The sequence below is a fragment of the Bombina bombina genome, unplaced genomic scaffold, assembly GCF_027579735.1.
Source record: "Bombina bombina isolate aBomBom1 unplaced genomic scaffold, aBomBom1.pri scaffold_455, whole genome shotgun sequence".
NCBI classification, from domain to species: domain Eukaryota; kingdom Metazoa; phylum Chordata; class Amphibia; order Anura; family Bombinatoridae; genus Bombina; species Bombina bombina.
Window position 1 is genome coordinate 1 of NW_026511120.1, and position 72089 is coordinate 72089.

The following is a 72089-nucleotide window of genomic DNA, read 5'->3' on the forward strand; positions in this document are numbered from 1 at the left end:
ACTGTTGCCCCCCCAATTGGGGACAAAAACAGGGGCCCCATAGTCTGGAGCCCACTCAGGTGTCTGCAGCTGGAGGGGAAAAAACAAGAGCAAGACATTGTGACACAGAACAGACGTAGTAAGCACATGACACACAGAATTGTGTTTAAAGATTTCACAAATATAAAAATGCAACCCAAGACCCAATATACTGACTATGCAAATATAAAAATGCAACCCAAGACCCAATATACTGACTAGCTATAGAGCACAGTGTACTTATAATCAAAAATATCCTAGGTTTGAGTCTTAACCACATTTAAAAAAAAAAAAAACACACAACTTAAGGAGAGATTAAAGGGACATTAAACCCAAAGTTTTTCTTTCATGATTCAGAGAATACAATTTTAAACATTCCAATTTACTTCTATTATCTAATTTGCTTAATTCTTTAGATATCCTTTGTTGATGAAATAGCAAAGCACACTTGCCTATCTAGATATGCTTTTTTAGCAAAGGATATCAAGAGAATTAAGCAAATTAGATAATAGAAGTAAATAGAAAGTTGTTTAAAATTGCTGCTCTTTCTGAATCCTGAAAGAAACATTTTGGGTTTCATGTTCCTTTAAGGCCTACAACAGCCTACAAGGCAGCAAAGCTCTATTTCTTGCACAAACACCAAATGAAATGCAACATTATTTCTACAGTGATGATATTAAACAAATAATGAAATACTAGGACTGCAATGCTGTATGTGCAGAACATTCATTAGTTTTGTATCACGTAAATTGCTATTAAAAAAAAAAAAAAAAAAAAGGGACATGAATGTGATCTTTATTTCATTAAAGTGAAGAAATAGTCTACGTATTTAGGGTTTTAATATTTTGAAAACTGATGCACTGAACAACATACTGCCAGCTCTCTGCGCACACCCATGCAAATTACCATAAGGCGGTGTATTTAGCAGTTATTTATAGATGAGCTGCCTTTAGTTAGAGTGAGTGTATTATTGTTACCGTGCAGGGTTCACACTGCTGTCTACTTACTGTTAATATTTAAATACAATGCTCAGATTTCTAGCGTGAAGTATAAACGTTTGGGACTGTTCACTATTAGTTTTAAGTTTTTACAGTTCCTTTCCCCTGAGCAAGATTATAAGTGTATTTTGTTTATAATGTTAAGTACATGCATGTATAAATATTTATATTTGTGCTAAGCTTAACAAAATACAAGGCCATGTAAAATATGATGCGTTATCTTTATGAGAGATCTTTAGCACACTACATTTTAAATTGATTCTTTTTTAATCCGACATGGTTCAGATAGAGAATTACATTTTAAGAGACTTTTCCCTTTATTTTCGTTATCAAATATATTTTGTTTCCTTGGTATCCTTTGATGAAAAGCATATCTAGATAAATTCAGGAATAGCAGTTCACTACTGTTAGCTCTAGCTGATGATTGGTGACTACACATCTAAGGTCATTGGCTCACCAGATGTGTTAAGCTAGCTCACAGTTGTGCATTGCTGTACAGGTAGTTAGATGAGAGGATGACAGGAGGGTAGAAACAGAATTCTCTGTATCCAGTGTAAAGGAACTGTGTTCCTGGGTACTAAAGAACAGTTAGCTCCTGCTCTAGTATTTTCGTAACAGGACCAGCGTGAAATACCAACAGCAGGCTCAAGCTTTCCATTCCATTAAAAAGTAAACTTTGTGTTTCTGCATGTTTTTACTTTTTGCACAATAAACACTAGCTGATTACAGAAGTGCACATCTGACGCGTTTCACGCCCAAGATTGGTGCCGTCTCAAAAATCTACAATAAAGTTTCCTTTTTGTGGAAAGGAAAGCTTGAGCCTGCCCTTGGTATTTCACAATGGTCCCATTATGTAAATACTGCAGCTGAAGGTAACTAGTCTTTAGAGCAGGACTCAAAGCAATTCTCCTAAAACTGCACCCACAAACCCGCATACAACTGAATCCTGATTTATTAATACAAAGTGCGCCTAAAAATTCAAACTATACTATCCTCTTACTTTGTTCTTGTTCGCCAAGGCATACTGAGGACCTTAAAAAAAGGGTTACATTTGCTAGTTATAATTGCATTTCCTTAGGATTAAGCCCAGTTACCATTTTAGATTTTTTTGTGCTTTTAGAAAAACGCAAAGTTCTTCTACAAATAGGCACATTATAGTTCTCCATAGGTACTATGGAAAACAGCATTAGAAATCATTGTTTTTGAGCATTTGTCATGTACACATCTATTTCTGGTGTAGTACTTTCTATTCTAGCAGATCTATCTTTGGCTACATAGTCATACATATGGCAAATGTAAAACTGTCCCACAAAGAACGAAAATTGTATTAACAATTTGAATGTGTTACGGTTATATAGGGTCATTACTATAACAAAGTTAAAGAATTTATGTTTGTGGCAACACCAAAATTAAATGCGCAAATATGCCCCATGTAAGACACAAATGTAATAGATAATAGAAGAGGGCAAACAAAATCAGGAGAACTTCCTTTTTTCGTATGGAGAAATTAATTATAATCCACCCCAGATCGCCTTCCAAGCAGCACAAACTATTACGTGCAATTTTTTAAATAAATTTGTGTGCACCAGTGCGCCCCTCCAAGGGCAAGCTGCACAGAACCTGGAGAATACAAAGGAGAATTCTCCTAGACCTTGATAAATCTAGCCCTTAGTGTTCTTTGTGGAGTTTTCCACTCACCTCGGACACAGGAATCCCAGGGTAGGGGATGCTTAATCTTCAGGACATTGCTGAGCGGTAGAAGAAAGTTGGCAGCGGTATGCAGTGATTCGAGCAATATTTTGTTACATACTTCCTGCCGTAGGTTGATGTTAGTGGTCTGTGACGATTTGTAAGGAGACGTTGTGGTAGGGGCCAGTTTTATTCCTGAAATTCATGGCAAACGCTTGTGCAGAGATGGAAGTGAGGGTGGGCATAGAAGGATATTAAAAAGTGGGGAAAAGACTTCAGCTATATGGGTGTTAAGAAATATTTTGCTTGGAGATCATAAAGGGCAGAGGAGCAGGAGCAAAAAAACTAAGCAGTGTGGGGGACATTCTTAAGGTAGCACATCTGTGGTATATATTGTGGTTTAGGATCTTTGAAGGGGAAGTCATTTTAAAGTGAGAGCCTTGTTCTAGCCATTGTCACACTACCCAAACCAGACAAAGACCCCGCTTTCTGTTCCAGTTACACACCGTTATCCCTGATTAACGTAGATGTCAAAATCTACTCTAAAATATTGTCCAACCGCATTGGTAAGCTATTGCCAGACCTGATCAATCATGATCAAGTGGGATTCATCCTTAATCGCGAGGGACCGGATAATACAAGGCATCTTATCAATATCGTGTGCGAGGCTACTAGGATGAGCAAGCCCTTCTCAGTCATCTCCTTGGACGCCGAGAAGGCGTTCAACCAGGTTCGTTGGTCTTATCTTTGGGAAACTTCCCTCCTGCTAGCTGTACAGCCATCCAAGCTCTATACTCTGTCCTGACAGCTACTGTTAGGGGATTAGGCTTCCAGTCATCTTTCTTTCGTATCTCAAATGGGTACACGGCAGGGGAGGCCCACTTTTCCCCCCTGCTGTTTGCTCTGGCGGTTGAACCGTGTGTGGCACAAATTAGGCTAGATGCATCGCTACCGGGCATCCGGTTAGCAGGCACTATGCAGAAAATCACTTAGGGTTTGCGGATGACATTACGGTTTTCACGGTGGAGCCCCGATAAAGCTATTCCTAGACTGTTGGATATTCTACAAAAATTTGTGGACCTCTCTTTCTATACAGCTTAAACATACCCAAAACGGGAAATATATTGGTGGGGATACCCACAAGAATTACATCCTTAAATTTAAAGGATCAATTTAAATTAAGTGGACTAATGAGGTTTACTCACTTGGGTGCTGAGGATATCTAACAGCGCAATGCAAATGGTTAAAGACAACTACCTTCCCTTACTTACGGAACTGTGCAACCTTAAAAAACACATGGGACCAATAAGTCCATTTCATGGATGGGACACATGAGCCTCCCTCAAGATGTCTTTATCTTCCCCAAGCTTACCTATCTATTTCGTTGCCTACCAATAAGAGTCCCCATGCATCTCCTGTCCTCAATTTCAGAGCAAGATAACTAAATTCATCTGGCAGGGGTAAAACTCCCCGGAATTGCACACAAAACCTTGCAACTCCCCATTCATTTGGGAGGCCTTGCCATCTCCCTCAGTTGTTAAAATATTACGAGGGTGCTATGCTCACACATTCCCAGTGGGGAGTAACCCCATTCTGGTGACAGGTGGGAGAGAAATTGAGCAGCCTCGCAACCCTCTAATATTCTTCCCAAGACGTAATTTGGGACCCCACAACATAGTCGACTGACTCTAGGCATCTGTAATCTGGTTATTCTTGAGTGCTTATCGGTCTGGAACAGAGTTCGAAATAGACAACTGATTGCTCCTCACCCCTCCCCAATCACCTCAGTAGCAGGCCTTGTTCACTGGATTGGCAGAGACCCATCCAAATACTTGGGCTCGTCTAGGTATTAAGCAAGTCTGACTTTTGGTCCAATTCCCAGTCGGAAGGTTTCATAGGAGCTATGCACACTTGGAATCACATGCAGACATCCCTTCAGTTCTACTCTTTTGAACTAAACAGGGTTAAAAAGCTTCCTAAGAACCCTGTGGTTTCTCTCCTCCTCCTCTCATCCTCGCACCCCTTGGAAATCCATTTGGGCATGGGGACGTAAAGCTTGTTAGACCAACTAAGCTACTCACTATAATTTGCTCGAGGGCACGATGTCTCCTGAACCAGCTTTACATCTGACTAGATGGAACAGCTCCCATCATATCCACACTCCTAGCTGACGTATGGCAGAAGTCCATCATGCGGACAAAAAAAAAACCTTGCATCTTGTCTCACAATGTTTGAAACTTACTATAAAGTTATTCTCATCACTGGTATTATTGTCCCCACCGACTATCTAAAATGTTCCCAGGGATGTAGTCCTTTGTTGGAGAGGCTGTAGCCTACAGGGCAATATGCTACATATCTGGTGGGAGTGCCCTAGAATCAAATCCCTATGGGAACTAGGATTTCGCACCCTTAGTGCTTTTGGCATCCAGGGTGTCTAGTGGCCCAGCCCCTGCCCTCCTTCATCTGGGCCTCCACAGCCTACCTAAACACCAAGGCCTGCTTGGGGTGTATTTAATGTCCGCTATCAAATCTAATATAGCCAGATCCTGAAAAGAAAACTCCCCCCCTTCATGGGAGATATTGTGAATATAATGGCCTTTGTGTATACTATGGAACAGCCCATATATCTTAACTTAAACAAACTAGACCTGTTTGAAATGACTTGAGCCGACTGGAAATCTTAGTATGACACTCTGTGGCGCCCATCTGCCATGACTCAAGATACCCTGTCCATGGCCTAATAGGGATCTCCCTTTTCATTCTTAACATCCTTTGGGAAGCCCCACTCGCCTATATGGAGTGGGCCGAGCAGTTAGATACAAAACATCTGTTACACCCCCCATCCCTTCACCTCCCTCAATATGTACCTTCCCCTCCCCCTCATTAACATTCCGTCTACACATACTTCGAAGTGCGGTGTTGAAAACTAAAAGATCCTCTCATCGCTAACTAACATGCTCACTATACCCAATTATGTGAACCTGGAGAACAGCCTGACAAGTCTTTATGGTATGATGTATCTCTCTTTGCAGGGCCATTGGCTCAACACTTTTATAACTTTGTAACTGTGAAGGGTTCCTGCAAGTCCCCAATTGTTCTTCTGTATTCTTTAATAATAATAATAATAATGATAATGATAATGATAATGATAATAATAATAATAATAATAATAATAATATGTTAAGGAGTCATAAAAAGGGGAAACAAAATTGTGTTTGTGTCCCTTTAAAAGGAACACTAAACCCAAAAATATTCTTTCATGAATCAAGTAGAGAAGACAATTTTAAACATCATTCCAATTTACTTCTATTATCTAATTTGCTTCATGTTTTAGATATCTTTTGTTTAAGAAATAGCAATGCACATGGGAGAGCCAATCACACAAGGCATCTATGTGCAGCTACCAATCAGCAGCTTCTGAACCTATCTAGATATGCTTTTCAGCAAAGGATATCAAGAGAATGAAGCAAAAATAGATAATTGAAGTAATTAGAAAGTTGTTTAAAATTGCATGCTCTCTCAATCGTGAGAGAAAAAAAAATTGGGTTTCATGTCCCTTTAAATTATATACAGTTATAATGATGAAGAAGCCAGAGAGAACACCCCAGAAAATGAGAAAATTATGTGCAACACATCTAAGTTAAATAGATATTTATTTGTACTAAAATACATTACAGAAGCACACTCTGCTATTTTTTTTTTTTATTTTTTTTTACAGTTTCTTAGTGCTTTTTTTTTTTTTTTTTTTTTAAATTAAGAGTTGTTATTGAGGTTTAAAAACATACATATACAAACAACGCTTGGTTCCACAGAATGTAGCATGAAAGAATAATCGTGCATACATAAAATTGCTTTGCTAATGAATACAAATAGAGAAAACCCAACTGTACATCACAATAACCTCTTTTTATATTACGATGTTATGTCCCATTATAAATTAAGACTTAGTAATGAAGAGTCTGCCCATTATTGGCTAGCTTTGACATCCGTGAATTTATGTTGATGTGCTTTACTATTAACATTAAAAAGGTAAAATATAGTAAGGGGGGGGGGAATAATAAGGTTGAGTCCACCAAATCTGAAAGGTATAAATAATGCAAAGCAGTAGAATTACTAAGCAAGCAAACCATCCCCCTCTGGACCACAATGACATGCAATATCCACAGTTTAAAACATGCTTAGTTTGGGCTAGACAGAAAATAATGACCTAGATATCATAGATAATAAAAGAGCAGTTTAAACTATAGCAGAGTGACATAAAAAAAACTAATACTAATATAAAACTAATATTTATACCTCAAACAGATGATCATCATATATTTAACAGTTGTTTTTTTTATCTTACACCCAGACCTGCTCTAACAATGGTACAGTGTAATGGCACTAGAAATTCACCCCTGCTTCTTTTAAGCAAAGCAGTCCAGGCCATTAGTCATTTGGCTTTGGTTCCCACTCAGTGTTGGTCATCTTTTAAAGGACTCACTCGGGTGCAAAGCCCTGGATGAAAGAAATGCTCGCTCCATAGGATGATTACTTTGTAAACGTCCTATTTCAACAGGACTACTGCATCTTTGGGCGGCAGAGATTTCCCCCCCCATTTTTCCTCCAGCTCCGGTCACAGTAGGGGATAGATGAACAGGAGGGAACATAATAGGGATTATATATGAGTTAGATCTAATGTGGGTCTGTCTCTGCTTTTCAGCATCGACCTTTACTACTTGGGTGTTATATGGGTAAACGATATCTCCTCAAACGCATTCACTTGCCTCTTATGTTCCAATCAGCAAATCAAGTGCAGGCGGCTTCACATCGCGGGTTCAGGCCTCCGTATCCGGCCTGGCCGTCAAAGTGGGAGTCCAGGGTGAATGGAGACGTTTCGTTAGCTGGGCTTGCGTCACCCTTGTGGTTGTAAGTAGGGGGAATCTGTATGTTAGGCACTCCAATTTTCATGGATACAGGTCTGCGATCTAGTTCTTCCATATGCACTTAGACAGTGTCCAATGGTCTATAGGAGTCAGAAGTCCCCTCATCGGTCCAGCCTGATTGGGAAGACATAATTTTGCAGCTATATTCACTTGGTAGAACTGCAGTGGCTGCGGGCCACAGGAAAAGTTACATAGCTCAGCCGCTAGACTCCGGTAATGGTCCTGAATAAGCTGCGTTCTCTCACTTTCCCATCTTTTTAGGCCTCCATTTTTTGGAAGATACTTGTATAGCTCCCCATCAAACACTCTTACAAGCAGTTGATAAGTCCAGCAAGATGATTCCCTTCATTTAGAATTTTAGAAGGGAGTTTAAGTCTGACTGCATTACCTGCTGTGTGTGTGTGGAGTTGTTGAATCCTCGTGATGAGGCCACCGCCCGAGAGTTCAACGGTCCAGATCTGGGTCCAGCAGTCATAAATTCTGTAAATTTTGGTACCGTTCAGATCCCTAATGCAAGATCTGACCAAAATTGAGGAGTAGGTTAATGGATGTCACAGCATAATCTCAATAACCGGCGGATTAGAATTATCTTGCTAAGAGACACAGATATTGCGACCCGTCATGGCCGCTGCCCGGACACGCCCCCATTTATTCTCATTTTTATTCAGCCGCTGCCCGGACACGCCCCCATTTATTCTCATTTTTATTCAGTGCTGGTGTAGATTATTGAAGAATTTGTAGTATTTAGTATTGCAGCAAATTGTGAGAGTTTTATGGCAGGACACACACACTTCTTGGCTCTCCAAATATTGTATTTTCTTTATTAACTTCAACCCCCCCCAGGCAGAGGCAAAATAGATAGTGAAGATAGGCAATTACAGTGCCCATCTGATTGGTTGTAAATCCTGTCACTTGGACCAATCAGATGTATGGAATCACCAGAAGTGACAAACAGATTGGAGTTTTCGATGTATTGGAGTTCTCAATAGAACACTGGCTTGCTTCAGTTATTCATGTAGAGAGCGGCCCCACCCGCTCACTACGTCATTCTATGGGGAATCTAGTGCATGTGTGTCAACGTATGTAAATTGCAATACGGCAACGTCAAAACTCTTTAGCGTATGCGCTCTCCATTGAAAGGGCGTGTGTCTGTCTTCAAAGAATGCCAGCTGGCCTGACTTTTCATTGGTTGATGCGAAAATGTGACCCAAAAAAAAAAAAAAAGGGACGGGCGGAGGATCAGCAGCAAGATTTTAACATTTTTAAAAAGGTATTCAATCTTAATAAGCTAAATGTAATATGAATTGATAAATTAAAATACTATTATTTTTTAATCAAATGCAGCACTGCATATTCGTATACTTTATATTAAAGTAGAAGAGAAAGCAAGCATTATATTGGCACACTTGCAGGTTATATTGCCAGGGAGAATGGGTGGTGAAGTGTGGTATATATATATATCAGATATTCAACCATTAATTCATAAAAAACTTAACCTTTATTACTTCTGGAAATATAAAAACTGTGGACCATGCCACCATTAAAAAAACAAGTGTGTGATTCACAGATTCATTGTGTGAATTTAATTTTGTGACTTTATGTGTAGTGCTGGAAAAGGCTTACTTCTATTTCTCAATCTAATTATAGTTATTTTTTAAGCCTCCTTGCACCTGGGGTCTCATCTAAATATTGAGAGGTGGGCCCTAGTTCACCAGTCTTAATATTAACCCCTACACACCAGTAATATATATTACTGGTAAGGAAGGAGGGCACTCACAGGACTTCATACAAAGGGTAATCTTTTATTAAAGTTCTTAACAAAAGTGCATTGTCAACGTTTCGGCCTTTTCTTAGGCCTTCAAGACAAATTTCATGATCTAAAAACATGAACAAAAAAATAAAATAAAATACATTGCAAATATATGATATCCAAATATACACCGAATCGTGACCCTCCACCAAGAACAAACCAAAGTAGTCCAAGTGAAATTTAGAACCGCTTCAATTGAAGCAAAAAATCATGACATTCACCAACGTGGGCAGAAGATAAGAGAGTAATGAAACAAACAAAAGAAAAGAGAAAGATGAAATGAAGAACAACAAATGATACAAAGAACAGCGAAGAGAATGAGATTATAACCAACAAAAAGAAAAAAGGACCACCTAAGGAATAACCATAGTCCAAATGGGACATGAGCATCTCATGTGATTGGTATATTATATGACACCAATTAACAAGCGTATATCAAAATGCATTGACATAGGAATAAACCACCTTAACGATGGTTCAACTAATAGGCTAAATAATTTAGGTAAAACACGCAACAAGGTCAAACTACTTCAACACACCCCACATAAATCCTAAATATATATTCATCTATTACCAATAATCAGGACAATTGAAGATAACTAAAGTGGGTGCCATACAAATCGTTACAGTGGTGCCCACCATATCAACCAAGATCCGCCATACAGTGACGGCAATAGTCTAAATGGCAACCACTAACCGCTGAATAACAGACCCCAAGGCATCCTTATATATATATATATATATATCACCGCCATATTTACACCTGCTCAATTCATAATCAAGCCCACACAACAATCAGTGCAATATTTCACATAGTGGTTAACCAACACGCATGCTGCCGCTATACATCTATACCAATTAGACTCCCCAATCTGAGACATGTAAATACACATATTGTCATAACCTTGGACCGCGGCGAATCAGTGAACCACTCACTCATACGCTTCAGCGCATATAACAACCATCACCGAAAGCGTGTGAGGTAGAAGAAAAACCTCATGGGCCATAGCCCTTCTTACCTGAGCTCGTGCGGAACACAGCGTCCGCGTTACACTCCTAGAACGACTGAGACATTAGTGAAAAAACAGCCGACACATACGCCCTTAAAAAATGCGAGCCCGCCCCCCGCAGAGGCCAATCAAATCGCGCGCCGCTGACACACCTCAGCTGGTCGCGTAACCAAGGCAAATGCATAGCAAACCATTCTACGTGTATGACAGATGGCTAACCCTGTACAGTTTATAACCACAGGTGCCAGTCCCATTGCCCTGATCTGCAAAGCAAAGAAAGTCTAATATAGATGTATAACAGAGCTCAGTGCCCCATACGTGGTGCAAGATCATATCCCAGCTGCCATAAACAGAAGGGCCCGGTGTTAGTCATATTGAGTGCAGTAATGCAACAAACGGCTGGGAATGAATCCCAATTAAAGAAACCATAGTGCTGATGTGGGCAAAATATTGAACATACAGTCGCTACAAAAGTGGCATATCCCATCAAACATAGAATCTTACCATACAAGAACACACCAAGGGACCCCTAGATCACGGAACAGGTGGTCAAATAGCTATCCAAAATACAAAGTCAATTGACTCAGCACACAACGGTCCCTGTGCCAGCCACTCAAGAGACCCACTCCAGTCTCTAAAGTAATATCCAAACACACTCCAAAAAGAGTAGCAGCAAACAATTGTGTTTATTGGGTACAACACAATGTGTTGTACCCAATAAACACAATTGTTTGCTGCTACTCTTTTTGGAGTGTGTTTGGTCAAATAGCTATGCCATATTAATTTAATCATAAGGGGAGTTGCGTGGTGGAAAAAACACCAACCCATCACAAACGTCCATACCCAAAAGGTAGGGTAAAAAAAAAAACTTTGTACCAAATGATCAAAAAGAACTAACCTAGAATAAAATAAAAACATTCAATCATAACATGTCTATGTTGTACACCTATACGTCTATGCGTCATAAACTGATTCAACCAGTCCGAAAGAAGTAGTAATAGAGCACCCCAAGTGGGGACCTAGGGATAGCAAGAAACCACATAAATCCAATACCCATAACAAGTGTGCCCAAAGTGAAAAAGACATCCAAGAGGAAGACAAGCAGTGTTATCAGAAAAATAAAGCATAGTCAATACTGGCATTTAGGCCGTTTGGAGCCAGAGTGTTTAATCTATGGATCCATCTGGCTTCACTCCTGAGGAGTTCAGAGTTTCTGTCACCCCCCCCCCCCCCCCCGTTTCAAGGGTGCCACCCTATCAATGAGCATGGCCCTAAGGGTGGATACAGCATGGCGTTGCTCCAGAAAATGTCTTGCCACAGGCTGGTCCGAGTGGCCATCTTTTAAGGCCGCTCTAATAGCGCTCTTATGATTGGCGAGTCTCTCTCGAAACGTGGTGATGGTTTTGCCTACATAGAACTGTCCACATGGACAGGATAATAGGTAAACCACGAAATCAGATGTGCACGTTAATCTGTGCCTTATTGCAAAGCTCTTATTAGTAGTAGGATGGTGAAATCGTTCCTCTGTGATGAGGGAGCTGCAAGTCACGCAACTCCCGCATTTATAACATCCATTCTTGAGTGGTTTTAGCCACGTTCTCTCTTTCTTCCAAGGGTCAGTTCTCATCAAATGTGATTTGAGGCTTCTTCCACTTTTATGCACCACCCTGGGAGGGGGTTTTTCTTTGAACGGTAGTGATTTATCTCCACTTATGAGCGGCCAGTTCTTATAGATCACCTTCCGCAATGCACCTGTGGCCGGAGTAAACCTGGTCACCAGGTTCAGGGTCAGTTCATCTTTGGTAGGGTCTCTACCCAATCCTCTGGCTACTAAGCAACTTCGTTCCTGCAGCTTCACTTCTTCGAGGGTTTTTTGCACCATCAACGGATTATAACCTCTATTGAGGAATTTTATTTTCATCTCCTCAAGCTGGTGTAACATCCTTTCATGGTCGGAGTTATTGCGTATAACACGCATCAATTGGGACTTGACGATTCCCTTCTTGAGTTGAGGAGGGTGGTAACTGGTGAATTGTAGTAGTGTGTTTCTATCTGTGGGCTTGGAATATAAAGTCGTATTCAGTTTACATTCCCCAGCTCCCTCCGATTTAAAAATGCATAGGTCAAGGAAGTGTATCTTCTCACGGCTAATCTCATGCTTGAACTTGACTGGAATCAGAAAATCATTGAGTGATTCAATCCACCTCTCCAGATCTCCTATTGTTCCACCCCAGATGACCAGCAGGTCATCAATGTACCTGCAGTATAGTAATAGATTTGGATTATCTTGGCTGAACACATATTCCTCTTCGAACCACGACATAAACAGGTTTGCATACGATGGGGCCAAGCTGGACCCCATAGCCGTCCCTATTACTGCACTCAATATGACTAACACCGGGCCCTTCTGTTTATGGCAGCTGGGATATGATCTTGCACCACGTATGGGGAACTGAGCTCTGTTATACATCTATATTAGACTTTCTTTGCTTTGCAGATCAGGGCAATGGGACTGGCACCTGTGGTTATAAACTGTACAGGGTTAGCCATCTGTCATACACGTAGAATGGTTTGCTATGCATTTGCTTTGGTTACGCGACCAGCTGAGGTGTGTCAGCGGCGCGCAATTTGATTGGCCTCTGCAGGGGGCGGGCTCGCCCTTTTTAAGGGCGTATGTGTCGGCTGTTTCTTCACTAATGTCTCAGTCGTTCTAGGAGTGTAACGCGGGCGCTGTGTTCCGCACGAGCTCAGGTAAGAAGGGCTATGGCCCATGAGGTTTTTCTTCTACCTCACACGCTTTCGGTGATGGTTGTTATATGCGCTGAAGCGTATGAGTGAGTGGTTCACTGATTCACCGCGGTCCAAGGTTATGACAATATGTGTATTTACATGTCTCAGATTGGGGAGTCTAATTGGTATAGATGTATAGCGGCAGCATGCGTGTTGGTTAACCACTATGTGAAATATTGCACTGATTGTTGTGTGGGCTTGATTATGAATTGAGCAGGTGTAAATATGGCGGTGATATATATATATATATATAAGGATGCCTTGGGGTCTGTTATTCAGCGGTTAGTGGTTGCCATTTAGACTATTGCCGTCACTGTATGGCGGATCTTGGTTGATATGGTGGGCACCACTGTAACGATTTGTATGGCACCCACTTTAGTTATCTTCAATTGTCCTGATTATTGGTAATAGATGAATATATATTTAGGATTTATGTGGGGTGTGTTGAAGTAGTTTGACCTTGTTGCGTGCTTTACCTAAATTATTTAGCCTATTAGTTGAACCATCGTTAAGGTGGTTTATTCCTATGTCAATGCATTTTGATATACGCTTGTTAATTGGTGTCATATAATATACCACTCACATGAGATGCTCATGTCCCATTTAGACTATGGTTATTCCTTAGGTGGTCCTTTTTCTTTTTGTTGGTTATAATCTCATTCTCTTCGCTGTTCTTTGTATCATTTGTTGTTCTTCATTTCATCTTTCTCTTTTCTTTTGTTTGTTTCATTACTCTCTTATCTTCTGCCCACGTTGGTGAATGTCATGATTTTTTGCTTCAATTGAAGCGGTTCTAAATTTCACTTGGACTACTTTGGTTTGTTCTTGGTGGAGGGTCACGATTCGGTGTATATTTGGATATCATATATTTGCAATGTATTTTTATTTTTTTATTTTTTTGTTCATGTTTTTAGATCATGAAATTTGGCTTGAAGAAGGCCTAAAAAAAGGCCGAAACGTTGACAATGCACTTTTGTTAAGAACTTTAATAAAAGATTACCCTTTGTATGAAGTCCTGTGAGTGCCCTCCTTCCTTACCAGTACTCTATACATATTAATTGAGGATTGCACCCAGGCATTGGAAACAGTAATGTGGATGGAGTGCTAGGCCACTGGCATATATATTATATATATATATACACACACACACATACAGCAACCAATCAACAGCTAGAACCTAGGTTCTCTGCTGCTCCTGAGCTTGCCTAGATAAACCTTTCAGCAAAGGATAAGAAGAAAAGGAAGCAAATTAAATTATAGAAGTCAATAGAAAAGTTGTTTAAAATTGTATTCTCTATCGGAATCCTGGAAGAAAATATTTGGGTTTCATATCCCTTTAAAGTACTTTAGAAAAGCTTATCAAATTATTTATCTATAAAAAAAAAAAATCCCCATAGACTTCAGTTGTCAATTTTGTAGAAAAAACATAATTTATGTAAGAACTTACCTGATAAATTCATTTCTTTCATATTAGCAAGAGTCCATGAGCTAGTGACGTATGGGATATACATTCCTACCAGGAGGGGCAAAGTTTCCCAAACCTCAAAATGCCTATAAATACACCCCTCACCACACCCACAATTCAGTTTAACGAATAGCCAAGAAGTGGGGTGACAAAAAAGTGCGAAAGCATATAAAATAAGGAATTGGAATAATTGTGCTTTATACAAAATCATAACCACCACAAAAAAAGGGCGGGCCTCAATGGACTCTTGCTAATATGAAAGAAATGAATTTATCAGGTAAGTTCTTACATAAATTATGTTTTCTTTCATGTAATTAGCAAGAGTCCATGAGCTAGTGACGTATGGGATAATGACTACCCAAGATGTGGATCTTTCCACACAAGAGTCACTAGAGAGGGAGGGATAAAATAAAGACAGCCAATTCCTGCTGAAAATAATCCACACCCAAAAATAAAGTTTAAACGAAAAACATAAGCAGAAGATTCAAACTGAAACCGCTGCCTGGAAGTACTTTTCTACCAAAAACTGCTTCAGAAGAAGAAAATACATCAAAATGGTAGAATTTAGTAAAAGTATGCAAAGAGGACCAAGTTGCTGCTTTGCAGATCTGGTCAACCGAAGCTTCATTCCTAAACGCCCAGGAAGTAGAAACTGACCTAGTAGAATGAGCTGTAATTCTCTGAGGCGGAGTTTTACCCGACTCAACATAGACAAGATGAATTAAAGATTTCAACCCAAGATGCCAAAGAAAATGGGCAGAAGCTTTCTGGCCTTTTCTAGAACCGGAAAAGATATACAAATAGACTAGAAGTCTTACGAAAAGATTTCGTAGCTTCAACATAATATTTCAAAGCTCTAACAACATCCAAAGAATGCAACGATTTTTCCTTAGAATTCTTAGGATTAGGACATAATGAAGGAACCACAATTTCTCTACTAATGTTGTTGGAATTCACAACTTTAGGTAAAAATTCAAAAAGAATTTCGCAACACCGCCTTATCCTGATGAAAAATCAGAAAAGGAGACTCACAAGAAAGAGCAGATAATTCAGAAACTCTTCTGGCAGAAGAGATGGCCAAAAGGAACAAAACTTTCCAAGAAAGTAATTTAATGTCCAATGAATGCATAGGTTCAAACGGAGGAGCTTGAAGAGCTCCCAGTACCAAATTCAAACTCCAAGGAGGAGAAATTGACTTAATGACAGGTTTTATACGAACCAAAGCTTGTACAAAACAATGAATATCAGGAAGAATAGCAATCTTTCTGTGAAAAAGAACAGAAAGAGCAGAGATTTGTCCTTTCAAAGAACTTGCGGACAAACCCTTATCTAAACCATCCTGAAGGAACTGTAAAATTCTCGGTATTCTAAAAGAATGCCATGAAAAATGATGAGAAAGACACCAAGAAATATAGTCTTCCAGACTCTATAATATATCTCTCGAGATACAGATTTACGAGCCTGTAACATAGTATTAATCACAGAGTCAGAGAAAACCTCTTTGACCAAGAATCAAGCGTTCAATCTCCATACCTTTAAATTTAAGGATTTCAGATCCTGATGGAAAAAAGGGACCTTGTGACAGAAGGTCTGGTCTTAACGGAAGAGTCCACGGTTGGCAAGAGGCCATCCGGACAAGATCCGCATACCAAAACCTGTGAGGCCATGCCGGAGCTACCAGCAGAACAAACGAGCATTCCTTCAGAATCTTGGAGATTACTCTTGGAAGAAGAACTAGAGGAGGAAAGATATAGGGCTGGATGATACTTCCAAGGAAGTGATAATGCATCCACTGCCTCCGCCTGAGGATCCCGGGATCTGGACAGATACCTGGGAAGTTTCTTGTTTAGATGAGACGCCATCAGATCTATTTCTGGAAGTTCCCACATTAGAACAATCTGAAGAAATACCTCTGGGTGAAGAGACCATTCGCCCGGATGCAACGTTTGGCGACTGAGATAATCCGCTTCCCAATTGTCTATACCTGGGATATGAACCGCAGAGATTAGACAGGAGCTGGATTCCGCCCAAACCAAAATTCGAGATACTTCTTTCATAGCCAGAGGACTGTGAGTCCCTCCTTGATGATTGATGTATGCCACAGTTGTGACATTGTCTGTCTGAAAACAAATGAACGATTCTCTCTTCAGAAGAGGCAAAAACTGAAGAGCTCTGAAAATTGCACGGAGTTCCAAAATATTGATCGGTAATCTCACCTCCTGAGATTCCCAAACTCCTTGTGCCGTCAGAGATCCCCACACAGCTCCCCAACCTGTGAGACTTGCATCTGTTGAAATTACAGTCCAGGTCGGAAGCACAAAAGAAGCCCCCTGAATTAAACGATGGTGATCTGTCCACCATGTTAGAGAGTGTCGAACAATCGGTTTTAAAGATATTAATTGAGATATCTTCGTGTAATCCTTGCACCATTGCTTCAGCATACAGAGCTGAAGAGGTCGCATGTGAAAACGAGCAAAGGGGATCGCTGTCCGATGCAGCAGTCATAAGACCTAGAATTTCCATGCATAAGGCTACCGAAGGGAATGATTGTGACTGAAGGTTTCGACAAGCTGTAATCAACTTTAGACGTCTCTGGTCTGTTAAAGACAGAGTCATGGACACTGAATCTATCTGGAAACCCAGAAAGGTTATCCTTGTCTGAGGAATCAAAGAACTTTTTGGTAAATTGATCCTCCAACCATGATCTTGAAGAAACAACACAAGTCGATTCGTATGAGATTCTGCTAAATGTAAAGACTGAGCAAGTACCAAGATATCGTCCAAATAAGGGAAATACCACAATACCCTGTTCTCTGATTACAGACAGAAGGGCACCGAGAACCTTTGTAAAAATTCTTGGAGCTGTAGCTAGGCCAAACGGCAGGGCCACAAACTGGTAATGCTTGTCCAGAAACGAGAATCTCAGGAACTGATAATGATCTGGATGAATCGGAATATGCAGATATGCATCCTGTAAATCTATTGTGGACATATAATTCCCTTGCTGAACAAAAGGTAAGATAGTCCTTACAGTTACCATCTTGAACGTTGGTATCCTTACATAACGATTCAATATTTTTAGATCCAGAACTGGTCTGAAAGAATTCTCCTTCTTTGGTACAATGAAGAGATTTGAATAAAACCCCATCCCCTGTTCCGGAACTGGAACTGGCATAATTACTCCAGTCAACTCTAGATCTGAAACACATTTCAGAAATGCTTGAGCTTTTACTGGATTTACTGGGACACGGGAAAGAAAAAATCTCTTTTCTGGAGGTCTCAACTTGAAACCAATTCTGTACCCTTCTGAAACAATGCTCTGAATCCAAAGATTGTGAACAGAATTGATCCAAATTTCCTTGAAAAAACGTAACCTGCCCCCTACCAGCTGAGCTGGAATGAGGGCCGCACCTTCATGTGGACTTAGAAGCAGGCTTTGCCTTTCTAGCTGGCTTGGATTTATTCCAGACTGGAGATGGTCTCCAAACTGAAACTGCTCCTGAGGATGAAGGATCAGGCTTTTGTTCTTTGTTGAAACGAAAGGAACGAAAACGATTATTAGCCCTGTTTTTACCTTTAGATTTTTTATCCTGTGGTAAAAAAGTTCCTTTCCCACCAGTAACAGTTGAAATAATGGAATCCAACTGAGAACCAAATAATTTGTTACCCTGGAAAGAAATGGAAAGTAAAGTTGATTTAGAAGCCATATCAGCATTCCAAGTTTTAAGCCATAAAGCTCTTCTAGCTAAAATAGCTAGAGACATAAACCTGACATCAACTCTGATAATATCAAAAATGGCATCACAGATAAAATTATTAGCATGCTGAAGAAGAATAATAATATCATGAGAATCACGATGTGTTACTTGTTGCGCTAAAGTTTCCAACCAAAAAGTTGAAGCTGCAGCAACATCAGCCAAAGATATAGCAGGTCTAAGAAGATTACCTGAACACAGATAAGCTTTTCTTAGAAAGGACTCAATTTTCCTATCTAGAGGATCCTTCAGTTACCATCTTGAACGTAGCATCAACCTCTGAGACAGAATCCTCTGAACCAGAGGAATCATCAGAATCAGAATGATGATGTTCATTTAAAAATTCATCTGTAGGGAGAGAAGTTTTAAAAGATTTTTTACGTTTACTAGAAGGAGAAATAACAGACATAGCCTTCTTAATGGATTCAGAAACAAAATCTCTTATATTATCAGGAACATTCTGCACCTTAGATGTTGAAGGAACTGCAACAGGCAATGGTACTTTACTAAAGGAAATATTATCTGCTTTAACAAGTTTGTCATGACAATCAATACAAACAACAGCTGGAGAAATAGCTACCAAAAGTTTACAGCAGATACACTTAGCTTTGGTAGATTCAGCACTTGACAGTGATTTTCCTGTAGTATCTTCTGACTCAGATGCAACGTGAGACATCTTGCAATATGTAAGAGAAAAAACAACATATATATATATATAAAGCAAAATTGATCAAATTCCTTAAATGACAGTTTCAGGAATGGGAAAAAATGCCAAAGAACAAGCTTCTAGCAACCAGAAGCAATAAAAAATGAGACTTAAATAATGTGGAGACAAAAGTGACGCCCATATTTTTTCGCGCCAAATAAGACGCCCACATTATTTGGCGCCTAAATGCTTTTTGGCGCCAAAAATGACGCCACATCCGGAACGCCGACATTTTTGGCGCAAAATAACGTCAAAAAAATGACGCAACTTCCGGCGACACGTATGACGCCGGAAACGGAAATAGAATTTTTGCGCCAAAAAAGTCTGCGCCAAGAATGACGCAATAAAATGAAGCATTTTCAGCCCCCGCGAGCCTAACAGCCCACAGGGAAAAAGTCAAATTTTAAGGTAAGAAAAATGTTAAATTAAAATGCATTATCCCAAATATGAAACTGACTGTCTGAAAATAAGGAAAGTTGAACATTCTGAGTCAAGGCAAATAAATGTTTGAATACATATATTTAGAACTTTATAAACAAAGTGCCCAACCATAGCTAGGAGTGTCACAGAAAATAAGACTTACTTACCCCAGGACACTCATCTACATATAGCAGATAGCCAAACCAGTACTGAAACGAGAATCAGCAGAGGTAATGGTATATATAAGAGTATATCGTCGATCTGAAAAGGGAGGTAAGAGATGAATCTCTACGACCGATAACAGAGAACCTATGAAATAGACCCCTTAGAAGGAGATCACTGCATTCAAATAGGCAATACTCTCCTCACATCCCTCTGACATTCACTGCACGCTGAGAGGAAAACCGGGCTCCAACTTGCTGCGGAGCGCATATCAACGTAGAATCTAGCACAAACTTACTTCACCACCTCCATCGGAGGCAAAGTTTGTAAAACTGAATTGTGGGTGTGGTGAGGGGTGTATTTATAGGCATTTTGAGGTTTGGGAAACTTTGCCCCTCCTGGTAGGAATGTATATCCCATACGTCACTAGCTCATGGACTCTTGCTAATTACATGAAAGAAATCATTACATAAAGTTTAACAGGATTTTGACCTACCCCAACACAAAAAGGACAAAAAAACAAAACAAAAAAAAACAAGAAAAACAAACACCCGCTGATGAAACAGCGTGTCTGAAATGGATTGCAATCAAGTTCCAGTGTAACAGTGTAACCACTTAAATAATCCTTTTATAATATCGTTATATTTATGTATACAGCCATATACACAGGTAATAAATAAAAAGAGAGAAGCACTCAACCTGGGAACAAACAATAGCATAATTGCTTATTCTCTGGCTAGTTACCACCCAAGAAGCAGCCTCTTTTTGCTCAACATGTGCCTTTCATATAGAAGAACTTTCATGTAGCATAACAGTCTGATCCTGACTTAACAGTACAGTTCAGCCCCAAAATACCAGACAATCCCTCTCTGAATGAGAGAAACGGTGAAACCCCAGACGTACGTTTCGGCCTAGTCTGGGTCTCGTCAGTGAGGTGCAGCCATCTTCCTCTAGGCACACAGAGCAACGGGTCCATGTCTGGATTCCCGCATCACACTTAGGGAGACTTCCCTAAGGGTCATAATTTGCATAAATAAAAAGAGAGAAGCGCTCAACCTAGGAACGAACAATAGCATAATAGCCGAAACCTACAATAGGCCGAAATGTACGTCTGGGGTTTTGCCGTTTCTCTCGTTCAGAGAGGGATTGCCTGGTACTTCGAGGCTGGACTGTACCGTAAAGTCAGGATCAGACTGATATGCTACAGGATAGTTTGTGAAAGGCACATGTTGAGCAAAAACATTAGAAGTATTGGACCAGTTGCTGGAAAAATAATCCTATGCACGTGAAGACCGTGGAAACTGCCTATTCCACCCAACGATAGTCCATAAATGTGAATGTCCACAGGACCAGTAATATAAAAGTTATCTTTATTGACAAAAAAAAAACAGCAACGTTACATGACTAGTGTCACTTAATCATGCAACCATAGCATGATTAAGTGACACTAGTCACGAAACATTGCTACTTTTTTGTCAATAAAGGTAACTTTTATATTACTGGTGCTGTGGACATTCACGTTTATGGACTAATGTGGAGCAAAAAGAGGCAGGTTCTTGGGTGGTAACTAGCCATAGAACAAGCTATTATATTGTTTATCATTCCAGGTTGAGTGCTTCACTCTTTATTTATGCAAATTCTGACCCTGAGGGAAGGCTCCCTAAGGGTGATGTGGTAAGCCAGACGTGGACCCGTTGCTCAGTGTGCCTAGAGGGATATGACTGCACCTCACTGATGAGGCCCAAACGTACGTCTGGGGTTTTGCTGTTTCTCTCGTTTAGAGAGGGATTGCCTGGTATTTTGGGGATGGACTGCACTGTTAAGCCAGGATGAGACTGATATGCTACAGGAAAGTTCTTCTCTGTGAAAAGCACATGTTGAGCGAAAAGAGGCAGCTTCTTGGGTGATAACTAGCCATAGAACAAGCTATAATGCTGTTCGTTCAAAGGTTGAGCGCTTCTCTGTTTTTATATATACACACAGGTGAGCAAGACACTACACTACTACAAAAAACAAACAAACAACTTTTTGCCTCAAAAACAAGCTAAAAGCTTTTTCATTTTAAACTAATATAAACCGATTACCATCAATAGGAAGTGCACAACTAAAACCTGTATAAGTACCTCCTACTAATGCTCAGTGAATATTACCAGTGGTGTTGCTAGGGGGTCACTCACCCCTCAGCATAACAGCTGCCCTCCCCACAAGGTTGTTATCCTTTATTTTCCCCATCACCACTCTGCCCAGGCTCACCAACCCTCCACAACACTCCTCAACCCTACCTTCCTGTCGCAGGCTAGCCAACAAATCACCAGTGGGACTCCTGGAAGTGCCCCTATATGCAATTTCTGGACATACCAATGAATATTAGGTCACTCGGTAATAGGTACTGCTATCAGCCAATATGCATCAGCAGCTGAGAGGCCAGTGAGCAATGCAGAAAGTACAAATCAGATGCAGCTGTATTAGTTTCAATACAAAGTTAAACTATTTATACACATTTTTTTTTTATTAACAAACTGACATGTTTAGATACTGCTCTTTCATGAGGCTGACACAAAACATTTGGAGTAGCTTTAGATTTTATCAAATAAAAATATTGTGCATCAACTCTAAGAATTCTAAATATATATTGACATAGTAATGTGTAAAATCTGACGAGTACTTTTAAATGACATTTAATCCAAACAAAGTGTTTGTTCTTCTGAAAGCATCTGGTAGTCTGGTAGCAACCTGGTGAATGACAGCCGGTAAGCATGCTCTGGGAGAGCAACCAGTTTGCCAAGGAAGAGCATCACAAACATGCAGATAGTTTTATAAAACCCTAGCAACCAAATTATGCTAATCCCCATCTATCACATTGGAGGCTTTTCATCTTTAAATCTGTAAATCATACATTAAATTACCTTGGTAGGTAGCGCTTCATACTCTCCAGCACGCACAGCAGGTAGAGACCTGCGGCTCTCACTCCGAGCTGCTTCTCCATAAAGATACACTAAAGTAAAGGAAGATTATATAAATAACCAGGTATTCTCTCAACAGCTCACACTGTTCTGCAGTAACATAGGATACCATTTAATTGTCATAATTAATCAATCCCCTCTCTCCATATACCACCAACACCTGGATCATCAGACCCCTTCATCTGACTATGCCCCATATTCAAATCATTTTTCCTCTCCAACAATGTCTGTGCCACCTAACCATTCATTATGGTTTCCCACACATTAGGATTGCAATGTAAATTAATTTGATAAATTGTGTCCCCCTTGCAGTATGTGGAAAACGGTCTTGACTATATCTGTGCTACACAAATGGCTGATCATGTGTAACCTCACATTTGATAGCCATCTTTCCCTTGTGTCCACTCTGCAAGTAGATCTGTTTCCTGAAAGCCAAATAGTCAACACTGCCACCTTTAAGCTCCTGTTTAACCTCAATATAGACTCCTATGTTATCCTTACCGGGAACTTTCAGCTCCTTTGTCAATCTCTCTGCAAAGCGATTGGCACAGTTCACACACTCTTCCATTGTCACATTTCGAACTGGAATAAAGGGGCAAACGTCTAGTGCACCCATACGAGGGTGCTCTCCTACAGCATAAAAAAAAAAACCCTTAAATTAATAACAAATGCAAATAGAGAATAAATGTGTGTGTAAAACTCAATAATAAGCACAGAGAATGAAAAACACATCGATAAATGTGTGTAAAAAAATAAATCTGTGCTCTTTTTTTAAAAAAAAATAAAAAAAATATATCACCAAAACTGTATTATAGCAAGTGCAACCTTCTTATGCCCAGGATGCCACTTTTTAAAAGAGCAACAATATATTTTTTTAACCTAATCAATCAAAAACCGACAATGTTCTATGTATCAATAGTGAAAGGGAAGAGATCTAGGTCACCTATTGGGCTGTGAATGGTGCCTTGCACCTCCCCCCTTCTTTTCTGCAGCAACCTTTAGTATGTGTATTACACTTTAGCATGTAAAATACACTGGCCACTACTTTATAAGAACATTTCTGGATTCTGTCTCATTCTGTAGCAGCCACGCCCTGTGTGCAGTTCTGAGTAAAACAGTATAGTGCAAGTAGGGGATAGCACCTGCAAGACAGCAGAAAGCTTGGTAAACATGCCTGGTCTGAGAAACAATGTTTAGAAATATAGAGGGATGCAGTAGACATTTACCACTTAATCTGGGAGCTGATGCTTGGCATGTCTGTCAGCTGCTGTGTTGCCTCTCAACAAAGGACAATTTTCTTGGGAAGGTAGCGAGTATACAGAGGTTGATAGGAACAAGGACCTAATCTTAGGGATCATGCTTTGAAGTAGATATACAAGGTTGTTGAGGACATGCGTTTGATTGGCAGTTTGATATCTGGGTCAGATGTGGCTCAGGACAAACATTTGGCTTGAGGTCTGTCTTGGGCATATAGGATACAGGGATGCTGAGGCATGAGCACACAATCTCACCATGATATTTAATAACCCTGAATGTGCCTACAAAATGTGAAGATTGATAGTTAATTCATACCAGGCACATTGCGTTTCTCTAGGTGCATTAGTGCGCCCAAAAAAAGGGCTTAAATTAGATCTCTTTAGTAGCATTTTCAATAGTTGGGTAGATGTGACTGATAAAGTTATTTTGTTTGCGTCCAAAGTGTTTTTCACATTCTCCATCTTTACGCAAGAAAGTTCTCCATAGATACTGTGGAGAACAGCAGTTGAAATCATTTATCTATAAGCTTGTGTTGTGTGCGCATCATGAAATACTTTCTGATATTGGCTGGTATTTATAGGCAAACGGAGAGGCCTAAGATGGAAGAGGATTTGCCCAAATAAGGATTGATGAATAACTTATGTCAGGTAAAACCACTTTATTATCCCCATTTTTTAGCTGCAAGTGAATAAATAATTTTATCTACCCTCAGCTCTGCAATCTAACGCTGCCCTAATGAAGTGATTTAATCAAAGTTTCTTGTTTCCGGCTCATTTCAGGCGGAATCCAGTCCACTTATGAAATTAAAAAAATGGCGCAAATACCAATTTGATTGGAGACATTTATTCTTTGCTTCTCGTGAGCTCTCCTGTGCAAAGGAGTGCATGTGCGATCAAATTTATAATACAGTTTTTTTCTTCTTTTATTATTATAAATTTGAGCGCACATGCGCATCATCAACATAGGCAAGCTCAGGAGAAAGGAAAGGAGAATGAAAAGGCGCATTCAATAACACTTTGATAAATCGAGCTCCAAGTTAAAGGGACACTGAACCCAAATTTTTTCTTTCATGATTCAGATAGAGCATGACATTTTAAGCAACTTTCTAATTTACTCCTATTATCAATTTCTTTGTTCTCTAACTATCTTTATGTTAAAAGCAGGAATATAAATCTTAGCAGTCAGCCCATTTTAGAATCAGCACCATGGATAGCGCTTGCTTATTGGAGGCTTACATTTACCCACCAATAAGCAAGCATAACCCAGGTTCTCAACCAAAAATGGTCCGGCTCCTATACATCACATTCCTGCTTTTTAAATAAAGATAACAAGAGAATGAAGAACAATTGATAATAGGAGTAAATTAGAAAGTTGCATGCTCTATCTGAATCATGAAAGAAAAAAAATATTTGAGTTTAGCGTCCCTTTAAGTAGTAAAAGTTTACAACTGCAATAGAATACCAGTTACTGAGTTTAAAGGTATATTGAACCAAGATAACAAATAGACACCAGGATTTGGAAATTGCCTGCATTTGTGTGTGAAGTATAAAAACGTTTGTTGATGTCCATAATAAAGTGAATGTGCATGTTGTTATCACCTTTGTGCTTGCTCATGTCTATCAGCTGGTAAGCCACCCTCGCAGCACTCAGGGCTCCATCAATAACAGCCTCTGGAGACCCAACAAAAGTGAAGACAGTGCGATTGGTGGAAGGTCCAGGATCCACATCAAGCAGACGACAGCCCTCAGTCTGAGAAATTGCTGCAGCCAAAGCATCAATGACCTGCAGATGACGGAAAAGGAGCTAACAAACAAGTGCAGACCTTCCATTTATACTATGTGTGCTCCAGGTCTGACACTTTATCTAACACTTGGTTAGTGTGCAACTGTAACTATGTCAAATATGCTATTTTAAAATAAAGTTTATAAATAAATAAATAAAAAAACTGTGGGAGTTGTCCTTAACAGCCAATGAGTAGTTTGTCCCTGCATTTTTTTTTTAAGTTTCAACATCATTTTAAAACAGTTTCCATGCACACACAAATATATTTCTAATGCATGACAGACATGTTATTCCAGTGCCCCTTTACATATAAAGAAGCAGATTTTTGTTGTCTGACCTTATAAACACTGTACAACAAATATATTAGAGCTGACTTGCACGGTATACCTGTGTCTCTGTAAACCCAGAGAGCAAACATTTCAGAATCTGATTATGAACTTACCTCTAGAGAGTTTAAGGTCTCCCTTTATAACACTAGTTTGTATATTCCCAGTTTATAAATATTTTTAGTTAACAAATAGAATATGCCAGATTGCAGGCCAGTGGCAGTTCTATTGGGGGTACTGGGGGCTGCTATGCACCTCCAATGCACTTGTAGCAGCCCCTTTAAAACTGCAAAGGGCAGCACATGCACTGCCAAGCGGCTCTGCATATCATATGTTCTGTGTCTCAATCTTTTCACCACCTTTGTTACCCCCAAATTTTATTCTAGAAGCAGCACTGTTACAGGCTCACTGGTGAACTAGGAGTCTCGTTATACAAAAGGGACACAAAATCCTTGGGTAAGGCACAGAGATTTGCCTTGTGAGACAATCTCTTATAGGTTATCTTATCTGGTTGGTTATGTCTATTACGAAGTACCCACAGTGAAATTATTAGGCTCCTAGGGCTTTTAAAAGGATAGGGAAATAAATTGAGATTATATATATATATATATATATATATATATATATATATATATATATATATATATATATATATGTATATGAAGACAAGCACAATAAACACACTTTTTTTCTTTAAAATGTCTATGGAAGTTTGACTCTATTGTTTCAGTTTGGCCAAATATTATTTAAGTACAAAAAACAACAAAAATGGTTCAATATAGCCAGCATTATATTCTCATTGGACCCTTTAACAGAATGGTGTACACATATCAAAAAGGCTAAAACATGTTTTATTATTTTAAACTTTGATTGCTCATTTAAAAACAAAACTTGCGCTAAAACAACCCTCCAAAAAAAACTCCATTCATGAGTTCTTTTATATGGAGTTACAATAAAAAGTGTTTAGTATAGTCAACAGCATAACCTGAAAGGTTACAAAAAGAACCTTGGTAATATATATAGATAACTATTCTAACGGTATAATATTTTTGGACGCTAGAAATTTGTAATCAGTTACACATATATATTGTAATTATCTCACTAACCTCTTTGCTTTTCCCCTCTGAAAAATTTGGGACACATTCCACTAGTTTGGCCATGGCAGCTGCTGCAGAAGAGAAACGATTCCCACTCAGACTCTGCTGTTCTACTGAATTTTCTAAGGCCTTTACATTTCCAGGAGTTAATAATTAACTAATTAACTAAGGCTCATTATGGAAAGATGAGGGATCTCAGACAGGACAGAGTTTATAGAGGGATAGCTGTGCTGGTGGAATTGTGTTTATGAGAGAGGGGTGAGGGAATCTGCACTTGTTTTTTGGAAGAGTGTAGATAAACAGGTAGGGCAATGATTACAAAGACACTCCTGGGCAAGTGATGTTACACAAAGGGACACACTGCAGCCACTGGGTATTCTAAATGGCTGTATGATCCCTTTCTTTATATTTTATTCTCAGCAAAAGTGCTTAAAACCCTACTTGCCAACTGTCCAAATTTTCCCTGAACTGTCCCATTTTTTTTTTTTAATATCCTGCCACATAATGCAACTGACTAGGAGTTTGTGCTACATTGTAAAAATCTTCTGTGAGGTGTGATAATTTACTCCTATTATCAATTTTTCTTTGTTCTCTTTCTATCTTTATTTGAAAAAGCAGAAATGTAAGGTTAGAAGCCAGCCCATTTTTGGTTCAGCACCTGGGTAGCGCTTGCTGATTGGTGGCTACATTTCTGCTTTTTCAAATAAAGATAACAAGAGAACGAAGAAAAATTGATAATAGGAGTAAAAAAGAAAGTTGCTTAAAATTGCATGCTCTATCTGAATCATGAAAAAAAAATGGGTTTAGTGTCCCTTTAATGTGTGCATTACATTTGGTGGAGCAAGGGACACCCACATAGGCCTTTTTAACACTCCAGTAAACTGCTAAATTGATTGCTCTTTTGTGTGCCTACCTTATTTTATCTTCATATGTTGACAACTATGTTAAAAACACTTTAGCCTAGATTTACCAATTTCAGGGCTGACAAGATTCACATGTGAACCTGTCTGCATTTCATTGCAAATTGTGGGGCGCATTTGTTCCCCATATTTAGCATTGCACGAGTAAAGGCATGTATAACACCGGTCCCCTTCTCTAGCTTAACCAATAGCATGAGAGAAGGGCTTGCCAATCACCTCGATTAAAGTGATGGTAAACTCTCCCCTTTTTAAAATCAGATCTGGAATGTAAGCGCTATTTTAGATGAAGTTTAATTCATTAGCTGTAATGAAGATGCAGTATAACATGCTTTTTAATATAGAAATGAAATTCAAATACTGCATGCTCCTCCGCCCACTTCAAAAGTAAAATTTTCTGTGAGCTAACAGATTGAATTGTTGTCCAATCAGTGCTCTCCCCATATGGCACTTTTGTTGTAGCTAGAGCATTGATTGGAGAGTAATTCAATCATTTAGCTGACAGGAAAATTGACTTTTGAAGTGGATGGTGTAACGTGGGGTATTTGAATTTCATATCTATATTAATAACTAAGTTATAGCGCATCTTCATTACAGCTAAGGAATTAAACTCCATCTAAAATAGCGCTTACATTCCAGATCCGATTTTAAAAAGGGGAGAGTTTACCATCACTTTAAATTAGTCCAGGGGGATTTTCATCTGCCAACTCTAAGTTGGCGTAGATGGTTAAGAAAGCAATGGTTTATACTGCTGCTTCATAAATATTAGTTGCAGGCTCAAATAAGCAAGCGTACAACTGATTGGGGCAATTGCTCGATAGTAAATACAGCCCTAAATATGGGAAAGAATGGATTATTGGGGCAGTAAAGTCAAAATTAAATGGATTGAAAGATCAAAATTGAAATGTGCATTTCAATTTTAAATAGAAGCATTTTTTGCAATACACTTCCATTAGCAAAAATGCTTCTAATGAAAGTTTTTAATTATGTTTTTTCATCAGCATACGCGCATACACCATAAGGGCCTGTGCACCAGTATCTCTGATGAAGCGCATGCACGAAACGCGTCAGTAAATATGGAGCACCTTTATGTACCCTATGGTTCTGATCCAATAAACTAAGGATTATACACACTATGGGACTCAGAGCTCTTTTCTTTTTTACCAGTATTTAAGCTCAGAGAGCTGGAGAGGTTGTGTTTTATGCCTGTGTGTGCCTTGTGTTATACAAGCCACTGCTCACTGTCAGATAGAGCATGGAATTTTAAACTTTTCAATTTATTTATATTTTCTAATGTGCATGGTTCGATTGGTGTCCTTTGTTGAAAAGTGTACCTAGGTAGACTCATCAGCAGCAATACACTACTGGGAGCTAGCTGTTCATTGCTGGTCGCCTCATGTCATTGGTTCAGCCAATGTGTCCAGCTAGCTCATAGTAATGCATTGCCTCTCCTTCAACACAGGATACTAAAAAAATTAAGCAAATTTGATCATAAAAGTAAAGTTGTTTAAAATGGAATGCTCTATCTGAATCATGAAAAAAAAACTGTTCCTTTAAAGGGACATCTTTCATGTTTCAGGCAGAGCATAAACTTTGACACAACTGTCCCTATTTCACATGTGGCTACCCTAGATGACAATTTACTAAAGTGATCACAGTAATAGCAGTGGTCACTGGGCCATTTTTAATATTATTTACTAAAATGTATTAAACAATTATACACATTTTTTTTACAGTTTTTGCTGCATCTCTCTTTCATACCATGTATTATAAATAGAATAATGGCATATTGTACATCTGCTGGGCCTGCTGTAAAACACAATATATCATTTGTATTTGACATAAAATAGGGTTTAAAAAAAGCTGAAAATTGGCTCAGCACCGGGGTGAAAAAAAGCTTAGCAGTTGAAAGGGTTAAAGGGGCATGAAAAACAGATAGAGCATACATTTTAAACAATTTTCCAATTTACTTTTATCTAATTTGCTTTGTTCTATTGGTATAGTTTGTTGAAAAGCATACCTAGGTAGGCTCAGGAGCTAGAGGCTAGCTCCTGATTGGTGGCTGCCCATATATGCCTCTTATCACTGGCGTACCCAATGTGTTTAACTAGCTTCCAGTAGTGCACTTGTACTTCTTTCAATAAAGGATACCAACAGAATAAGTAAAATGTATCTTAAATATATATATAAATTATATTTAAATTGGAAAGTTGTTTAAAATTGTATGCTCTAGCTCACTGGTTTCTAAACCTGTCCTCAGGTCTCCCTAACAGGCCACATTTTTAGGATATCTGAACTAGAGCACAGGTGAAATAGTCATCCTATTAGTAAACACAGTTATTTTACCTGCTCTCAACAAAGGTAATCCTGAAAATCTGACCTGTTGGAGAGGCCTGAGGACAGGTTTGAAAACCAGTGCTCTTTCTGATTCATGAATGAAAACATTTGTATTTCATGTCCCTTTAAGAGTGCAAAGGGGAGTGGAGAGGGAGTAAAACAAAGTATATGTTTATATGTTGTCTTGGAGTAAAATGGAAAACAAATAAACTCCCCTGACACATAGTTGCCAGTGATTTGTATTTATAGAATGTTATTTAGTAGACATATTCCTTATACGCTATTCAGGGAAACAATGACAAAAATAGCCGTGGTCTGCAGCATTTGGCTCATTACGACACCAGATTTATTGGAGTAAAAGTGCAACAAATATCTGTGCAAATCCAAAAATGTTAGTGAAAATGAATGTGGAAATTTTGCACATCTCTACTAAATAACATTATAGATAGATAAATATGTGTTAAATGATATGATTGCAGTGACTGAAACACTTTTTCCACAGCAGGAATTTCTGTTAAAGAATGCAGATATATTATTATTATTTATACAGTGTCAACATATCATGAAGCAATATGACAATGGGTATAAAATTACAAACTAAAATAATTGAAAGAGATTAACATGAAGCATAAAGCCCATGAGGTGCTGAAAAAGAGGTATCCAGTGAAGAAAACACAACTTGAAAGCCCCTCCTTGATCAGGTTCATGTTGTGAATTTCATCCTTATGACAATATAATGGCATTTGTTTTCTGGGGGTAAACCTACTTGAAGAAACATCATCTGTACAAAGTAACTCACACCAGTCTGGAGTACATCTATCTTCAATCTTATATTATTTAAGGCAGAAGAACGAAGGTTTAAAGAGTGGGGTAAATACCTGGAAAGGATATTAGTTCTGAGGACTTCTGGTACGTTTTGCTGTGTTTTTATGAATAAATATACAATTGTACTGGTGCAAAATTATATATTGCACAGATATTAATACAATAAGAAATCTGAGTATAGTAGAAAATGGTCTGCCTGAGAATTTCACCAGATGCAGCACTGTGTGTTTAATATGAAACTATTCTGTTGTGCTGTGAATCATTTGTTCTATACAAACAAGCTACAAGGTTTGCAGGCAACAGATAACCTGAGAGTTTAGGTCAGTACAAAGGTCTGAAAGACTAATGGAGAGTATCCCTCGGATTAACCAGGAAGCTGATCATTGGCTAAATTATAAACACTTGAACAAGAGTTAAGCAAGGAGAATATTCAGGTTGAGAGTATGAAAAGGGGCGGAAACGCAGAAGGTAAAAACAGATAGAAACACAGAGAGGAGGAGGAGAAATTACGTGGGATGTCTGTTGTTTGTCTGTAAAATTAATAAGAAGCAAGGTACTTTTTTTCTTTGCATTGCTGTAATCAGGCACATGGAACATTGCCAAAATATGTTCCTTTTTATGTATTTTATCATATCTTATTTTTAGAGCACTGTACCCCAACTAATTCAATCATGGAACCCTTTCTGATTCTAAATACAGTGAATGAACACTGAGAGGCCTATTTATCAAGCCGTCAACCGCAAATATGCCGGAATTCCGCAGTGTAATTGTGGCGAGCTTAATTCGACCTATTTATCAAAGCCTACAGACTGGCAAAAGTTGAAATTAGTGACGTAACATACGATACGCCAGTCCCAATCCGACACAGATCGATGGTTACGTCATTACAGATGTTCCAAATACAAAAATTGGCACTATCTGAAAACTTTGGAAAGTTAACAAATTTCTAACAGGTACAGTCGCCACTCTTCCGGCCCAGCGTACCTGGTTTTCAATCCGCAACCCTGGAGGCCGCTGATGCCATAGGAATCAATGGAAGTCTGAAAGCAGCAAAAGCTTATGTTCAATTCTGCCAGATATCCCATTGATTTATATGGTAGAAAACAAATTACGTTTACACCCAACATAAGCCCTGAGTCCAAACACCCCTAATCTGCCGCCCCAACATCGCCACCACCTAAATAAAATGTATTAACCCCTATTCAGCCACACCCGGACCCCACCGCAACCTAAATAAATTTATTAACCCCTATCCCGCCACTCCCGGACCCCGCCGCAACTGTAATAAAATTATTAACCCCTATTCCGCCGCTCCCGGACCCCGCCACAACTGTAATAAAATTATTAACCCCTATCCCGCCTCTCCCGGACCCTGCCGCAACTGTAATAAAATTATTAACCCCTATTCCGCCGCTCCCGGACCCCGCCGCAACTGTAATAAAAACATAATTTATGCTTACCTGATAAATTAATTTCTCTTGTAGTGTATCCAGTCCACGGATCATCCATTACTTGTGGGATATTCTCCTTCCCAACAGGAAGTTGCAAGAGGATCACCCACAGCAGAGCTGCTATATAGCTCCTCCCCTCACTGCCATATCCAGTCATTCAACCGAAACAAGACGAGAAAGGAGAAACCATAGGGTGCAGTGGTGACTGTAGTTTAATTAAAATTTAGACCTGCCTTAAAAGGACAGGGCGGGCCGTGGACTGGATACACTACAAGAGAAATAAATTTATCAGGTAAGCATTAATTATGTTTTCTCTTGTTAAGTGTATCCAGTCCACGGATCATCCATTACTTGTGGGATACCAATACCAAAGCTAAAGTACACGGATGATGGGAGGGACAAGGCAGGAACTTAAACGGAAGGAACCACTGCCTATAGAACCTTTCTCCCAAAAACAGCCTCCGAAGAAGCAAAAGTGTCAAATTTGTAAAATTTTGAAAAGGTGTGAAGCGAAGACCAAGCCGCAGCCTTGCAAATCTGTTCAACAGAGGCCTCATTTTTAAAGGCCCAGGTGGAAGCCACAGCTCTAGTAGAATGAGCTGTAATCCTTTCAGGGGGCTGCTGTCCAGCAGTCTCATAGGCTAAGCGTATTATGCTCCGAAGCCAAAAGGAGAGAGAGGTTGCTGAAGCTTTTTGACCTCTCCTCTGTCCAGAGTAAACGTCAAACAGGGCAGATGTTTGACGAAAATCTTTAGTAGCCTGTAAGTAAAACTTCAAGGCACGGACTACGTCCAGATTATGCAAAAGACGTTCCTTCTTTGAAGAAGGATTAGGACACAATAATGGAACAACAATCTCTTGATTGATATTCCTGTTAGAAACCACCTTAGGTAAAAACCCAGGTTTGGTACGCAGAACTACCTTGTCTGAATGAAAAATCAGATAAGGAGAATCACAATGTAAGGCAGATAACTCAGAGACTCTTCGAGCCGAGGAAATAGCCATCAAAAACAGAACTTTCCAAGATAAAAGTTTAATATCAATGGAATGAAGGTGTTCAAACGGAACTCCCTGAAGAACTTTAAGAACCAAGTTTAAGCTCCACGGGGAGCATCAGTTTTAAACACAGGCTTAATCCTAACCAAAGCCTGACAAAATGCCTGGACGTCTCGAACTTCTGCCAGACGCTTGTGCAAAAGAATAGACAGAGCAGTGATCTGTCCTTTTAAAGAACTAGCTGATAAGCCTTTGTATAAAACCCTCTTGGAGAAAAGACAATATCCTAGGAATCCTATCCTTACTCCATGAGTAACTCTTGGATTCACACCAATAAAAGATATTTACGCCATATCTTTTCCTGGTGACAGGCTTCCGAGCCTGTATTAAGGTATCAATGACTGACTTGGAGAAGCCACGCCTTGATAGAATCAAGCGTTCAATCTCCATGCAGTCAGTCTCAGAGAAAGTAGATTTGGATGATTGAAAGGACCTTGTATTAGAAGGTCCTGCCTCAGAGGCAGAGTCCATGGTGGAAGAGATGACATATCCACTAGGTCTGCATACCAGGTCCTGCGTGGCCACGCAGGCGCTATCAGAATCACCGATGCTCTCTCCTGTTTGATTTTGGCAATCAGTCGAGGGAGCAGAGGAAACGGTGGAAACACATAGGCCAGGTTGAAGAACCAAGGAGCTGCTAGAGCATCTATCAGCGTTGCTCCCGGGTCCCTGGACCTGGATCCGTAACAAGGAAGCTTGGCGTTCTGGCGAGACGCCATGAGATCCAGTTCTGGTTTGCCCCAACGATGGACCAGTTGAGTAAACACCTCCGGATGGAGTTCCCACTCCCCCGGATGAAAAGTCTGACGACTTAGAAAATCCGCCTCCCAGTTCTCTATGCCTGGGATGTGGATCGCTGACAGGTGGAAAGAGTGAGACTCTGCCCAGCGAATTATCTTTGAGACTTCTAACATCGCTAAGGAACTCCTGGTTTCCCCTTGATGGTTGATGTAAGCCACAGTCGTGATGTTGTCCGACTGAAATCTGATGAACCTCAGTGTTGCTAACTGAGGCCAAGCTAGAAGAGCATTGAATATTGCTCTTAACTCCAGAATATTTATTGGGAGGAGTTTCTCCTCCTGAGTCCACGATCCCTGAGCCTTCAGGGAGTTCCAGACTGCGCCCCAACCTAGAAGGCTGGCATCTGTTGTTACAATCATCCAATCTGGCCTGCGAAAGGTCATACCCTTGGACAGATGGACCCGAGAAAGCCACCAGAGAAGAGAATCTCTGGTCTCTTGATCCAGATTTAGTAGAGGGGACAAATCTGAGTAATCCCCATTCCACTGACTTAGCATGCATAATTGCAGCGGAATCTAAGAAAAAAAGAAAAAGCGTATCCTCCGATGCACTTACAATATGCACTTACAAAATTAAGGTTAAAATACGCCTGTAGGATAGCCTCTCTGGTTACAGCTGAAAGACTGTCGTGTGTTTCCTCCAAAACACCGCTATCACCTGGAGTCCTGCGATCTCTATATGCGGTTTATTTCAAACTCCAAAGTATCGTCAGAGCAAATGAAGGGTAAAAGCGGGTTGGTCGGTAACCGAGATAAAGTTCAATGTCCAATGTTTGGTAAGCTTCTTGGTCCTTGATCCTCAATGCGTTTCCCCCGACGCCGGTCGGGCTTTCTCAAGAGGTAAAGTTTGTTTGGTATCTTTGGCAATCGCGGGCTTTTTTTGTTTCGTTAGAGTAACGCCCCCAGGTTAAGGCAACCAATCAGTATGCTTTCAATAGGGACGTTGCCAAAGAATGTCCATACTCCGATGTTTTAACAAAGTCTGTTATCTAAGATCATCCTTATATGTTGCATATATGTATACACAATAGTAACATTCTGTTAAATACACAATAGTAACATTCTATTATATACACACATTATAAGGGATACCTAGTCTGGCGTTTAAAGCAACTGAAAAAAGAACATTAAAAATTGTCTTTTACCCTTCATTTGCTCTGACGATACTTTGGAGTTTGAAATAAACCGCATATAGAGATCGCAGGACTCCAGGTGATAGCGGTGTTTTGGAGAAAACACACGACAGTCTTTCAGTTGTAACCAGAGAGGCTATCCTACAGGCGTATTTTAACTTTAATTTTGTAAGTGCATATTGTAAGCGCTTATTTGTTGTTATTAAAATTCTTTCACTTGAATCGGAGGATGCGCTTTTTCTTTTTTTCTTAGATTCCAGTACCCTTTATCTGAAGCACAAGAGGCAACAGATCAAAAAGCAGCACCCGGCACAAGTTTACACATAATTGGAAATTTGCCTGCAGCATCTAACACCTCCTTGAGACCTATTAACAAGGAAAGGAAACAAACTCAAGTGAGCTGTGAAACAACAACACAATAATAGTATTTTTTGGACAGACCTATCCTTTTCTTTTTGGTATCAGGTTGTATATCTTCATACTAAATAACATTATATATAGTATAGAATTTTATTTATGTGCATACATATTGATGTATATATGAGCTCAATTTGACATATACATGAGCCTAACTTTATTCATATTTTAAGAAGCGGCTCAGTATATCTTTGAGCTTTATATAAACAACAATCACTTTTTCTTACTGTATACATCTAATTGTACATTATTTTGGGATTCTGTGTGATTTACGTAGAGCGCCTATATATTCCTATTTTGTATTTTGCCTATTTATTTTTTTATTATGGCAGCTCCTGCAGTCATAATGGAGTCCATCAATGAAGAATTTGGGGATATAACAACTAGACACAATAGATTGAGAACTATTGATTTCATGGATCCAGCAATAATTATTGAAAATGAAGCTAGTGATCCTGAAGAGTTTTTCAAAAAATTAGAGAAACTATTCCAACAAGATACAAAGGACTGGCAAGACCTCATATTATTAGATAACTATGTACAGCATAATATAGTACCTAGAGGTCTTAGACTATTTAAAAATCCAGCCTTTGATCTTGAGGAAATAGAGTTTACTACAGAGTGGGAGACGGCACTCCAGGAGTGCTCAATTAAAATGATAAAGATTTTGATCAAATACAGGGAATATCGTTTGAATAAAAACAAAATAGAGATAGAAGAAACACTGGGTAAAATACAACCCTATAAAACAGAAGAGAAATGGAGAACTCGTAATACCAGCATCCAAACTAGGATATCAGAATTAGAGAAAGAACTAAGGATAAAAAAACAAAAAAAGTTCATGAGAGATGTGCAAGACTTTAGGGAGAATAAAGTATTTACATATAAAAATAACAATAAAAGAAAACAATCTAGTTATAACAAAGATGTGAATAAAGATAGTAATAAACAACCTAATGCTCTCAATAAAAGAGATCATTCATCTGTAGATACTACTAAAAGTGACTCTACCAATAAACAAAATATTGAGGATAATACAAACAAAATTCTAAATGCCCCCCCCCCCCCCCCAAGCAATCATGGGAACAAGAATAAAAATAAAAACAATAATCCTAAAAAGATTTCTTCAAACTATAAAGAAACATGGACTCATTCCAACAATAGATATGAAGTACTTAATGAAAATGTAAACCTACCTAATAGAACACACAATGGTAGAGAATGGGAACATCAGGGTGCAAAACCGAAAACACATTCAGATAACTATAATTATAATAATCGTCATTTTTTAGGACAGAGTCAGGAGTGGAGGTCAGATTGGATCAGTCCCCATTTACAGAACAAAGATTGGAGAAGAGAGAGAACACCTCAGAGAGACCAGGGACCCCGACGACAAAACAAAAGAACCCTAGAATTAGAAGGGGAGTCAGAGCAGGATCAGGAATACAAGCCAAGAGAAAGGAGACCCAGGTATTAGACAAAGCAAAATCAGATATATACAATTTAGCAAAATTAGATTTAGACAATAATGATGTTAGATTATTAAACAAGGGGCTTAATTTTGCACCCAAAATACCACCGAATAAATTTGAAACATATTTGGATTTACAAAAATACATGCGCAAGCTCACACTGCAGAGGTATTATATAAAAAATCCAATACAGACTAATAGATCAAATGTCAGTTACCTAGAAAGTGGGGACCTAAACACACTAAAAATTCTCAAAGATTTAGAAAAAGAGAATGCTAATGAGCCGATTACTTCCCAACAGGGAATTTTTGAGGATTTATTTGAATTATCTGTGTATGAAACAGAACCTGATATACATCACACTACCTTTAAAAAGAAGTCAACTTTTTATCCACTAAGTGCACAAGGGGATCAAATACCAGTCTTCACTAGAATGGGATTAAAAGATCTAGAAGAAGCCCTATCCTCCAAGAAAAACTCAACTATAAATAAACATCGGGACAATTTGAGTATCTTGGAAAGGAAATCACTTAAAAAACTTTCTGAAAATCAAACTGTAGTTATACGTGCAGCAGATAAGGGAGGGGGGGTGGTCATCCAGTCTAGGGATGAATATTTGAAAGAGGCTTATAATCTACTGGGTGACAAAGAAACCTACCTTGTTTTAGAAACTGATCCAACTCTCAGTTTTATTCTTGAATTAAATAGGCTGTTGATATCAGCAAAAAATAATGGGATCTTAACCAATGAGGAATATCAGTATCTTTATGAACCCTTCCCCAAACAATCTATCTTTTACCACCTTCCAAAAATCCACAAGGACCCTGTCAATCCACCTGGAAGACCCATTGTGTCTGGGATAGGGTCCTTATGTGATAATTTGTCTAAATATGTCGATTATTATCTCCAGCCCATTGTAAAAAGAACCAGAGCATATGTCAAAGACACTCTGGAAGTAATACAAATATATGAAGGTGTGCCATGGGATGACAATTTTTGGTGGGTCACGTGTGATGTGTCCTCCCTCTACACTTGCATCCCACATGATGCAGGTGTGGAGGAGGTTAGATCAGAACTGAACAAATGGAGGATTCCCACTGAACACATAGAATTCCTAATTGATAGTATAAAGTTCATTTTAACACACAATTTTTTCAAATTTGAAGACAAATGCTATTTACAAAAAAGAGGCACAGCGATGGGGACAACCTTCGCCCCATCCTATGCCAATTTGTACGTTAATGGGTTTGAACTAAAACACATTTGGGCAAATAATCCCTACAGTACCAATATTCAATATTATAATAGATATATAGATGATATTGTAATTATCTGGAAGGGTACTGTAGAGAGTATTATGGAATTTTATGAATATCTGAATAATAATAGTTATAATCTAAAATTTACAGGAAAACACTCTCAGGATCAAATAGAATTCCTAGATTTAATACTTTTCAAGGATGAACAAAAACAGGTATCAGTTAAGAACTACAGAAAACCAACAGAGAAAAATAGTTTTATAGATGCCAGCAGTAATCATAAAAAGAACTGGATAGAAAATGTTCCCTATAGCCAATATCTAAGACTTAGGAGGAATTGTAGCAATATTAGTGATTTTGAAAATGAAGCCAGAATTTTAGATAACAAGTTAATTGAGAAAGGGTATATAAATAGTTTATTACAAACTGCCAAATCACGAGCATTAAATCAGGATAGAAAGGATTTATTAAAATACAAAAATAATACAACAAATGGTAGAGTTACGGTGGAACACAAAAGGAACAATGACATCAATAAAGATGCAAAATTCATCACCACTTTCACTGAGGGTTCAAATATAATTCAAAAAATTTTGAAGAAACACTGGCCAATTTTAAAGGCCGATCCAATTCTGGGATCCACATTGAGTGAACATCCAAAAATCATATACAAAAAAAGCAGGAATTTAAAAAACATTTTAGCACCCAGTAAATTAAAGAGTACTACAACTACAAATAGTCATAACAGTAACTGGTTGTCTAACCAAAAAGGAACTAAAAGGTGTGGTAAATCCAGATGTAGTATGTGTACTCACATTAACCCTTCAATTAAATTTAGCAACCCAGGCCACTCCCAGGAATTTGAAATAAAATTTAAAAATAATTGTGATGCTATTTATATAGTATACCTTCTCACCTGTGGGTGTGGCCTAAAATACGTAGGACGTACAAAAAGGAAAATAAGAAGACGCTTTAGTGAACATCTATATAATATTAAAATCGAATTAATGAAACACAGTGTATCAAAACATTTTGTAGAGACTCACAATTGTGACCCTAGGTCACTAAAAATTCAGGTTATTGATTGGATACCACCAACAGTAGAAAATAGATTACTACAATTAAGAAAGCAAGAAACATACTGGATTTTTAAATTAAATAGTTCAGTACCTAAAGGGTTAAATGTAGATCTAGACATACAGGCTTTTATGTGATAGATGCAAGAATAGATAGATTATGTACAGTTAGGGATGGCTCTCAATACTTGTATTTAAATCTTAAATTTTAAATTTCACTTAAATTTTATAACTAATATATATGATATTGGATTTTTTTAATATACATAGATTTAGATATGAATATCAAACTATAAATTACAATTCATTAATATCCTCTAAATTATTAATTTTATTTGCTATGACATACTACATATTTATTTTTAATTAATTCTTGGATCCTGCAATGTATTTATGTATTTGACTGTTTATGTATGTATGCATTAGTGTATATATATGTATTTTTCTTAACAATGTATTAGCATAGGTTCTCTAATTGCAACTTTTAAGATAGTACTTCTCAGACAATTTTTAATGTTCTTTTTTCAGTTGCTTTAAACGCCAGACTAGGTATCCCTTATAATGTGTGTATATAATAGAATGTTACTATTGTGTATTTAACAGAATGTTACTATTGTGTATACATATATGCAACATATAAGGATGATCTTAGATAACAGACTTTGTTAAAACATCGGAGTATGGACATTCTTTGGCAACGTCACTATTGAAAGCATACTGATTGGTTGCCTTAACCTGGGGGCGTTACTCTAACGAAACAAAAAAAGCCAGCGATTGCCAAAGATACCAAACAAACTTTACCTCTTGAGAAAGCCCGACCGGCGTCAGGGGAAACGCGTTGAGGATCAAGGACCAAGAAGCTTACCAAACATTGGACATTGAACTTTATCTCGGTTACCGACCAACCCGCTTTTACCCTTCATTTGCTCTGACGATACTTTGGAGTTTGAAATAAACTGCATATAGAGATCGCAGGACTCCAGGTGATAGCGGTGTTTTGGAGGAAACACACGACAGTCTTTCAGCTGTAACCAGAGAGGCTATCCTACAGGCGTATTTTAACTTTAATTTTGTAAGTGCATATTGTAAGCGCTTATTTGTTGTTATTAAAATTCTTTCACTTGAATCGGAGGATGCGCTTTTTCTTTTTTTCTTAGATTCCAGTACCCTTTATCTGAAGCACAAGAGGCAACAGATCAAAAAGCAGCACCCGGCAAAAGTTTACACATAATTGGAAATTTGCCTGCAGCGTCTAACACCTCCTTGAGACCTATTAACAAGGAAAGGAAACGAACTCAAGTAAGCTGTGAAACAACAACACAATAATAGTATTTTTTGGACAGACCTATCCTTTTCTTTTTGGTATCAGGTTGTATATCTTCATACTAAATAACATTATATATAGTATAGAATTTTATTTATGTGCATACATATTGATGTATATATGAGCTCAATTTGACATATACATGAGCCTAACTTTATTCATATTTTAAGAAGCGGCTCAGTATATCTTTGAGCGTTATGTAAACCACAATCACTTTTTCTTACTGTATACATCTAATTGTACATTATTTTGGGATTCTGTGTGACTTACGTAGAGCGCCTATATATTCCTATTTTGTATAATTGCAGCGGTCTGAGATGCAGGCGCGCAAATGGCACTATGTCCATTGCCGCTACCATTAAGCCAATTACTTCCATGCACTGAGCCACTGACGGGCGTGGAATGGAATGAAGGACACGGCAAGCATTTAGAAGTTTTGATAACCTGGACTCCGTCAGGTAAATTTTCATCTCTACAGAATCTATGAGTCCCTAGGAAGGAGACTCTTGTGAGTGGTGATAGAGAACTCTTTTCCACGTTCACTTTCCACCCATGCGACCTCAGAAATGCCAGAACTATCTCTGTATGAGACTTGGCAATTTGAAAGCTTGACGCCTGTATCAGGATGTCGTCTAGATACGGAGCCACCGCTATGCCTCGCGGTCTTAGAACCGCCAGAAGTGAGCCCAGAACCTTTGTAAAAAATTCTCGGGGCAGTGGCCAACCCGAAGGGAAGAGCTACAAATTGGTAATGCCTGTCTAGAAAGGCAAACCTTAGGAACCGATGATGATCTTTGTGAATCGGTATGTGAAGGTAGGCATCCTTTAAGTCCACTGTGGTCATGTACTGACCCTCTTGGATCATGGGTAGGATGGTCCGAATAGTTTCCATTTTGAATGATGGAACTCTGAGGAATTTGTTTAAGATCTTTAGATCCAAGATTGGTCTGAAGGTTCCCTCTTTCTTGGGAACCACAAACAGATTTGAATAAAATCCCTGTCCTTGTTCCGTCCGCGGAACTGGATGGATCACTCCCATTACTAGGAGGTCTTGCACACAGCTTAGGAATGCCTCTTTCTTTATCTGGTTTGATGATAACCTTGAAAGATGAAATCTCCCTTGTGGAGGAGAAGCTTTGAAGTCCAGAAGATATCCCTGAGATATGATCTCCAACACCCAGGGATCCTGAACATCTCTTGCCCACGCCTGGGCAAAGAGAGAAAGTCTGCCCCTCACTAGATCCGTTTCCGGATAGGGGGCCGTCTCTTTCATGCTGTCTTGGGGGCAGCAGCAGGCTTCCTGGCCTGCTTGCCCTTGTTCCAGGACTGGTTAGGTTTCCAGGCCTGTCTGGAATGAGCAACAGTTCCCTCTTGTTTTGAAGCAGAGGAAGTTGAAGCTGCTCCTGCCTTGAAATTTCGAAAGGCACGAAAATTAGACTGTTTGGCCTTTGATTTGGCCCTGTCCTGAGGAAGGGTATGACCCTTGCCTCCAGTAATGTCAGCAATAATTTCCTTCAAGCCAGGCCCGAATAAGGTCTGCCCCTTGAAAGGAATGTTGAGTAATTTAGACTTTGAAGTCACGTCAGCTGACCAGGATTTAAGCCATAGCGCCCTATGTGCCTGGATGGCGAATCCGGAATTCTTAGCCGTTAGTTTAGTCAAATGAACAATGGCATCAGAAACAAATGAGTTAGCTAGCTTAAGCGTTCTAAGCTTGTCAATAATTTCATTCAATGGAGCTGTCTGGAAGGCCTCTTCCAGGGCCTCAAACCAGCAGTGACAGGCGCAATGCATGCAAGGGGCTGTAAAATAAAACCTTGTTGAAAAAACATTTTCTTAAGGTAACCCTCCAATTTTTTATCCATTGGATCTGAAAAAGCACAACTGTCCTCAACCGGGATAGTGGTACGCTTTGCTAAAGTAGAAACTGCTCCCTCCACCTTAGGGACCGTCTGCCATAAGTCCCGTGTAGTGGCGTCTATTGGAAACATTTTTCTAAATATAGGAGGTGGGGAAAAGGGCACACCGGGTCTATCCCACTCCTTGCTAATAATTTCTGTAAGCCTTTTAGGTATAGGAAAAACGTCAGTACACACCGGCACCGCATAGTATCTATCCAGCCTACACTATTTCTCTGGAATTGCAACTGTGTTACAGTCATTCAGAGCAGCTAATACCTCCCCAAGCAATACACGGAGGTTCTCAAGCTTAAATTTAAAATTAGAAATCTCTGAATCAGGTTTCCCCGAGTCAGAGATGTCACCCACAGACTGAAGCTCTCCGTCCTCATGTTCTGCATACTGTGACGCAGTATCAGACATGGCTCTAACAGCATTTGCGCGCTCTGCATCTCTCCTAACCCCAGAGCTATCGCGCTTGCCTCTTAATTCAGGCAATCTAGATAATACCTCTGACAGGGTATTATTCATGATTGCAGCCATGTCCTGCAAGGTAATCGCTATGGGCGTCCCTGATGTAATTGGCGCCATATTAGCGTGCGTCCCCTGAGCGGGAGGCGAAGGGTCTGACACGTGGGGAGAGTTAGTCGGCATAACTTCCCCCTCGACAGAACCCTCTGGTGATAATTCTTTTATAGATAAAGACTGATCTTTACTGTTTAAGGTGAAATCAATACATTTAGTACACATTCTCCTATGGGGCTCCACCATGGCTTTCAAACATAATGAACAAGTAGGTTCCTCTGTGTCAGACATGTTTAAATAGACTAGCAAGCTTAGAAAACACTTTAAAACAAGTTTACAAGCAATATAAAAAACGTTACTGCGCCTTTAAGAAACACAAATTTTCCCAAATTTTGAAATAACAGTGAAAAAATGCAGTTACACTAACGAAATTTTTACAGTGTATGTAATAAGTTAGCAGAGCATTGCACCCAATTGCAAATGGATGATTAACCCCTTAATACCAAAAACGGAATAACAAATGACAAAAACGTTTTTTAAACAGTCACAACAACTGCAACAGCTCTACTTTGGCTTTTTACCTCCCTCAATACGACTTTTGAAGCCTTTTGAGCCCTTCAGAGAAGTCCTGGATCATGCAGAAAGAAGCTGGATGTCTGTGCAAAAAAACGCCAAAATAGGCCCCTCCCACTCATATTACAACAGTGGGAAGCCTCAGGGAGCTGTTTCTAGGCAAAATTCAAGCCAGCCATGTGGAAAAAACTAGGCCCCAATAAGTTTTATCACCAAACATATGTAAAAAACGATTAAACATGCCAGCAAACGTTTTAAAATACACTTTTATAAGAGTATGTATCTCTATTAATAAGCCTGATACCAGTCGCTATCACTGCATTTAAGGCTTTACTTACATTACTTCGGTATCAGCAGCATTTTCTAGCAAATTCCATCCCTAGAAAAATATTTTAACTGCACATACCTTATTGCAGGAAAACCTGCACGCTATTCCCCCTCTGAAGTTACCTCACTCCTCAGAATATGTGAGAACAGCAAAGGATCTTAGTTACTTCTGCTAAGATCATAGAAAACACAGGCAGATTCTTCTTCTAAATACTGCCTGAGATAAACAGTACACTCCGGTACCATTTAAAAATAACAAACTTTTGATTGAAGAAATAAACTAAGTCCTCTTACGACCTCCATCTTAGTTGAGAGTTGCAAGAGAATGACTGGATATGGCAGTGAGGGGAGGAGCTATATAGCAGCTCTGCTGTGGGTGATCCTCTTGCAACTTCCTGTTGGGAAGGAGAATATCCCACAAGTAATGGATGATCCGTGGACTGGATACACTTAAGATAAATTTTTAACCCCTATTCCGCCACTCCCGGACCCCGCCGCTACTGTAATAAAATTATTAACCCCTATCCCACCGTTCCCGGGACCCCGCCACTACTGTAATAAAATTATTAACCCCTATCCCGCCGCAACTGTAATAAAATGATTAACCCCTATTCTGGCGCTCCCGGACCCCGCCGCAAATGTAATAAACGTTTTAACCCCTATTCTGCCGCTCCCGGACCCCGCCGCAACTGTAATAAAATTATTAACCCCTATCCCGCCACTCCTGGACCCTGCCGCAACTGTAATAAAATTATTAACCCCTATTCCACCGCTCCCGGACCCCGTCGCAACTGTAATAAAATTATTAACCCCTATTCCACCACTAATGGACCCCGCCGCTACTGTAATAAAATTATTAACCCCTATCCCACCGTTCCCGGGACCCCGCCGCTACTGTAATAAAATTATTAACCCCTATCCCGCCGCAACTGTAATAAAATTATTAATCCCTATTCTGCCGCTCCCGGACCCCGCCGCAAATGTAATAAACGTTTTAACCCCTATTCTGCCGCTCCCGGACCCCACCGCAACTGTAATAAAATTATTAACCCCTATTCCGCCGCTCCCGGACCCCGCTGCTACTGTAATAAAATTATTAACCCCTATTCCGTCGCTCCCGGACTCCGCCGCTACTGTAATAAAATTATTAACCCCTATTCCGCCGCTCCCGGTTTATTTTAATTCTAAAGGTAAGTTTTAATTTATTATAAGATAGGGATGAGGTAATTTTAATGTAAAGTTAGCGGGTTGTTAGGTTTAGGGGTTAATAGCTTAATTTAGTTTATGGCAATGTAGGGGGCTGGCGGTTTAGGGGTTAATAGGTTTAGTAAGTGGTAGTGATGTGGGAGGCCAGGGGTTTAGGGGTTAATACATTTATTTAGTGGCGGTGGGGTCCGGGAGCGGCAGGATAGGGGTTAATACATTTATTTAGTTGCAGCGGGATAGGGATTAATAGCTTTATTAAAGTTGTGGCGAGGTCCGGAAGCGGCGGGATAGGGGTTAATAACATTATGTAGGTGGCGGCGGGGTCCGGGAGCGGCGGGATAGGGGTTAATAACTTTATTAAAGTTGCGGTGGGGTCCGGGAGTGGCGGGTTAGGGGTTAAACATTTTAGTATAGTGGCGGTGTTTAGTGACAGGGTATAAATAAAGTTGGTAAAAAGCCGAATAACAGCGAGATCGATGACTGTTAGTTAACAACAGTCCACTGCTCATTGCCCCGTACTTGGTGCACAGATTTTTGCTGGCTTTTTTGATAAATATGGAAATCGTATTCAGGTCCGCGGCAACGATGTTAGGTGAGCGTATTGGTGCCGGCGAATGCAGCTTAGTTGACAGCTTGATAAATAGGCCTCTAAGACTTCCAAACAACTGCCATGGAACAGAAACCCTGAAATAATCCATTTGTCTGTCACAAATAAAAAATTGTACCTCCTCTCCAGGATCTTAGAACACTGTAAAATTCTTTTGAAAGTGATTTCTTCCTCTATTAGTTTACATCACTTTCCACTGGTTCAGCATAGTGCTTCTTTTGTTCCTTATGTTTTAATAATAGTTGCAGGTGTATTTCCCCCCCCCCCCCCCAATATCAAATCTGTTGCCTTCTGTAGCAGGCTGTGGCATTTTCATAACAGTCTTCATAATCATTACCAATGTTGATGCTTTGGACCAACACAACATCCCCTACTGAGTCTGGCTGCTATTGTTTGTAACAAGCAACTTAGAAATTGGGTTTTGTGTTTAAGAATGGGTGAATAAGCACTTATTAAGTCACATCTATAGTCAGACAATATATTAAAGTGCCAGTAATCCCTTAACCTTATCTAGAGAACTTCCTGCTCTTGGAGAAGATGGGTTCAGCTCAATGTACCTTTCTGAATGCTGTCATAAAGGAACTGACTACAACTGACTGATATAAAGGGTCCTTGATAACTAGGAAGGTACAGAACTCTAATACATCTCTTTCAATTCTAACATAAGGAAATTACACTGTACTACAAATGAGTGGTCACCTTACAAAGAAATGTATGCCGTCATGTGCAGCAGTGCCTACAAGAGTCAGAAGCTGCTTAGTAATGTCAACAAAACTCTAGTGTAAAAACAAACCAGTGACTTTATTATCAGAAACTATGAGCATAACCAATGCAATAATCACTTGTTCACCCCCCTCTCCTAGTGGTCAAGCTTTTGTGGCACCTAGTCTTGAGATGTTTGCTGCACATCATATTTTTTCTAAGCATGTCTGTCAGAATTCGGCACACTTTAATGGGATTGGATTTAGGCAATTCTATATGCTCAGATTGGATTTAGGCAATTCTATATGCTCAGTGTGGGGGATATTTGAAGCACTTCTCTTTAATAGATATCAATGGATTACAGAACCTTGGGTAGTTGCCCAGAGGCCCTATCCCCTTAGAATTATACTTATATGTGCATCAGGATGGTAAATGTAGTTCAATGTGTCTGGTGTGGCTGTAATCAGATACTGCATGGTGGTGCTATGGAATACAAGACCTGCAATTAAAGTAATTCCAGTAATCATAATCTAACTGCTCTTTAGCTATTTTAGCTTTTGTATACACAATTAATTCAGAAGGCATATAATTAATTATATAATCAATTCAGAAGTCTGTGTATTTTTATATATGATAGGTCAACCTTTAACTTAGTCCTTCATAATGCGTATAGCTGCTACTAGAGTATCGGTAAACAGGTATTACTGCAAACAGTATCAAACAGAATACTTAGTGAAAACTTTATTCAGGATTAATTTTGACAATTTTCCAATTTCAGGTCTTGGAGTATAAATGTAGTATAATGCAGGATTATGTGTTAATAAATTCTATCACAGTGTATTCCATGACATGAATTGGAACAAAGCAGCTAAAAGCACAAATGATATCCATTTATATTTTGCTCTGTTTACAACTGTAATTGTTGTATGAATCACATTGTACATGAACAGTTGAACAGAAACTATTAGTGTTTTAAAGTTGTCATAAAAAGTCAATAATTGAATTAATACATTTGCTTAAAACTCCAAAAATAACTAGGAGCAGAACAGTGTTGTTGAATATTTCTTATACAGAAAGCGCTCTAAAGTATTGTATGTTATACTGGACATTATGTAAACAGAAGCCCACTAGAAATTAATGCTGTAGTCAACCACGCACATTTCTATAATTATAGACATTGAAATGTGAAGAAGTCAAAGAAAACAGAACCCACCCATACACTATAATGTTTAAAAGAAATGTTATTTAAAGATGATCTACTTTCTCTATTCCTGCAGTAAATCAGACATCTTCACAGACTTTAATGGTCATTACAAGATAAGTATTTTTTAACCTTCATATTTGCTGCAAACCTTTCTTCAAGATGATCATGCCTATATACTACACTCTCACGGGCGCTAATTTGACTGTGCACATATCTTATCTAGGTCAAGTATAACAACTGATATATTGTTTAATGGTTCAAGATAGGTATAAATAGAAGGCACGCACATTTACAGATCATTAACAACATTACTGATTTCAGCTGAATATTAAACAAAATCTAGTTACATTTTGATGATAAACGTACTTGTTAATGTTTTAGTTACCCTCAGAATTTACTTAAAAGGATAGTCTATTCAAAATTAAACGTTCATGATTCAGATAGAGCATGCAATTTTAAGCAACTTTCTAATTTACTCCTATTATCACATTTTGTTTGTTCTCTTGGTATCTTTATTTGAAAAAGCAAGAATGTTAGCTTAGGAGACGGCCTATTTTTGGTTCAGCACCTGGGTAGCTCTTGCTGATTGGTGGCTACATTTAGACACCAATCAGCAAGCGCTACCCAGGTGCTGAACCAGAAATGGGCCGGCTTCTAAGCTTACAATTTTTGCTTTTCAAATAAAGATACCAAGAGAATGAAGAAACTTTATAATAGGAGTAAATTAGTAAGTTGCTTAAAATTACATGCTCTATCTGAATCATGAAAGTTTATTTTTGACTAGACTATCCCTTTAAAAGTGTAAAAAGACTGTCTTACTCGGTTGTAATAGATCTGTATATTTAGATTAAAAAAACGCGCAACATTTTAATAAGGTTGTTTTCAGAAATTAACAACCTATATTTTGTGTTTTAGGAGCATAAACTATCGTGTTCTGACCTATATACACTGATCACTTCTTAAAATGTAAATTCATTAAAATCTTTCAAATACTAAATCCAAGGAGTTTAAGTTTTTCAGGATAATCATAATGTGCCTTTAATCTGTTCACTTTATTCAGATCCAGTAACAAAGTGAATAGGGTACAAAACTTGACTGCTGTAGAAAATAAACAGCCACAAAACAGTAAATTCTTTGAATTTGTATAGTGATCATAAAAAAAAAGAATATAAAATGACATAAAAACATTTCTGATATTGACATCTTTAAAATTATGTTTCAGAGAAAAAAAATAATCAGACTGGTGACAATTAGGATGAGGTAGGTAGGCTCTGCTACAGCAATTATGTTTGAGTCTTTCTAGCGAGGGGGCTGTTTGGATGCAGTCGGGAAAACCGTCCCAATGTCCAGATGGGAAAAACATTCCGATATGCAGTGTAACTGATTGCGCAGCTCTTGTTAAACACACCAGAAATATTCTCCTGAGGAACAAACAGATAAACAGAAATGAACTGATACACTAAAACACATGTGCTGCTGTTGTATGCTACACAAACCACAATCAACCGGGGCACTAATTACAACACATGCACACATTTGAAAAGGGGGGTTACAGAGAAAGAGGTTGCCTTATTGCTTGCAAAATACCTCATTTATAGAGAAGTAAATAAATGGAATGGAATTAAATGGTTAAAAAATTTGAACCTAAATTAAAGGGATACTAAACCCAAATTTTTTCTTTCATTTTTATTTGAAAAAGCAGGAATCTAAGCTTATGAGTCGGCCAATTTTTGTTTCAGACCCCTGGGTAGCGCTTGCTGATTAGCGGCTACATTAGATTCGATAGCAAGATAACAAATAAAAATTGATAATAGGAGTAAATTAGAAAGTTGCCTAAAATTGTATGCTCTATGTAAATCGTGAAAGAAAAGATTGGGGTTGAGTTTGGGACAGGCAAATGACAACACTGCAGGTGGTTTTGAAAATGGTGCCATGCTTTATAAGCAAAAGATGCATTTCTCCCCTTAAAATTTGAGATTGTGCATTAATAGTTACCTGTGGCCAGTCTCCATTGCTCATTTGCTTTTCAAGTAAAAGGCTGACTCCTTTCTCCAAAACAGCAACATGTGGAAACCTGTAGGCAGGATGTAATTACAGCCATAATTACAATAATGCATGCCATTTACCTATACTAGATTGTGAATACATATATCTGATAAAGCTCACAATATTTTTAGTAACTTAGAGTAAACCAAAGACAGTGTGTTTGTCCAAATGTGCTGGGAGGAGTAAGACAGTCACCATATAAGCAATTATATAATTCTTCTGATGAGAAGAAGATAGTGAGAAAACACTGGCACTTACTTAAAGCAGACCCACTTTTAGGAGATTTACTATCCCCAAAACCAAAATTTGTATTTAGAAGAGCACAAAATCTAAAATCCATCTTAGCACCAAGTGATTTTAGACAAAATAAAAGTAAAAAATGACAAAAAGATTTAGATCTAAAAGGTAATAAAGTAAATGGTTTTTACCCATGTTATACATGCAAAGCATGTCATCACAGCACCAAAAAGAAGAGTTTAATGATTCCTCACACCAATGAAACACACTATTAAAGATTTGATTAGATGTACACATAAAAATATAATATATGCACTACAATGCACATGTCATTTAATATATATTGGTGAAACGAAAAGGGTATTAAGAGACAGATTTAGGGAGCACTTATGTTGTATTGATAATAAAATAGATAAGACAACTTTATATAAGCATTTTCAGGATGTACATAAAGGGAGAAGTAATGAGCTAAAATATTGGGGTATATGTAAGGTCAAAGAGAGCTGGAGAGGGGGGGATATTGAGAAGAAACTGCTCATTAAGGAAGCTGAACTAATATATAGATTTGGCACACTATACCCTAGAGGTCTGAGATTGATCTATCACCCTTTCTCTTTGAATAAAAGGATATAACTAATCTTTCTTATAATATTGATATAAGAACATTTATCAATGGATCCATGATAGTAAACTTCGGAATATATAAATATGCCACTACCAACTATATTACTAAAAAAAAAAATAAAGATAAAAGGGAAAGGTCATTTATTAATCCTCAAATTAATATATAACATTTCATTCTAAAATATCGGTTTCAATTAGAAACTGTAAAACCTTTAACCCCTTAGTGACCAGACCACTTTTCAATTTGTTGACCATCTGGGACCAAGGCTATTTTTGCATTTCTGCGATGTTTGTATTTAACTGTAATTTTCCTCTTACTCATTTACTGTACCCACACATATTATATACTGTTTTTCTCGCCATTAAATGGACTTTCTAAAGATACCATTTTTTTCATTATATCTTATAATTTACTATAAAAAAAAATATAAAATATGAGGAAAAAATGAAAAAAAATGCACTTTTTCTAACTTTGAGCCCCAAAATCTCTTACACATCTACAACCACCATAAAATACCAATGCTAAACAGTTTCTAAATTTTGTCCTGAGTTTATAAATACCCAATGTTTACATGTTCTTTGCTTTTTTTGCAAGTTATAGGGCAATAAGTACAAGTAGCACTTTGCTATTTCAAAACCATGTTTTTTCAAAATTGGCGATAGTTACATTGTAACACCAATATCTGTCATGAATCCCTGAATAACCCTTCAAATGTATATATTTTTTAAAAGAAGACAACCTAAGGTATTAAACTTGGGGTATTTTGACTTTTTTCATGCAACCATTTTACCACCAATCTATGCCAAAGTTTGGGGGGGAAAAAAAAATAATTTGATTTTTTGACAAAATAGCAATTTAAGAATACATTTACTGATAATATTAAGGGTTACTGCCAAATAACACCCTCATATGTCTTCAGCAGCATCTCCTGGGTACAGTGATACCACCCATGTATAGGTGTGTCGGGTTCTCGGGGGGCTAAAAGCTCTTATTTTTAGGGAGCGCATTCCAGTTTTTCAACTTGGAATTTTCACATCGGTCATCATGCACCCATGTCCTATTTGGGACATTTCTGAAGCTGGTCAATGGAATTTACCCCCATCAAACCATATATTTTTGAAAAGTAGACACCCTAGGGTATTTCAAATGCTTGTATTTTAACACTTTCCATGCACTAATTCAACCACCAGTCTTTGTCAAACTTTTGGGTAGTCATTATTTTGTGTTATTTTTCACACACATTGTACTTTAGGCATGGATTCTCAGTTCCTGTTATGTGTTACTGCCAAAAAAAACCTCAATATGTGTTCAACAACATCTCCTGAGTACAGTGATACCACCCATGTATAGGTGTGTCGGGTTCTCTGGGGGCTAAAAGGCCTTAATTTTAGGAAGCGCATTCCAGTTTTTCAACTTGGAATTTTCACATCGGTCATCATGCACCCATGTCCTATTTGGGACATTTCTGAAGCTGGCCAATGGAATTTACCCCCATCAAACCATATATTTTTGAAAAGTAGACACCCTAGGGTATTTCAAATGCTGGTATTTTAACACTTTCCATGCACTAATTCAACCACCAGTCTTTGTCAAACTTTTGGGTAGTCATTTTTTTTGTGTTATTTTTCACACACATTGTATTTTAGGCATGGATTCTCAGTTCCTGTTATGTGTTACTGCCAAAAAGCACCTCAATATGTGTTCAACAACATCTCCTGAGTACAGCGATACCACCTATGTATAGGTGTGTTGGGTTCTCTGGGGGCTAGAAGGCCTTATTTTTAGGAAGCGCATTCCAGTTTTTCAACTTGGAATTTTCACATCGGTCATCATGCACCCATGTCCTATTTGGGACATTTCTGAAGCTGGTCAATGGAATTTACCCCCATCAAACCATATATTTTTGAAAAGTAGACACCCTAGGGTATTTCAAATGCTTGTATTTTAACACTTTCCATGCACTAATTCAACCACCAGTCTAGTCTTTGTCAAACTTTTGGGTAGTCATTATTTTGTGTTATTTTTCACACACATTGTACTTTAGGCATGGATTCTCAGTTCCTGTTATGTGTTACTACCAAAAAAAACCTCAATATGTGTTCAACAACATCTCCTGAGTACAGTGATACCACCCATGTATAGGTGTGTCGGGTTCTCTGGGGGCTAAAAGGCCTTAATTTTAGGAAGCGCATTCCAGTTTTTCAACTTGGAATTTTCACATCGGTCATCATGCACCCATGTCCTATTTGGGACATTTCTGAAGCTGGTCAATGGAATTTACCCCCATCAAACCATATATTTTTGAAAAGTAGACACCCTAGGGTATTTCAAATGCTTGTATTTTAACACTTTCCATGCACTAATTCAACCACCAGTCTTTGTCAAACTTTTGGGTAGTCATTATTTTGTGTTATTTTTCACACACATTGTACTTTAGGCATGGATTCTCAGTTCCTGTTATGTGTTACTGCCAAAAAAAACCTCAATATGTGTTCAACAACATCTCCTGAGTACAGTGATACCACCCATGTATAGGTGTGTCGGGTTCTCTGGGGGCTAAAAGGCCTTAATTTTAGGAAGCGCATTCCAGTTTTTCAACTTGGAATTTTCACATCGGTCATCATGCACCCATGTCCTATTTGGGACATTTCTGAAGCTGGTCAATGGAATTTACCCCCATCAAACCATATATTTTTGAAAAGTAGACACCCTAGGGTATTTCAAATGCTTGTATTTTAACACTTTCCATGCACTAATTCAACCACCAGTCTTTGTCAAACTTTTGGGTAGTCATTATTTTGTGTTATTTTTCACACACATTGTACTTTAGGCATGGATTCTCAGTTCCTGTTATGTGTTACTGCCAAAAAAAACCTCAATATGTGTTCAACAACATCTCCTGAGTACAGTGATACCACCCATGTATAGGTGTGTCGGGTTCTCTGGGGGGCTAAAAGGCCTTAATTTTAGGAAGCGCATTCCAGTTTTTCAACTTGGAATTTTCACATCGGTCATCATGCACCCATGTCCTATTTGGGACATTTCTGAAGCTGGTCAATGGAATTTACCCCCATCAAACCATATATTTTTGAAAAGTAGACACCCTAGGGTATTTCAAATGCTTGTATTTTAACACTTTCCATGCACTAATTCAACCACCAGTCTTTGTCAAACTTTTGGGTAGTCATTATTTTGTGTTATTTTTCACACACATTGTATTTTAGGCATGGATTCTCAGTTCCTGTTATGTGTTACTGCCAAAAAAAACCTCAATATGTGTTCAACAACATCTCCTGAGTACAGTGATACCACCCATGTATAGGTGTGTCGGGTTCTCTGGGGGCTAAAAGGCCTTAATTTTAGGAAGCGCATTCCAGTTTTTCAACTTGGAATTTTCACATCGGTCATCATGCACCCATGTCCTATTTGGGACATTTCTGAAGCTGGTCAATGGAATTTACCCCCATCAAACCATATATTTTTGAAAAGTAGACACCCTAGGGTATTTCAAATGCTTGTATTTTAACACTTTCCATGCACTAATTCAACCACCAGTCTTTGTCAAACTTTTGGGTAGTCATTTTTTTGTGTTATTTTTCACACACATTGTACTTTAGGCATGGATTCTCAGTTCCTGTTATGTGTTACTGCCAAAAAACACCTCAATATGTGTTCAACAACATCTCCTGAGTACAGTGATACCACCCATGTATAGGTGTGTTGGGTTCTCTGGGGGCTAGAAGGCCTTATTTTTAGGAAGCGCATTCCAGTTTTTCAACTTGGAATTTTCACATCGGTCATCATGCACCCATGTCCTATTTGGGACATTTCTGAAGCCGGTCAATGAAATTTACCCCCATAAAACCATATATTTTTGAGAAGTAGACCCCCTAGGGTATTTGAAATGCTGGTATTTTCACACTTTCCATGAACTTATTTAACCACCAGTCTTTGTCAAACTTTTGGGTAGTCATTTTTTTGTGTTATTTTTCACACACATTGTATTTTAGGCATGGATTCCCAGTTCCTGTTATGTGTTTACTGCCAAAAAACACCTCAATATGTGTTCAACAACATCTCCTGAGTACAGTGATACCACCCATGTATAGGTGTGTTGGGTTCTCTGGGGGCTAGAAGGCCTTATTTTTAGGAAGCGCATTCCAGTTTTTCAACTTGGAATTTTCACATCGGTCATCATGCACCCATGTCCTATTTGGGACATTTCTGAAGCCGGTCAATGAAATTTACCCCCATAAAACCATATATTTTTGAGAAGTAGACACCCTAGGGTATTTGAAATGCTGGTATTTTCACACTTTCCATGAACTTATTTAACCACCAGTCTTTGTCAAACTTTTGGGTAGTCATTTTTTTGTGTTATTTTTCACACACATTGTACTTTAGGCATGGATTCTCAGTTCCTGTTATGTGTTTACTGCCAAAAAACACCTCAATATGTGTTCAACAACATCTCCTGAGTACAGTGATACCACCCATGTATAGGTGTGTTGGGTTCTCTGGGGGCTAGAAGGCCTTATTTTTAGGAAGCGCATTCCATTTTTTACACTTCCCATTTTCACATCCCATGCACCCATGTTCTATTTAAGACATTTCTGAAGCCGGCCAATGTAATTTACCCCCATAAAACCATATATTTTTGAAAAGTAGACATCCTAGGGTATTTCAAATGCAGGTGTTTTAACACTTTCCATACACTAATTCAACCACTAGTCTTTGTCAAACTATTGGGCATTCATTTCTTTGTGTTATTTTTCACATACATTGTACTTTAGACATGGATTCACAGCTCCTGTTATGTGTTACTACCAAAGAAGACACCAATATGTGGTCACCAACATCTCCTGAGTTCAGTGATACCACCTATGCATAGGTTTGGTGGCTTGTTTGGGCGGTGCAATGCCAAATGTCTGACATGTGTTTGTGATTTTTTTTCACATTTAACATATTTTCTTTGCCTATCGTCTTTTTTTGGGGGTCTTTTAACATACCCCAATTTATTTGTTTTCCATAAATGTGATTATATTTAAAAAGTTGACCCCCCAAGGTATTATACATGGAGTGGTTTGATGACTTTGATGCAACCGTTTTAGCCCAAAAAATTGGAGAAAGTATATGGTGGTAATTTTTCAATTTTCATTGTTACAGACACATTGCTTTTTTACTATGATTTAGGAGAGACTGTTGTAAGTTATTGCAAAAGAATACTTTAGGTTGTTTTCTGCAAGGCACCCTGAGTACACCTATGCCCCCCATGCATAGGTTTGCCAGGATTTTGGGAAGGTTATGTTACATGATTTTAGTTATTAAAAATGAGAGTATTTCTTCTGATAGGCCTATCTTTAGTTTGGGGCCTATCACATACCCCACTTTTATTTATTGCATTCAAAGTGTATATTTTTTAAATGTTGACACCCCAAGGTATTGTATATGGTGTGCTTTGATGCCTTTGAAGCAACCGTTTTAGCCCAAAAAATTGGAGAAAGTATATGGTGGTAATTTTTCAATTTTCATTTTTACAGACACATTGCTTTTTGACTATGATTTAGGAGAGATTGTTGTAAGTTATTGCAAAAGAATACTTCAGGTTGTTTTCTGCAAGGCACCCTGAGTACACCTATGCCCCCCATGCATAGGTTTGCCAGGATTTTGGGAAGGTTATGTTACAATTTTATGACTTGTGATTTTAGTTATTAAAAATGAGAGTATTTCTTCTGATAGGCCTATCTTTAGTTTGGGGCCTATCACATACCCCACTTTTATTTATTACATTCAAAGTGTATATTTTTTAAATGTTGACACCCCAAGGTATTGTATATGGTGTGCTTTGATGCCTTTGAAGCAACCGTTTTAGCCCAAAAAATTGGAGAAAGTATATGGTGGTAATTTTTCAATTTTCATTTTTACAGACACATTGCTTTTTGACTATGATTTAGGAGAGATTGTTGTAAGTTATTGCAAAATAATACTTCAGGTTGTTTTCTGCAAGGCACCCTGAGTACACCTATGCCCCCCATGCATAGGTTTGCCAGGATTTTGGGAAGGTTATGTTACAATTTTATGACTTGTGATTTTAGTTATTAAAAATGAGAGTATTTCTTCTGATAGGCCTATCTTTAGTTTGGGGCCTATCGCATACCCCACTTTTATTTATTGCATTCAAAGTGTATTTTTTTTAAATGTTGACACCCCAAGGTATTGTATATGGTGTGCTTTGATGCCTTTGAAGCAACCGTTTTAGCCCAAAAAATTGGAGAAAGTGTATGGTGGTAATTTTTCAATTTTCATTTTTACAGACACATTGCTTTTTGACTATAATTTAGGAGAGACTGTTGTAAGTTATTACAAAAACATACTTCAGGTTGTTTTCTGCAAGGCACCCTGAGAACACCTATGTCCCCCATGCATAGGTTTGACAGGGGTTTTGGTTAAAAAAAAAACAGGCCCAATTTTAGAAAAAAATAGAGTAGTGAAATGTAAAAATCTGGCACAGTAAAAGTAAAAAAAACAAAAAAACATCTAACTATAAACATAACCAAAAAAAATATATATATATGTAACAGCAAATGTATTTATTTTTTTTAAAAATTGACCATTGTATGGTACCGCTTGAAGTAGTCCCCAATGCAGAGTGCAGGCTGTCCAGGGCAATCAGGACAGTAATATATGGTGTCCCTTCTCTTCCCCCTCTTGGTACAGACTCTGCATTTTTTTTGTGGTTTCTGCTTTGTGGCATTAGGGGGGATTTTAAAAATAAAATGGGTAGCCCCAACTCTGCTCTCTCCCATCACCGCCCGGGGAGCAGGTGCATCATGGTACAAAATCCCCGTAATAATCTGGAGCTGAAACTGTAAAAAAGTCTTTTTAACTCTGGGGTTTGCTTTTTTGAACAACAAAAAAGCGTTGTGGGTTGCAATCTGCATTAGGTAAATTGCAACCTTTTTGTACCAGGCCCTTGTCTTCCGCATAATTAGATAGGGCTGCAGCAGCTGATCAGCCAGATCAACCCCACCCATATGCCGGTTATAAGACTTGATGCACACTGGCTTCCTTATGATCTCAGCTCTGCCACGTACAGAAACCGCCACCGTCCTCTCTGTGTGGATGGTGGTAAGAAGGTATACATCCTTCTTGTCTCTGTACTTCAGTGCCAACAGCTCCTCTTGGCGCAGAGCTGAGGTCTCCCCCCTTCGTAGCCGGGTGCGTACAAGCTGTCCTGGGAAACCTGCGCGGTTCTTTTTAATTGTACCGCAAGCTACTGTATCAAAGCAATACAGTAGCTTGAACAAAAGGACACTTGTATAAAAATTGTCTAAGTACAAGTGATACCCTTTGTTCATTAGGGGTAATATCAGGTCCCAGACAATCTTGCCAGTGGTTCCCATATGTTCTGGGCAACCTGGAGGGTCAAGGTGGCTATCCTTTCCCTCATACACCCGGAAGGCCTGAGTATACCCAGTCTCGCTGTCACAGAGCTTATACACCTTTACCCCATATCTGGAGCGTTTGGAAGGAATATACTGCTTGAATCCCAGCCTTCCCTTATACTTCATTAGGGATTCATCAACGCATATATTCCTTCCAGGTGTATAAGCCTCTGCAAACCTGGCAGAAAAGTGGGTTATCAGGGGGCGGATTTTATACAGCCTGTCAAATTGGGGATGCTCCCTAGGGGGGCACAGGCTGTTGTCGCTGAAGTGCATGAAATGCAGAATCATTTCATACCTCTTCCTCGACATAGTCTGGGAGAAAATGGGGGTAGAGCAGATGGGGCTAGTACTCCAGTAGGAGCGAATGGAGGGTTTCTTTATGATGCCCATCAGCATAGTCAATGCCCAGAATTTTTTGAATTCTGGCACATTGATGGGGGCCCATTGCTGCTTTGCCAAATATGTTCCAGGCTTTGCAGCACGGAACTGATGGGCATATAAATTAGTTTGGGCGACAATGTTCCCCAATATATCATCGCCCAGAAACACTTCCAGAAACTGCTGGGGGCTAAAACCTGCCACATCTATATTTATGCCAGCATTTGCTGTGAAGGGTGGGATATCTGGCCTCTGGAGATGAGGCGTTACCCACTCTTCAGCAGCAATGGCAGCAACACGCCTCCTTCTGGCAGGGGGGCTAGCAGGGGGGCTGGCAGGGGGGCTGGCAGGGGGGCTAGCAGCCACAGATACATCACTATCAGTTGAGACTGCAAGTGATGTATCTGAGCACATGGCAGGGTCAAAATTGGGGTCTGAGTCAGAAATAGAGGCATCTGACTCTGACGCAAGGATGGCATACGCCTCCTCAGCACTATATCTTTTCTGTGACATTTTTGTATCACAGAAAACAATTACTAAAAAAAATTAAATTAACTAAATTAATTAACTAAATTAACTAGCAAAAAAGTACAGCTATGCTACTGCCAGTGATTTATAGCGATCACTGGCAAGCTAGAGGTTAATGGCTCTGAAAATTAAATTAAATTAACTAAATTAATTAACTAAATTAACTAGCAAAAAAGTGCACCTTTGCTACTGCCAGTGATATATAGCGATCACTGGCAAGCTAGGGGTTAATGGCTCTGAAAATTAAATTAAATTAACTAAATGTTTCTGAAAAGAGCCTTTGGGTTTTTAAAAAATTACAACAACAAAATTAACCCCTAAAAAAATGCACAGACAGCAAAATGCAGCAAAAAAAAAGTGCACCTTTGCTACTGCCAGTGATATATAGCGATCACTGGCAAGCTAGGGGTTAATGGCTCTGAAAATTAAATTAAATTAACTAAATGTTTCTGAAAAGAGCCTTTGGGTTTTTAAAAAATTACAACAACAAAATTAACCCCTAAAAAAATGCACAGACAGCAAAATGCAGCAAAAAAAAAAGTGCACCTTTGCTACTGCCAGTGATATATAGCGATCACTGGCAAGCTAGGGGTTAATGGCTCTGAAAATTAAATTAAATTAACTAAATGTTTCTGAAAAGAGCCTTTGGGTTTTTAAAAAATTACAACAACAAAATTAACCCCTAAAAAAATGCACAGACAGCAAAATGCAGCAAAAAAAAAAGTGCACCTTTGCTACTGCCAGTGATATATAGCGATCACTGGCAAGCTAGGGGTTAATGGCTCTGAAAATTAAATTAAATTAACTAAATGTTTCTGAAAAGAGCCTTTGGGTTTTTTAAAAATTACAACAACAAAATTAACCCCTAAAAAAACGCACAGACAGCAAAATGCAGCAAAAAAAAAGTGCACCTATGTTACTGCCAGTGATATATAGTGATCACTGGCAAGCTAGGGGTTAATGGCTCTGAAAAGAGCCTTTGGTTCTATATTTTTTAACAAATAAAAGAAATAAATCTCTCTCTCTGCTAAATACAGGTCTCTCTCTCTCTCCAACAAAATGGCAAGTGAGGAGAGGGAGGGAGATCCACACTGATCATAGTCAATATTTACAAATATTGACATGATCAGACAAATGGGGTATTTTATTATTATTTTTTTTTTTAGGGTGGGAGGCTCAGATTGGGTGACCCTAGCTTGCCCCTATGATGATGCAGGCTAGGGACACCCCCAGAGGCCCCATGATGCACTGGGCATCGCCATCTTGGATGCCTAGTGAAGGGGGAGGGGGGGGCTATTTAGGGCTTTTTTTTTTTATTATTCGTTTTTTTTTTATTTTTATTTTTATTTTAATTTATAACTAACTAAGTGCCTCGACCCACCGAGGCACTTAGCAAACAAGCAGAGCATCGGAAGCGTGTCCGATCGCTTCCGATGCTCTGAAACACTGCCGGGCTCCACGTGGAGCGAAACCGGAAGTGATCACTCGTGGGGGAGTGATCAATCCGGTCCCGGCACTCGGGAACAGTATTGCAGGATGCCTAGACCTCAAGGCAAGCCTGCAATACTGTTAGAGCAGCTGGAAGCGATTTCGATCGCTTCCAGTGCTCTGTTAAACCGACGACGTATGCCATACGTCCTCGGTCGTTAAGTGCTTTTTTTTTGAGGACGTATGGCATACGTCGTCGGTCGTTAAGGGGTTAAACTAAGAATATAATTTTCCAGATATCTAAATATGCTCAAGTATTTAGCAAATTTGAACTCTAGTAATGGTCGACTATAATTAAAAATATGGGATGTATGCATAGTGAATGTATCTGTCTCCAATTTTAGAAGTTTATATTGAGAAAATAACATCTTGGAATAAAAGAATACAACTTCAATGAATATGATTTGCTAATACAGAATTATAAAGACCACTGTAACATATAGAATATAATATAGATATGAATTTAAGCAAATACTCCCAGAACGAGGGGGTAGAATAACTGAAGTTTGTACAATATAAGCTTTCCACCTTAATGCTTATAATATTTTAAATTAATTCACAATATACTATTTTATTAAGTGTCATTATATATTTTTTCGGAACTAATGAATAGTCAAAATGCACATAATTTAATATAAGCATACCACCTTATTGTTTTTAGTGTTTTAAATTAATCTGTAGCATACCACCTTTAATTAGTTGCCACTAACTTTGGAGCCAATGGTTTTCATGTATCACCTATAAAACGATGTGAAGCAATGCCTGTAACCTAGCTTGATAAAGTCCACTATAGGGTGAAACGCGTTGAAGGAATACAGGCTAAATACTCTGAATGCTGGAACTGGCACAAATATATTGGTAAAACATATATTCCAGTATTCATTTATTGGGACACTTTGGCACATTTACAAATAACCCGGGTTATAATTTGAGCTACGACAGATACTGTTTGCGTGCTGCTAGCACTAAGTGCTAGGAGATCTGTATGGCAACATATTGCTGAAGTTTGCTACTATCCTCGAAATAGGTTGTTTTTTTGTATCCATTTCAACTATAAAGAAAGTTGTTACACAGAGGATCCAAGCCGTGACGTAAGGTAGAGTCACGTGATCGCCACAGAGGAGATTTGCAAGACGCTACACACTTGTCTGAAACTGCGGTAAGCAATAGAAGCAGAAGGCTGCACCCTAGCTATATACCGGTGTACACCGAAGCAGCAGAATCGATACAAGAGAAAGTGCATAACATTTTGGCTTCCTAAATAGGTGTTGGTTTAATCCTATGAACAAAACATCCACTAGTACACTCGAAAGGCATATTAAAGCACAAACGGATGATTAAATATCTCTAGAAAAGTGGCTATAGATCAAGTTTACTCTATTTTTATGGTGGTATGCTGTTTTTTAAACAAAGTTTTTTACAAGTGAATATATTAACTGATGTTAGTAATTGATTAAGGCAACTTATGTAACTTTATTACTAAGGAATCTGAAAATCTGTGTCTGCCTAATTAGGCGGGAAATATGTTTGCACACTAATGATTTAATAATTGAATAGTCATTTAATGCCTCTATATACTTTCAATTTATATTATTCAAACTATATACAAGAGGTTTTTATACTATGGGAGACGTCCCAATTTATTGTTTGAGTTAAATTGTCTAATATAGACCTTTGGTCAATAAATACGTTTTTTATCAAATAGATATTGTGAATCAATTATTGGGTTAGTTTGTACCACATTGTATTCTATAAAATATATCTGCCTCTAATTATTCTGTGATATCTTCAGCTTTTTTAAGCGCCCTCTAAATCTTATTTTTAATTTCTATCTATAACTCATGACACATTTTTGAGGAAGGTGTGTTTTTTAGAAGGGTTTGATATATTTTATTTGTGGTAGGCGCAGAACTAATACTTCTGTTTAGATGACAAAGAATGCCATAAAATCTATGTTTGTGAATCTAGACATACTTGAGATCAATTGAAAAGTCTAGTTGAACTTTTTGTATTTCTCTTAGAAATTATGTTATGGACTTAAAGTGACACTAAACACTAAATACATTTCATGCCCCTACCTCTAATTATGGGAGCTGTTGTTTTGGAACCTAGGTTACACTCCAGGTATCTGAAGGAAAGTTGCAAACACATCTGCACAGGAATGACTAGAGTTAGGTAGGGAATAATACTATACATATAGAATGTATTTAGTATTTAATGTCCTATTAACAGTGGTTGGCAAGTATACAGCAGAAAAAGGCTCAGAACTGAACATATAACAACATGGATGTCTTCTTGTCTGTCAATGTCTTCATGGATTTTATTTACCAAAGATTTTGATAGAAAATAAGTCCTTTTAATTGTGCTCTTATTTTGAGGACACTTGAGAGGAGATGCTGAATCACAGTGGCTCTTGTGGTCTAGGAAAAGTGAACATAGCAGATGGAGATGGTTCCCCAACCAAGCATGCATATGTCTATCTAAAGAGATCCCCAAAGAAGGTGATGACTGAGATGAACTGGGAAGGAAATGCTTATGAAAGCTCTGTGAAAGACTCTTGTTCTTTTGAAAATGCCATAGCAAATAAAGGAGAGGAAGCATTCTCCATCTAGCTCATCTGACAGGCAGGATTGTGGAGGTCATGTGGCCCAGCATCCTTATCCAGGTGTGTGACAACAGATGCCTGGAGTACTGAAGACTGTCTGGGACAAAGTAAGACAATTCAATAACCATGAAGCTGAAATAATCAAGAATGCTGTTGCACTACAAAGAAGCCTCTGATATTGTGCAATACTGGGACAAGACACTTGGTGAACACCCAAGGAGCAGGAAACATAACAAAAGGCAGGGCTGCAAACCATAAATGCCAAACTCTATTAGAAAATATTAAAAACTATACGTTAGAATAAACTACACCTTGATTTTTTGTCTATTAGATAACAGTTTAGATCATGTAGATCTAAAACTGACCTACAAGGAACTATATTCCTTTCTGAGTAGAAACAAGAGAAAAAGAAAAACCCTGAAATTGCCAAGACACAGATACCTTCTGAATTACTGTTTTCTAAAGAAGTTCCTGAGAAATATGTGGGAGTGTTGATGTGTAAGCAAGATAGAGTAAGTTTTGTCCCCAGAGGCAGAACTTTTTTCACTTTCTGCAATGAAAATTTGTTATTAAAAAATTGTCTGCAGGACATTTTGAAATTAAATTAAATTATAATTTTAAATTATGCAGTTTACACTAAAGCACCAGTTCAGTTGCAATGTTTTGAATAACTGGAGAATAAAGCAATTTCTAAAAGTTTTATAATATATTGCAGCTGTTGAAAATTGCATTGCAAATTAACTGCAGAGAAAAAAAAATGTTGTTAAATTTTAAAATGTCTCTTGAATGAATGTGTTTCCTTTGCTCCTGGTCTAAACATCACATAATTATAAGGTAAATGTAGTAATAAAAAAAAGGCGCATTGTTCACAAGAACATATTCCAATCAGGGGTCACAGCTTTGCAGCCTGGGAAAGGCTAGGGGGCAGGGTTGGAAAAATCACTGAGAGCCAGTCATCAATCAATATGCTGCTGCTTTGTGACTGTTCTCTTTAAACAGCACTTCACTCTGGTTGCACTGTGTTAAGGAAAATGTACACAGTACAGCCAGAGCACTCCTCTATTTGAAGAGAAGAGCCTGATTTTGAGCAGCACTACAAAGCGAAAGCACTTTGTGTCCCATTCTTTCTGCAGACATGCTGCATTTTCTGCAATGACATCTCAGATAACAGCATATTTCTGCCTAGGGGTTTTTGTCTTGAACTCCAGATAATACCATTTAGCAAGGATGTTCAAAGCCTTGGTGCCCAAAAGTTCCTGTTTTTGGATAGCCTTCCTAGCAGAGGCACCTGGATAGGTGCACTATCAAAGCTGCTTAGACTGTTTGTGGTGAGCTGGCATCCTTAGGCGCATACAGAATCCTTTGATTCAAAAGTCTTATATGAGGAAGAAAGAAACTCTTACCTCTATAATGTTAGAATAACAGCATGTTTCTCAAGGGATAGGCTCACAGTCCTAATCTTAAAAATGTGAGGTCTACAAATGGCTTAACCTGAGGGGTTTTCTAGTCAATTTAGCTGTAACCATGGTTACAGCTTCAAAGGAAATTATTTCTTTTTCAAAATATTCTGAGCTACACACAAATCAGAAACAAAGGCTCCCTGCTGCCAAATGTTTCTAAAGGTTCTGCTTCATAGACATCAATTGGTAAAAAAATAATTTTAATAGAACTGGTCCTTGCAATGATAAAGGGACAAGTGCACTCAGGTAAGCAGCAGATTCAAATGATAAAATATTTGCAAATTTTTAAAAAAAAATTCAGTAAAGCAGAAAAAACGAAATTAATGCTTACCGGATAAATTTATTTATTTATTGACAAGGATCATCATCAATTACTGTTGGGAATATCACTCCTGGCCAGCAGGAGGAGGCAAAGAGCACCACAGCAAAGCTGTTAAATATCACTCCCCTACCAACAATCCCCCAGTCTTTCGACCAAAGGGAAAGGAGAGAAAGGAAGTAACACAAGGTGCAGAGATGTCTGAGGTTTATATAAAAAGAAACTGTCTGAATACAGGGCGAGCCGTGGACTAATTGTGTCAAGAAATAAATAAATTTATCAGGTAAGCATAATTTTCGTTTTCTTTCTAATGACACAGTGAGTCCACGGATCATCATCAATTACTGTTGGGAACCAATACTCAAGCCAGAGGACATAGATGATGAGGGATAATACAGGAACCTAAACAGAAGGCACCACTGCTTGAGTAACCTTTCTCCCAAAAGAAGCCTCAGCCGAGGCAAAAGTATAGAATTTATAGAATTTGGAAAAAGTGTGCAAAGATGACCAAGTTACAGCCTTGCAAATCTGTTCCACAAAAGCTTCATTTTTGAAGGCCCAGGAAGAAGAAACAGCCCTTGTGGAATGAGCTGTGATTTTCTCAGGAGGTTGCTGTCCAGCAGTCTCATATGCCAAGCGAATAACGCTCTTCAGCCAAAAGGAAAGTGAAGTAGCCGTAGCTTTCTGACCCTTGCGTTTCCCAGAAAAGCAAACAAACAATGCAGAAGACTGACAAAAGTCCTTAGTTGCCTGCAAATAAAATTTTAGCGCTCACACAACATCCAGATTATGCAACAAGCGTTCTTTGTGAGAAGAAGGATTAGGACACAAAGAAGCTACAACGATTTCCTGATTGATATTTTTTGGGCAGGAAACCAAACTTAGTACGCAGAACCACCTTATCAGAGTTAAATATAAGATAAGGGAATCACACTGTAAAGCAGAGAGTTCAGAAACTCTCAGAGCACAGGAAATAGCAACAAGAAAAACAAACTTTCCAAGATAACATCTTAATATCTAAATGCATAGGCTCTGTGCCTGTTGTAAAACTTTAAGAACAAGGTTAAGACTCCATGGAGGAGTAACAGGTTTAAACACAGGCTGAATTCTAACCAAGGCCTGACAAAACGATTGCACGTCTGGCACATCCGCCAAGGGCTTATGTAACAAAATAGACAATGCCGAAATCTGACCCTTTAGAGTACTTGCCGACAAACCCTTCTCCAGACCATCCTGGAGAAAGGACATAATCCTAGGAATCCTTACTCTACTCCAAGAGTATCCTTTGGATTCACACCAATACAAGTATTTACGCCAGATCTTATGGTAAATCCTGTGAGTCACAGGCTTACGAGCCTGAATCAAGGTCTCAATGACCGACTCTGAAAATCCACACTTAGATAAAACTAAGCGTTCAATCTCCAAGCAGTCAGCTTCAGAGAAACGAGATTTGGATGAAGGAAGGGACCCTGAAGTAGAAGGTCCTTCCTCAGAGGCAGTCTCCAAGGTGGTAAGGATGACATTTCCACTAGGTCTGCATACCAAATCCTGCGAGGCCACGCTGGGACTATGAGAATTACAGACGCCCTCTCCTGCTTGATTTGAGCAATGACTTTTGGAAGGAGAGCGAACAGAGGAAACAGTTGTGCTAGAATGAAGTTCCAAGGAACTGCCAGAGCATTGATTAGAAATGGCTGCGGATCTCTTGACCTAGAGCCATATCTCGGAAGTTTGACATTCTGACGAGAAGCCATGAGATCCAATTCCGGCTGCCCCCACTTGAGGGTCAAGCTGGAAAACACATCCGAATGAAGTTCCCACTCCACGGGATGAAAAGTCTGTCTGCTCAGAAAATCCGCTTCCCAATTGTCCACTCCTGGGATGTGGATCGCAGAAAGACCGCAGTTGTGGGTCTCCTCCCACTGAATAATTTGGGCCACCTCTGTCATGGCCAAGGAACTCTGAGTTCCCCCCTGCTGGATGATGTAGGCCACCGAGGTTATGTTGTCCGACTGGAATCTCATAAACCTGGCTAAGGCTAACTGAGGCCAGGCCATAAGAGCATTGAAGATTGCTCTCAGCTCCAAGATGTTCATGGGCACGACTGACTCCTGCTAGCCCTGAGATTTTAACAAGCCCTATACTGCTCCCCAACCTTGAAGGCTGGCATCCGTGGTCACAATCACCCAGGAGGGTCTGTGGAAGCAAGTACCCTGGGAGAGATGATCCTGAGAAAGCCACCCCGGAAGAGAGTCTATTGACGCCTGATTTAGATCTACACGTGGAGACAGGTCCGCATAGTCTCCATTCCATTGTCTGAGCATGCATAACTGCAGAGGTCTGAGATGGAACCGAGCAAACGGAATGATGTCCATGGAAGCCACCATCAGACCGATTACCTCCATACATTGAGCCACTGACGGCCGTGGAGAGGACTAAAGGGCAAGACAATAGTCAAAAATCTTTCTTTTTCTGACCTCCATCAGAAAAATCTTTATTAACAGGGAGTCTATTATGGTCCCCAAAAATACGACTCTTGTAGCTGGAACCAGAGAACTTTTTTCCCCAATTCACCTTTTATCCGTGGGATCAAAGAAAAGACAACAAGATCTCCGTATGAGATTCTGCTTGTTGAAAAGATGGCACCTGAACCAGAATGTCGTCCAGATAAGGTGCCACTGCAATGCCCGAGATCAAAGCACAGCTAAAAGAGCCCCCAGAACCTTTGAAAAAATTCTGGGAGCTGTGGCAAGGCCGAATGGAAGGGCTACGAACTGGAAATGATTGTCCAAAAATGCGAATTTCAGATACTTGTGATGGTCCCTGTGAATGGGAACATGAAGGTATGCATCCTTTAGGTCTATGGTTGTCATGAACTGACCCTTTTGTACCAAAGGAAGAATGGAGCGTATAGTCTCCATCTTGAACGATGGCACTCTGAGAAACTTGTTTAAACATTTTAGATCTAGGATTGGTTGAAAAGTTCCCTCCTTTTTGGGAACTACGAAAAGATTCAAGTAAAATCCCAAACCCCTTTCCTGAAAGAGAACTGGAACTATTACCCCCAGGGCGGCAAGGTCCTTGACACAATGTAAGAACGCCTCTCTTTTTATCTGGTCTACAGATAATCTGGAGAGGAGAAACCTGCCTCTGGGAGGAAAAGATTTGAAGTCTATTTTGTATCCCTGGGAGACAATGTCCACCGCCCAGGGATCCGGTACATCTCTTATCCAAGCCTAGGAAAAAAGAGAGAGTCTGCCCCCTACAAGATCTGCTCCCGGATCGGGGGCCAACCCTTCATGCTGACTTGGAATCAGCTGAAGGCTTTTTAGATTGCTTTCCCTTATTCTAGGACTGGTTGGGCTTCCAGGAAGGCTTGGCTTGATCTTGCTTGGAGGAAGGAGAGGAATACTTGCCTTTAAAGTTATGAAAGGAACGAAAACTACTCTGACGTCCCTTCTGCTTATTCTTTTTTATCTTGAGGAAGAAAAGAACCCTTCCCTCCAGTAATATCTGAGATAATTTCTGCCAAACCAGGTCCAAACAAGGCCTTACCCTTGTAAGGAATAGCCATTAGCTTAGATTTAGATGAAACATCCGCAGACAAGGACTTCAACCACAAGGCCCTGCGGGCTAGGACCACAAAACCAGAAATTTTGTCTCTCAGTTTAATAACCTGTAAAGAAGTATCTGTAATGAAGGAATTGGCCAACTTGAGAACCTTAATCCTGTCCTGGATCTCATCAAGAGGGGTATCCGTCTGAAGAGATTCAGACAACGCATCAAACCAGTAAGCTGCAGTGCTGGTAACAGTGGCGATACACACTGCAGGTTGCCATTGTAGACATACATCTTTTTTAGTAAAGCCTCCAATTTTTTATCCACTGGATCTTTAAAAGAACAATTATCCTCAATGGGAATAGTAGTCCTCTTGGCCAAAGTGGAGATCGCTCCTTCTACCTTAGGAACCATCTGCCACAACTCCTTAATAGAATCTGCTATAGGAAACATCTTCTTAAAAATAGGAGATGGAGAAAAGGGAATACCAGATTTTTCCTATTCTCGAGCAATAATCTCCGCAGCACGGTCAGGAACCGGAAAAATCTCCACCACGGAGGGAAAATCCAAGTATTTGTTCAATTTACTAGACTTTTTAAGATTGACTACGATAGTTGTGTCGGAGTCATCTAAAGTAGCCAAAACCTCCTTAAGTAACAAGCGAAGGTGTTCTAGCTTAAATCTGAAGGATACCACTTCAGCATCAGAAGAAGGAATTACACTGTCTGAGTCTGAGATTTCCCCATCAGATGCTACCGACATGTCTTCTTCCTCAGGCTTATGGGAAAGGGACACTCTGGATAGCCAGAACTTGATCAGAAACCTTACTAACTGTTTCCTTAAATTTCCTTTTACGCTTTCCCTGCAACATGGGGAAAGCTGACAAGGCCTCAGATACCCCAAGGGATACCTGATAAGCAAAGCCTTGTAGAGAAACACAGGGCACTGTATGTGGAGACAGAAAAAGCTGGGACGCTTGAGGAGAAAGCTGCGGCATATATGCAACAGGAGACACCTGAACAGCATTTGCCTGGGATAATGGTGGCTCATGGTCAAATATTTTATCTCTATAACTTAAAGTTCTCTCAATGCATGAGGAACAAAAAGGAACTGGGGGTTCCACCTGAACATAAAAACATAACTGACAAGCAGCAACTTTGCCTGGGATAATGGTTTGAAAAGCTTCTTGATCCATCTTATGTAATAAATAAGGATAAAGTGTAAAAATTATTTATTTGAAAATAAAAAATGTGTACTGTGTCTTTAAATAGAAATGTGTGTTAGCGCAACAAACCAAATAGACCTCAGGCTACCTATACACCTATGTAGCTTTACTGAGGTGCCTACCTGTTCTGCAGATCATTTTCAAATATAGAGCAGTTACAGAGCCCTAACTGCCGAAAAAACGGCTTACAACAGTAATCTCCATGACCAAAAGTTAAAGTATAAAAACTACTATAACACACTGAGCCACCATAAATCACTTCACAGTCTCAATGCTGAAACTGCCTAAAAGAAACCCCAAACATGAAGGTTTAATAATGCTTTTAGCTGTAACAAGTGCCAGCATCTCCTTGCAAAAGAAAATTAAAATGGCACTTACCTGAAAGTGCTGTCCGGCAGGACAGCTCACCTGGTTTGAGAGGGTGCAGCACCTCACATGGACCTGTGAAGAGAGAAAAACTGAGTAAACCTACTCAGGTTTTCTAGTTAGGGCAGCAGATTCTTGAGAAAACGCAGTAAACGATTGTACCTCACAAGTTCTCAAGTGCTCAAAAGCCACCACTGCCCTACTGAAGAGACTGATGTGGACTAGGCTAGACCCCAGAAAAGAACAGAGTAAGCTTACTCTGCTAAAAAAATAATAAAGTCTTGATTGAAGAAAACTTCTCATCAGACACCTAAACTTCACCTCCTCCTTGCACTACAGACAAAAAGAATGACTGGGGGATTGTGGGTAGGGGTGTGATATTTAATAGCTTTGCTGTGGTGCTCTTTGCCTCCTCCTGCTGGCCAGGAGTGATATTCCCAAAAGTAATTGATGACGATCCGTGGACTCCCTGTGTCATTAGAAAGAAAAACAGAATTTATGCTTACCTGATAAATTACTTTCTCCAACGGTGTGACCGGTCCACGGCGTCATCCATTACTTGTGGGAAATATTCTCCCCACAGGGAAAGGCAAGGAGAGCACACAGAAAGAGCTGTCCATATAGCTCCCCCTCTGGCTCCGCCCCCCAGTCATTCGACCGACGGTTAGGAGAAAAAGGAGAAACTATATGGTGCCGTGGTGACTGTAGTGTATAAAGAAAACATTTTTCAACCTGATTAGGAAACCAGGGCGGGCCATGGACCGGACACACCGTTGGAGAAAGTAATTTATCAGGTAAGCATAAATTCTGTTTTCTCCAACATTGGTGTGTCCGGTCCACGGCGTCATCCATTACTTGTGGGAACCAATACCAAAGCTTTAGGACACGGATGAAGGGAGGGAGCAAATCAGGTTACCTAAATGGAAGGCACCACGGCTTGCAAAACCTTTCTCCCAAAAATAGCCTCCGAAGAAGCATAAGTATCAAATTTGTAGAATTTGGCAAAAGTGTGCAGAGAGGACCAAGTCGCTGCCTTACATATCTGATCAACAGAAGCCTCGTTCTTGTAGGCCCAAGTGGAAGCCACAGCCCTAGTAGAGTGAGCTGTGATTCGGTCAGGAGGTTGCCGTCCGGCAGTCTCATAAGCAAATCGGATAATGCTTTTCAGCCAGAAAGAGAGAGAGGTAGCAGTAGCTTTTTGACCTCTCCTCTTACCAGAGTAAACGACAAACAAAGATGAGGTTTGTCTAAAATGTTTTGTTGCTTCTAAGTAGAACTTTAAAGCACGAACAACATCTAAATTGTGTAATAAACGTTCCTTCTTTGAAACTGGATTCGGACACAGAGAAGGAACAACTATTTCCTGGTTAATATTCTTGTTGGAAACAACTTTTGGAAGAAAACCAGGCTTAGTACGCAAAACAACCTTATCTGAATGGAAAACCAGATAGGGTGGATTACATTGCAAAGTAGATAATTCAGAAACTCTTCTAGCAGAAGAAATAGCAGCCAAAAACAGAACTT

At 39.0% G+C, this 72089-nt stretch overlaps 2 protein-coding genes across 2 annotated transcripts in view; both read right to left on the reverse strand.

Annotated features, from left to right (window-relative positions):
• Window positions 1–8: 8 nt before the first annotated feature.
• LOC128643612 (formimidoyltransferase-cyclodeaminase) lies at window positions 9–27391 on the reverse strand (the record flags this gene model as incomplete). Its single annotated transcript, XM_053696453.1, has 5 exons — window positions 27183–27391; window positions 25567–25750; window positions 23213–23341; window positions 22655–22743; window positions 9–69 (listed from the first exon to the last, which is right to left on the reverse strand). Coding segments are annotated over exons 1-5 (517 nt in total), but the record flags the coding sequence as incomplete, so codon positions are not given.
• Window positions 27392–49294: 21903 nt separating this feature from the next.
• Window positions 49295–72089, reverse strand: part of LOC128643613 (lanosterol synthase-like) — a 140688-nt gene continuing 117893 nt past the window's right edge. The window contains exons 21-22 of the mRNA XM_053696455.1: window positions 50278–50356; window positions 49295–49703 (exon numbers count right to left, since the gene is read on the reverse strand). Of these exons, the coding sequence (XP_053552430.1) occupies window positions 49566–49703; window positions 50278–50356 (217 nt within the window). The 3' untranslated portion in view covers window positions 49295–49565. The remainder of the gene's footprint in view (window positions 49704–50277; window positions 50357–72089) is intronic.